Consider the following 70,075-nt stretch of genomic DNA (forward strand, 5'->3'; position numbering starts at 1 on the left):
GTACTAGAGTGCCTTATCGTCTTGCGGCGCTATCGGCAGCTCGCTCGCAGCACTAACATCCAATCCACGTCACGTAACTGTGTTTCATCGAGTAAAAGCTCTGGTATCCATGGCAACGCTGTCCATGGGCTGTGCCCTCGACTTTTGTCATTGTTGTTTGTTTGTTTTTGTTTGTTTTTTCCCAACTGTATCTTCTTGGCACGCTTGGCATGTTTGTGCGTTTAGTCGTCTGGGCGTGCTCGCGCTCGCGCTATAGCTTGTGACAGAATCGGACGTCTTTATTGATTGCAAACTAGCCAGCCCCCCTTAACCCGACCACATTATTGATGAGGGCGAATTTAATTCAACCACCTCGTTTGTCAACACGACGCGGCCATTTAACACTGAGCTCTCTGATATATACGTGTGTATATATACAAATATATATATATATATATATATAAATATATATAAATATAAATAAAAGGAAAGAAGAACATATTGCTATTGATGAGGGCCGCCGTGTGCCATATTGCTCACCTCGCCTTCAAACCCAAACACCCCCACATACACGCACACACACACGTTCCCCAGCTGCAATGGACGCACAACACACACTATATTTTTTCAAGAAATAATTGCTTTTGTCTGAAAGGAGTTGGGATGTGGGGGCTCCCGCGCGCTCAAAGCCTTTTATCTGCAGAGGGGGGCTCCGGAGGGCCGAGCGGTCGTTGCGTCCGCTCGCTCATTGGACACGCGGACGTCATCTGTCAGTGGTGAGGGAGGCGGGCGAGAGGGAGCTGAGAGAGGAGGAGGGGGTGACATATGAGCTTGTTGGGGCTCCTTTGTGATGCCATTCTGAAGGACGGGAGCTCACTGCAGGACACTAGATTAGGCACACGTGCGCCGGCAACAAATCTGCCCCAAACCATGAGCACGCCCCGTTTTCAGGGAGTGGCTCTCATTGGACCCGCTAAGCATTTGCATCATCGAGAGTCTTGCGTGAATTTAGAGCATTTTGCATGAAATTGAAATTTATGACAATGTTCATTCATGAAATATCTTTTCCATTCCTTGTTCTCGTGACATAATTGGTTCATTTGTGGGTTTGAAGCGATACCATAAAAAGATTGTGTCAAAAGTATCGTCACGACATGATTTGATCCCATTTTTGATTGTTTGCCCAGCCACGGCCGACGAGCGTCCCTTCCGGTATCGATAGCATCCAAGTCAGCCGAGCGGCGCTTTGGCCGTATCCGTTGCCGACAGAGCTCCCGCGGGGGGCCGTAACGGATCAATAACTTATTAACACCTGGTCCCTTCAGGAGTGCGCCAGGAGGAGAGCGGCGTGCTTGATTATTGACTGCCATATTTACCGTATTGATTAGTGTATTTGGGAGAATCTTTATTGGCGCCGATGATGATCTGCGGCGCGTACTCGCACTGCCCAGTCAAGCAAAGTGTCTCCTTGCAATTGTTGCTGCTGTCGTTGCCCACAAATGCCACGTGATGCCTTAAGTACGAGATTGCACGTGCAAAATGAAAACTGACGCTATTTGCCGTCCGTGCACGCTACCTTCAAATGTCTTTATTTGATGTTATCTGTTTTTGTTTTTTTTGTCAATTGCTTATTTATTTATTTTTCCAGGAAAGTTTGGGTTGAACTCCAAATTGTAATGCCTGTGGAAGGTGCGAGACACTTCTGTAAAATATGTAAACATGAAAAGAGCGAGAGCAAGCGAGAGGTGCACCTACTGAAATATACATCAAACGTGTGCGTGCGTGCGCGCGCGTTTGAGGCGGCGGCGGCGATCGATGCTCTCCTGGCTGATGTGATGATGCGATGATTGGCTTCATTGGAATGACGTTTTCAGACCGTTCTGCGTGTGTTACATGACGGAGACGATTGACCAGGAAATGGAAGCCAAAAAAAAAAAACGCAAGACTTGGCTGCCGTCGCTAAGTTTGAATTGGAATTTGGGAGCTTCAATATCTGACACTGACAAAAATGATTTTGTCATTTCATTTCAAACTTTCAATTTCAAAACTTGAATTTGCATTTACAACACTTTTTAGACCCTCCAGAAAAAATAGCAACATAAATCTGTTTCACAAAAAAGTCGGTGGCGAAAAAACGTCCGAATCCATACTCGGAAACTCAAATTCAGATCGCACAATCTCTATTGAATTTAAATTTTTGTTTTTAAATTCAAATTTGTAAGGTTGAGTTTGACTTTCGAAGGCCAAATGAACACGAAATTCAGCACAAGAAAAAAAAAAGATCCTCTTGAGTATTTAAGTGTATAAAAATGAAACGTATTCAATTCAAATTCAAACTCGATAAAATACCACAAGAGTCAGAAAGGCGTACCTGATTATTTTTGGACAGAATTTACAGTTGTTTTTAGATGGTGATGATTTGGTGATTCTAAATAAATGTTTGAAATTCTCATGTCCCTTTCACCTTTGAAATTAACTTCCATGCGTGTGTCGAGGGGCTGTCAGAGCGAGAGAGAGAGTAAAAAAAAAAGTGGGGGTTGGGGGTGTGCGTAAAAGCGGGGGGGGGGGGGGTGCCTCTTTTCTCTTGTATCCCGTCCGAGGCTCCTCGCGAGCAGCAGAGCGCGTTGAGGCTGCGCGGCGACGGAGCACGACCGCCGTCGTTAGTGGGGGGGTGCGCGAATTCCACTGAGCACCAAAGAACCGAGAGCCGCGTCCGCATGGATTTACTCATCGATTGATCAGCTATCGCCGTTCGACGGGGGCGCGGAAGCTCACTTTTTTTGGTTTCCCATGCGATTTATTCAAGGAAAAGAAACGCGGAAGCCCAACGCTGCACGTCGAGGAGCCGCGATGCCGTCTTTACGCGCACCAGCGGGAGCTTAGCGCCTCACCTGCACCCCCACCCCCCCGATCTTTAATTGTCACCGCCAAAGAGAACAAAAAAAAAAATAGAGATCACACGATCAAGAAAACCTCAAAGCGCTCCTTTTTTTTTCTTCTTTTTTTGTCCGAACAGAGGATCCGAGGGAGAACTAAAGCCAAGAGGAGAGCGCAATAAAAAGCAAGGAGCAAGGAAGGGGTCCCAGGTCGACGGAGGACCATGTTTGTCCCCCTGCCGGTGCCCTTCGTCTTTCAGAGAACTGCGTCCGACTTCAGCGCCTGGAGACTCAAGTCGTCGCTGGCTCCGCGGTCCAGCCCCGGTAAGCCGCCGCCGCCGCCGCCGCATTTTTACAACCTCATACTCGGTCGCAATTTGGAAAGCTTCAAAATGAACAAACGTGAAATCGTCACAATTGTGGGAAGGTCACGTCTTCTTCGTAAAGACAAACTTTCACGTGCGCCCCAAAAAGACACGCAGCGGCCGTTCGTTTTTTCTTGGAATTATTTGCGAAGATAAAAGCCAAGAAGGACATTTGAGAATAATTTGATAAGTTTGTCTTCACCTGAAACAAAGCAAAAAAAACTAAACAAAACAGAGTAATAGCACCTTTTTTCCCTTCTCTTTTACAGCCGGTATTGAAATTCACCTGAATTATAAATCAAAAGTTTTCCACTCGACTGTTTGTAGAATTCACAAGCAGGTGAACCATGGACGGGATTTATTTATTTATCAAAGCATCACAAATGCTGTTAATTTTTTTTCCCAAAGTTATTTCATCTTATTATTTTGGTGTTTCAATGTGCATTCATTGGCTTTTTTGTCCATGATGTGACATGTTTTTGGCGGCCAGGTTCATGGTCATCTATCGATTAGCGGCGATTGATCCGGGTCTGGGAAAGGTCGGCGTGGGGAGCTTTGGCTGAAAATGAATATTCTTGCATCATAATAAGAGACGAGATGATATCACGTAGCGGCTCCTTGTGTGTTTCTGACTTTTAGGAGCCGTCGCGGTCGCACGCTTTCCACCCGTTTGTCTGTAAAAATACACATTTTTAATCGGACTGTCTCATTTTTAAATATATGTATATTTTTTTCAAGTTAGTTTTTCAGGTTTATTTTTGAATCGACTTCATTCATTCACTCAGAAGAACAGTCTTTCATGAATTACAGTCGACATTTGTTTGGTTTTTGTACATCCCGCAACGTTTTTATCCGCATGCCCAAAAAAAGTCAATTTCCACCTGTTCGCCTTTAAAAGTACTCTCTTGTTCCCAAAGCGTGTGTGTGTGTGTGTGTTCAAGTGGAACTGGAGGTGAAAGTGTCCCCCATTTGCCAGCACCGACTGGCTCAGTCCATCCAGGCGGAAATATCTAATGGCCGCTGTGGGGGTGGGGTTGGGGGGAGGGGCTTTAGGGAGGAGGGGGGCCGTGGCGTTGTAATTCAGCCTATCACCTTAAATAGGTGTCAACGGCAGGGGGAAAAAGTGGACATTGGACAGGCGACGCGTAATCACTGTTTGGGGGGGGGGGTCACTTTGTCTGTCGACGGTCTAAATGATGAATGAGGCGTGCACGCTAACAGGGGGAGAGGATGACCTCATGCACTTGATTAGGAACACCTGACGACGGCTCATGACGTCCAACTGAGCAACACTCACTCTTGATTGACACGGCAAGAGATTTCTTTTGCACCACGGTTGGCATCGATTAACTCGATTGGATGCAAAAACTATCCAAGAAGAGTCTTCCCTCATGCTACGGGAACCATGCCTATTATGTCACCTCACCATTGAAATTCACAGTTGACGAGTGAAACTAGTTGAACGCATTTGAGGACGACTGTTTTGTCCAAAATTGGTTGCTCTGGTGCAGGAGGAACGACTCAGCCATGATTGCCATGTTTGGTTTGTGTCCCGCACGTTTTTTGTTGTTGTTGTTTGTTGCATCACTCGCAGCTGTAAAATCTCCCGAAAAAATGGATTTGGAAAGACGGCTTGACCGCAGTCGTTTGTGGCGTTTTCGCATATTAGATAAGCCACGGGATTTAATTTGGGCCTGGTTTTGAGTTGACTTTTGTGACGGTCAAGTCACGAATTCAAACCATCCGAATTTAGATGCAAAAAGAAACTGAAAACTACGCGTTCTGATGTCCAGGAACTGAAATGCGCTTGCGCTCATCCTCGTCTGGTCTTTCTGTTTCATCGCGTCTCTCCGGAGGTGCGCCGCTTTGTGCCGCCAAAGCCTCGCCGGTGGAAAAACAAACCCCGGCGCTTTCTTGACTCCCCAGCCGACGTTGAATTGGATTTGCCCGCCGCGGTCCGGGGGCGGGCCCCCGTAAGCCACTTTGGCTAAGTCTGTTAGCCGCCGGCCCGTCTGGCTGTGATGCGCACCTTTGACCGTGGCCGCGCATCTGGATGATTGCTTGCGACCTCTCACTCTCTCACAATCTTAACTCCCCACCTCGGTGTTGATACGCGACGGCAAAAGACCGAGCCGGCCGCGTTCGGCAGACGCTAGCATGAACTCGGCTTACGGGCTTTTCCTCGGCTCGGCCGGGCTCAGTCGCGTCGCCTCATCGGCGCCTTTGCGACGGCGTAGAATTCGTCATGATTCCAATCCTTTCACGGGTTCTCACACTGAATTTACTTGCAGTTGCCGCTCGTGGAATTCGATAAATCGATCGATACTTTATTTATACCGCAACTTTTGTACTTAAAAAAAAAAAACAAGATGAAATGCTTCACAGAACGGGAGCAAGAATGGATACGCTAAAAGATTGCGGTATTCTTACATGCGGAAAACCTGTTCCATGTGTTTAAAACGACGAAATTCAAAGGCCTCTTGTATGCATCGATGTTGCCAAGACGACGACAGTGAATATTCTTCATTATGGGTTCCAGGAGGAAGCACTTATGTTCACATTATATGTCAAGAAAAAAAAAAAACATTTACTTCTCTCATTCCCGTGAAAGTTAAAGCGGTTGAATTCCTGGAAAAATCTCAAAAGACATTTCAGAAGCACAATTGTTACAAATGATGTCATTGTGATTTGATTTGGTCTAGAAGTAAAGTAAAAAATAAATGTCAATAAAAACGTGTTTACAGTTCCTGCAAAGTGAAAATACGTCAAGTGAATTTGACAAGACGGAAAATATGTCTTTAACAAAGTATGTAAAACTAGCCCTCAAAATGACGAGAAAAAAATCACATTATTCTCTGTTCTTAGTCACTCGGACGTTTGCTGGCCTCATGCTAGCTCGCGACATTAGCAGTCTCGGGTCTTGTCGCAAGTAAATCGCAGTTGCACCCGTTGGGAAGCGGACGGAAGAATTGTCATCAAGCAACACTTAAAATGTTCATCTAATCGTTTAAATTGACTCCCAAAACACTTAAATGTGGACGCGGCGAGCGCGCGACGTCTGTGGGCTCGTTAGTCCAACGTTCTTTTCGTTTGGGGTCCGCCGCCATCGGATGTCTGAGGCGGACACGAAGCGGCGACACACGCTGACCGCAGTGCCGCCGTACGGCCAAGCAAGATGGCGGACGGCGCGTTTTAGTCAAAGTTTTCAACAGACATTTCCGGCACACACACACACACACACGCAGGCACACAACGCTCTGTGCTGTCAGATAACAACCTCCATCTCGCACCCTGGATTTTTACCTCGCTGTGCCCGGGAGGGGGGGTGCTGGTGTCGCCACCAAACTGCCTAAGCAACGGCACGGACTAATTGGCTCTTAGTGTGTGTGCGTGTGAATGGACCAGTCATCTTCCTGACCCTTAGTTCCTGCTTTTCCTAGTTAATAAAGACATATTATTCAATGACAATCATCATCTTATTTCAGGTGCCCTTCATAATGATGCTTTAAAAAAAAAAATAAAGAACAAAGCCACCACAACACATTCATAAAGTCGTACTTCAGATATATTTCATTTTGTTTTTGCATGTGCTGTGCTATTTTCTTGACAGTGAAGATAAATGTTGGAATGGATGACGATCTTTTCAGTTGATTTCATTCGAGACAACTTTTTGGATAAATTTAATCATTGAACAAATGAAACTTTAAATTCACTGTGCATGATACTTTTTTTTTTTTTTTTAATTCATGCCAAAAGTGCTGTCCGAATAGTTTGCCCCCAAAAAACGTCCGTTTATGCTTAAGTGGCGCAGTGTGTGTGTGTGGGCGTGTTTGTGTGTGTGTGTGTACGCTTTGTGTGTTTGTGGAAGTGCGGTGGATGCACGCAGGTTGACGATTCAATAATTGCACGTTAAGGTCACATGTGCGGTTTATCTGGAAGCGGCTCACCGCGGCCCATTGTGTGATTGGTTTTAACCTTCCATGGCTATTGATCAGCACCATTGACTTCCCGTCTGCGCGCGCGGCGTGGATGTGAAGGAATGTGTGTGCGTGTGCGTATGGATCCGATTTTAAGCGGGGGGGGGTGGAGGTGTGCAGCGTCATTGGCGAGCCGCAGCGCTAACGTGATTGCCAATGACAAAGCGTCCGGGCGGGTTTGTTAGCTCCATAATGGGGAATCAATAGACACAACACAGATGTCAATACAACATGCTTTATTGCGTTAAGCTGCCTCACGCCCATGCTGGCTTACACACACACACACACACCACATGCCCTGCAATGCAAGTGCACTTTAAACACACTCAAGTTCTTTTTTTTCTTTTTTTTTTTTTTTAATCTCATTTGTTTCTCTTTGGAGTCTACCAAGTACATTATTTCAGATTGGGAATCATAGTTGATAGTATTTGTGTTGTATTTGTTTTAGTTTTTTTTCATGTTGCCGTATGCGTGTGTTTGTATGTGTTGCATGTTTCCCGCCCGCTCTAAATCTATATTGTATCGTCCAACGATCAGAAAGGAGCAAGTGGTGTCTCGCGTCATTTGACAATATGGCCGCTACCTGCTGCTCGCGTTTGAACTCGGCTTCACCTCCATCGTTACCGTGGAAACATTGCTTGGCCATTAGACACACAAACAGGCAAGCTGCGGAGTCAAGGTAAACACACACACACACATTCACAGAGCGGCCATCTTTGGCCTGATGGGCGCAGAAAGCATCAGTGGCTAAATTGGCTGCACTCAGGCTAGATTTGACCGCCCTTGTGTGTGCGTGTGTGTGATTGACAATTATGTGCTCGTGTGCGTTTGCCGCCATTTCTTGCTGCCTTTTGTGCGACTAGTGCATGTAACCTTGCACTTATTTACTTTCCCCCCTGTTGCGCCGTACCCCCACCAGATAATGACACCTCCCCCAATCCCTCCCGGCCACAGGGGGCCACCGTTATTTTGATTCAACGTGAATGCGACGCCCAAATCGAACTCACTCGGCGCATGTGAATGTGTGTGCGCGCATTGGCGTTGGTGGACAACATCGAAGGTGTCTGGAAAGCACCAACGTCAATTTCCTTCCGAAGGACAAAAGAGAAGCACAAGATTGCAAACAAGTGATGCGAGGAAGTCGCATCATGTTGACGTCTCAAGGCGCTTGAACGCTGCGCTTGACGCCGGTTAGGAAGTGACGCGACTGGAAGTAGCCTGGTGTGTTTTCACGCTTGTTTGGCAACATGCTAAATTCACAACGACGGCTTAAAATGAGGAGGTGGCAAGAGGCTGGCAACATCGGAAAAAATGAATGGATTCGTCAATCTGTCTCATTGTTGTCATTATTTTTTCTTGAACGCAAGACGACCACTTTTGTCAGCAAGTCTTCCGGTGATTCAGATTGGATCCTCAAGTCGGGGCATCCGTAAATCAACGTTCTTTAGCTGCGACTCGAATGACTTTTCAGACAGAAAATCTCTGAGGTGCGCCCGTAAATTGCTTTCTCCACCCGCGCACCCCCTTTCCCAGATTAGGTTTCCAAACCTGAAATTCTGCAGTCGGAGCTGGTTTAACGATAACCGTCTTAAAGCGCTAATCCCAGATCAGCGCCGCAAAATCATCTTCTGCAGCGACCTGTCCTTATCCTCGACAACTCTTTGCACGCATTGTGCTGCCACAAAGTCAAATCCACTCGCGATTGTTGAGTTTTACGTGCGTCATGGAGAGGTGCGCTTCCTTGTTGTCGTCGTCGTCAGCTCGCTCGCCGCACCTCCTCACGGGGGGGCTGCCGTAATGAAGCCGACATTCGGACCCCCGTCGGGCCTCTCTACGGCTGCGTGAGTTGACGCTGCGGGATGCAGGCGCTCAACTTAATTTAGAAGAAAACACAAAAAAAGAGGCATGTTTGTGTACACGGCGCTTAAATTATAATCCAGTAGTGCTGCTCTTAAATTAATTTAGTGGCAAGCCCCCCTGTTGTGTTGGCGTCAAGATAGCATACGCTTCTAATTGGTGTGAGTTTGTTGACAAAAGAATTGGCTTGACATTTGGATTCCCGCCAAGAACCAAACTTGTGCAAAATCATTTCATGTCAGGAAAAATAGAAAATCCCAGAAGGGAGGGCAAAAAAAGTCATTTGCCCAGTTCAATTGCGAAATAATCAAAATGTAAAAAATCAAATCAGGAATCGAAATTAAAGAAAACATTTATTTATTTATTTATCTATTTATCGAGAGATGTGGGATGGATAGATATTTTATTTGTAGGCTACGTCACTCCAGCCCCAGTTTGCTTTGTTGCGCGCGCGTGTGTGCGCCAGGCTAACAATGGCCTTCCTTCCCGTAGCACCTCCACATTTAGCTAATAAAAGTAAAGATGACACATGTGGCGGTTAGTCCAATTGGATCCTTTGTGTCCCCTCGGCTGCTGGTCAGCTCAGTTTTGGGGGCCGACGAGGGGCTACTCAACCCCCCAATTTAATTTAGCGGACAGGATTCATGCTAATGAAGGTCAAAGTGGGAGTCGGGGGGACGGGGGCTCCTTGTCCTTCCTTCCCTTGACCCTCCTCCGTCTGTGCTGAGAAGGTTTTTGGTGAAAAATGTAATATCACAGTTGGGGGGGCGGGGCGGGGCGGGGGGCGTGTATAAATGCGTTCAGGGAAGGCGGGGTCTGCATGTATGTATGAAAAGAAACTCAAGTGACAACAACGGAAGGGAGCCTGGTTGGGGGGGTTCAGGGTTGGACAATGTTTTCAATAAATTTGAGTGCTCTGCTTAGCCCTTCAATCTGCTCCACTCACCTCACATGCATGTGCACGTGCACGTGCTCCAACACGCACACACATGCACAATACATCCCATAATGGCAAGTTTTTTTAAAACGCGCAGCTTCTCATTGATGTTCTGTTGAATGTTTATTTTTGGATGCTTTGCGCTTCCAAACTATTGCTTGAATAGAAATCTCCTTGATTTTGAGCATTGACATTCATTTGGACATTGAGGCTAAATTTAAAAAAAATTGAGATGGCAAATCATCTTTCCTCATCAAAATGAATGGAAATGGCATTAATTCATTCCAGACTCCCCCCAAACATTTGCGTTCAATGTCCGTTACTTAAAAGCGTTAACGCCAAAGCTATTTGTTAGCCCCGTCTATGGCATTTTACATCAAGCGTAATTACATTAAGATAAACGGACGTGACCTCCCTTCGTTTCAGTGTATAGAAAACAACGATTGCAACGTTCACACACTGCAATAGCAAGCAAAACTCAATCTTGTTGAGAACAGCAATGCTCATTTTTAAAGGTATCCTTTGACGAAAGTGAATTTTAGAAACCCCGCGTAAGAAAAAAAAAAGGGGCAAAGTTACCTTCGAGTGATGTTTTTCCATTTCCTTGATTTCAAATCACAACTTAACCCCTCGCAGACACACACGTGCATCATCCCCATCAGATAAAGCAGGAAAACTGGCTCCCAGCTCTCCTCCTTATCACCATCCTCCTCCTCCTCCTCCGTTTTTTTATCCCCTTTTATTATCCGCTGCTTCTTTACCACAAATGAAATGAATCTGTTGTAGCACACCTCACCATCCTTCCTCCTCCTCCTCTTCCTCCCGGCGCGTCTCAATCTCCTTGTGACTTTGACTCGTCACTTTAACCTCCTCATCTTGCTCGCCCATCCGTTAGCTCACCTTAGCGCCCTCTCGCTAACGGGCGCTGCATTCCGCGCACACACAATTGAGCTGGTGCACGTTTACCAGGCGATCTGCGATGATTAACGCGGCCACGTGGCTAGCTTTAAATGGGGGGGGGGGATAAAAGCAAGCCGACTGTTGCTGTTGAGTATAGAGTAGAGCATTTTTGACACCATTTTAGCCTGACTGAAAGCACGTCTTTAAAACCTTTCCCGATTCATGCGGAGTCTGTGAGGTTGTCCGCCGGTCCACTGGTTGACAACAACACGCTCACACACGCGGAGCCACGTCAATCCGCCACATTGACATCAATCTGTCCCACGGTGGCTGTTAGCAGCAGCTGTTCCTTTAGTGGCTGCACATCTTTCATCACCGCACGTGAATTTAAAGGAGCTGTTTAAACACTCACACAAACACTTTTTAGGGAGAGAGAGAGAGCGAGGCAGGCGATATTGGCAAAAGTTTGCTGTGATGCACCTGATGATTTTTTTTTTTACATTACAATAAACAATATCAGATTTATAATTCATATAAGTTTTGGTCGTTGTCTTAGAAAAATGAAAGAAAATTGCATAATGAGCAGCTCCTCCTCGTGATCCGAATCGCTATCGACGGATTTCACTCGTGGATGCTCAAATTGGGAATTGGATACATTAAATCCACTTTGGAAGAAATCTTCAAGATGACAGAAATCGTAACCGTAGTTACCGGTGCGCTTTATTAATGTGGAGATGGAATGAATGAAAGGGTCTTCATATGAAAAAGGCTGGAAGGGACACTCAGGGAGGAGGAGGGGGGGGCGGAAGGGTTACGAGGGATCGAATGCGCACGGTTGCCCTTAATGGTTTCCCCTTGGGGGGTTTAGCAGCCGTGCAAGCCGGTGCGACGAAATAGGACAGGTGAAACCCCTCCCTTGCTAAAGAAGTGGTATGAATATGGTAAACTCGCCGTCCGCTTGGCAGCACGATTCTCTTCCAGTAAAATGGCCCCCGCGCCAGCGTTCCCTCGGGGTATGAGCTAAGAAGATTCTGCATTTAGGCCCAGCACTCAGTCCCTCTGCGCTCTCAGGGGGGTTTGAAAGGGTCCCAGTAGCCGTCCGCCCCCTCGCTCATCCCCCCCTACCCTATCTATCTCGCGGGACGGTGATAGCGCCTAACGCAGCCTGACGGCGGCTTACGTGTATCAAGGTCGGAAGCCGCGCGGCTATCACGATGTGATGCCGGAGCCTCGGTGTCAACGGCGGGCAGACTGACGTTTGGCAGTTCCGTGCGCTTGCCTCGGGCGCCACGCGATCTCCATCAGCGCATATGGATGCAGTGCTTAGCAAAAGTCGACACACCCCTTTTAGGTCTCATACAGATGACAGCAGTCTCCCATGTTGTTCGTCTATCTGGGCTAATTTGTGTGAATCTGTCAAATACTGACGACTGTCCTACATCTGCCAACAATCACCACTTTTGTTTGCTTTTTTTTTTCAGATTTCCTGGCTAATTTCTGGTCCATAATGTCAGCATAGTACACATCCATCTGGGCTAACTTAAGGCGATTTCACCCGTGTCCTATCTGTGGCAACAATCTCTCGTCAGTACAGCATGAAACTAACTCACAAGCTAATTTGTAAAAAATTAGACACTATTATTGACGTGTGTGTGTGTTTGCGTAGTGCACCTGCCCATTTATGCCTCCATCTTCCAGAGGGGCCCCCCCCCGCCGCCCCAACCACCACCATCACTCTGCCCTGCGATCACAGCCTTTGTGTGCTCGTCAGCGTGTCGTATGTGTGATGCTGGGGTAGGTTAGATGGGGGGGGGGGTTTAACCTTCACCCTCCACCCCCTGACCCCAGCCCTCCCCTCAGCGTTGAATCCAAGCATTCATATGCAAGCCAGCCGTCATCCGGGCCATTCTTCTTCTTGGCCGGCCTGTTGTGGTGTTGCGTCTCAAGTTCAAGTGAGAGAGAGGGCGAGGTCGGGGGTCAGTGGGCGGGGCCGGCTGCTGAGCTGACCAGACGGACGCGCAGACGGCGGACTTGACTTTGAGGCAAAGATGCTGCCGTGAAAGTTGACATATTGAAATATATTCCTCATTTTCAGACAAAAAATGAGTACATTAAGCGTGTGTACACATTAAAAAACAAATTATGGTTTGTTAGTGATCCCGACATGAAATATCGACATGAATGAGCTCCATTCGAGCGGCATGTGGTGTAAAGCCATCTTAACAATTCGTGTGACACACACACACACCTTTACACACGTGTCATCTTTCCGTGTGTTTGTTTTGGCTAAATGAAGCTTCCGGTGACAAAAACATGCTTTTGTTCGGAGAAAAATTGTGCGCTCGAGGAGAAAACGTGCTGTGAAGTCTTTGCGGTGCAGTCACTGCACCCAAGATACATGAATCCTTTTTTTTTTTTTCTTTCTCCCACTCTCTTGTGACATTTGAACCCAACCGCTTGTGTTTGCGGCCTCCTCCCACGTAATGGCGGCGGTGGCGCCGGCTTTGGGAAAAAAAAACAAAAACATCCCGATTGTCGTCTGATTGAGCCGGCCTGAAGGTTACGCTGCAAATGGAGGAAGACCTCCGGCACCCGCGTCGGACGCTAATGGCCGAGCGCGGGCGTGCTAGTTGGAGTCCGAAATGACCCTTGTAACATGGCGGTTGCGCCGCTTCTTGATGAAGAAACCAGGTGCAAAATTCATGAAATAATTGTTGCATTTGCTGATTTATTGTGGATCGCTGATTGCCGTCATTTTCTGTGATGAAGATGAAATATTTCTCCCCCCTTCCAAAAATACCAAATCACGTAAAAAAAATAGTGTGAAGTCGCAAGGCATGATGGGAGATGTTGTGGCTCCTGAAGGTGAAATGTTGAACATGATCTCGCGCGGTGTTAGCCGGTCACACGGAACCATAACCGTGCCGGGCTCGTTTTGCTAAAAAGAACCGCCATGTTTTAGCGCTCTCTTAGCCGCCGTTAGCGGATACGCCGCGAGCTCTTGCGCACGTCATTTATCCTAATTATTCTTAGTGCTAACACGGGGAGATGGTCGCCAGCCCAAGGATTTGGTTTAGGAAATCGGTTCGGTTTCGGAAGTGCAAACATCTGTTGAGTCCATCAATACTTTATGAAAGACGTTAAAAGTCGTTCACGTTGTAGCATCGAGGCGTCCCACGATTGGCCGATTCGTTTTGAATCAAAGCAAAAGTATATATTTTTTTTGGTGCAAATGGAGCAAGTTTTTCCGCTTTCAAAATGAAAATCTTTTCTGTCTCGATTTATTGATTTATTTTTTTGGGCACGACTTGCACCCAAGCCTGTCGTCAGCCTGTCTGTTCAATCACTGCCTTTCAACATCACTTTTCTTGCCTTTTTTCTTTTTTTTTGAGTGAGTTTTTACCTCCGTGTCCTTTGACTGACCAGCGTTTGAGTGTAGAGAACATCAATTTTCTTGTTTGCTACATTTGAGATGAAATGTGACGTAAATGGTTTATTCGATTGAACGCGTGCCATTTGTGTCTCTTGAAATAAACTTTTTTTTTTTTTTTTTTTTTTTTTTTGTCCAACTCTTAATCTGCTAACACACAAACTACTCCAAATGTGTTTCAGGCCACTTTTGTTTTTCTGTCATTGTTTGATTCTCGTGAAAGTCCTCATTTTAGTAATGGGAGGGTGTTTTTGCGTAGGCTTTCTGCTAAGATGAAGGTCGCCGTCGTTTTGCTCCCTCCGATCACGTGAGCGTCGGACGCACGGATGATGAACCACGTCAAGACTTTTTCATATTTGTTCCCTTTTTCTCTCCTTCGCCATGGCTGCCTCTTAACCAGGATGCTGCTCGCTAACACATATGAGCACACATCACCTCCTCATTTCTCTCCTTCCCTCAGGAGAAAACGAGAGGGGGTCCAGAAAAAAAAGGGGGGGTGAGAGGACAGAAAGATAGCCTCCATAAGCAGGACAGAATCCGAGTGAGGTAGGAAGGATGGCTCAAAGAATAAAGAGTTTACTGTGAAGGGAAGGGGGGGGGCACGCACACACACACACCGAAAAAGACAGACAGACAGTGAGGCATTAAAATTCATGGCCTTTTTTATTTTCTGTGCTGAAAATCAATACTGTCTACTATGGATGAGGTGAGATGTGGACAACAGCAGTTGCCGGCCAGTGTGTGTGGGGGGAGGGTGTGTGTGTGTGTGTGCGACGTTGGGGGGGGTCGTCAATATTAGCGCTGACATGGCCACTGCAGGCCAAGGTAGAGCTGGATTGGAGAGGGAGGAGGGGGAGGGGCTGTGCGTGTGTGTGTCGGGTAAGGTTCATTTAGTCTGACCAGCAGCAGAGCTTTTGGCCAGCGTGGTGGCAGCAGGCTTTTGTCCGAGTGCTCGCGCACGCACACGCGCACTCGCAGATGGACGTCCTCCATTGTCATTTCCAAGCGCCATCATTTAGCCAATGGACCAATGTTTGACTTAATGTCTGGCAGATGTCGGGACGCCGGCACCGTTGCGCGCGCCAAACTATTGTTGCAACGGGGGCCGGGGGTCAGGCAGCGTCTAATTCTGGAAATGGAGATTCTTCCGCATCCGAGCGGGTCATAAATCTTCTCTTGTCCCTTCTGGCCTTCCACCCTTATTGCATTAGTTTCTTTTTACACTTGAATTGCAAGTGTGTGTGTGTGCATGTGGACCGTGTGTAGGACAATTATTCGATTTATTTCAAAAGAATTCTATGCTGCCTTTATAAATATAAATGATTGAACTGCAGCCATGGAATATTTTGGTATTTGGAAATTCAAATGAAATATTTGGTGATTTGGAAATAAATGCGGATGTATTTTTCAAAGTTCATGCTCTAATTAATTTTCACAAACAACTTTGTATACTACTTGAAGTCGCATGATTAGCAGGAGTTTCGGCGCTCTCCTCTGTGCACATTGTTTGTGTTGCCCGTTGCCACGGTGATGAGGCAGGTAGCTAGCTAAGAGAGCGAGAGAAAGTGAGCGGGATGCATCCACGCAGGTAGCGAGCTGTGCTGGTTTTGAGGTGTAAAGCGTCATAAATAATGGAAGCCGCGCCTCGCATTGAGATGCGACGGCTTCCACTCGGCTCGGAGCGCGCAACTAATGCCGCCTTTTTCCAACCGTAAGCTTCCACCTGTGCCGTGATGGCGCAAGTGTACGGAGCCGCACGCATGACATGGGCGGAGCGTCGTTCAAATGTTTCATTTCGATTCAATAGATTATTAAAGTGATCGTGTTACGATTTGTGCATCTTGATCATTCGGACGTACGACACATAGATACGAGGATAAAGAATACGTTGCTGCAAATTTGTTTTGGGGAATAATTGCTGCGACATTCAGACCCCCAAAAATGAAACGGCGGACATGGAGCCGGAATGTGGATGAGGCTTGGAACTGTGTGTGACTTTGCACGCTTGCTCAAATGCAGCCTGTGCTTGTGTGTCGTCGTACACAATAAAACAAGAAACGCACTCCGGCCTTTTGCAACATGATACATTTAGAAACGCACGTCAGGTTTTGAAGTGTTGCATTGAAAAGCTCGACTTTTTTTTTTTCCAAAATTGACAGAATCGTTTGTTTTTCTTATTTGGAATTTGCGATGCCACTTTTTGTCACGTTAAAACAATGTCAGCGCGAGTCACCTCCTCCTTGATCTCGTTTGAAGTCAGAAGCTTGTCGAGCTGTTGTGAATCATCTACGTGGCAATCACGTGCGTGCGTGCGTGGAGGCAATCTGGCGCCCGTCCAAAGCATCAATAAAGCTGGCGAGAGTTTGAGAGGCGTTTAAGTACCATTTAGTCTCAGACCTACAATCCTCCAGCCTGCTCGCGACATCAGCTGACCCGAGGAGGATGCACATGTGGAGGGCGCAGTTAATCAATTGTGGATATCATTTTGGAATTTCAGCATTTTTATAGAAAAGGAAAATGTCAATGCCAAGAAAAGTTTTGCGTTTTTGTGTCATTTCTCTTGACAACAAACCAGCTGTCAAGCAGTTGTTGTTGTTGTTGTTGCCTTTTTGCGCGTCATCTGTGAAAAGTCTCCTGAATCCCTTTTAATTGCTCAAGCGTTTTTATTTCAGTCGTGTTGAGAACGCGATTAGCAAAAAGGAGTCCCGTGTTCGCTTGAATCCATTTCGTGGTCGCCTTGAGTGCGAAGAAGCCGACCGACGTTGTCTTGGTTCCGTTTCGCTATTTCACCCAACACGTCAAACGCAAACGTCGGGCGCGCCGGACTTTCTCACCAAACTTGTCGACTTGATCTCGGGCCGAGTTTTGGCAGACGACGAAGCGTCGGCCGGCTCGCTCCCGCCGCCACCTCCTCCTTTTTCCATCTGTATCGATCCGGCCGCAGTTTTCCGTCTTGGCCGTGCTGGCTGGCTGCCTTTAATCAATAGAGATAATTGTCTGCTTTCTCTTCATGCCAAACACGCCGTTTTTCTCAATGAGCGCTGCCGGTCTTCCCCCAACACCCCCAACAGCCCTCGCCCCACCATGCGGGATTCCCTCTCTTAATGACAGGAGATAATCTGCTTTCCTTACCGATTTTTTTTCTTTTTTCTTTCCGCTCACCCCACCGCGGGTTCCCCCGTTTATCGATTAGCGTGAGATATCGCCCCGCCTCCCCCCAACAAGTCGTGTAAACAGCGCGGCGAGTCCAAACGTCACAGGACAAATATTGTTGACGAATGCGTGACACGGCCGTGAAATCAGATGGGAGAGGCGGATGTGACGTTAGCGTTACACTCTCAAGATTGCAAGTGCAAGTTGGTTGTTTGTGCGCAGATAGAAGACATTTTGAAGCAAGCGTTGCCTGGAACCTCAAACAAGCTGACTTTTTTTTTTTTCTCTTTACCTGCCGCACTTGGCATTTTGCCAGGACGAGATTCCGGCCGACAGCGGCCATATATCGGTGTGCAGTTGTGTTGTTCTCAACCATCTCGATTACATTTCGTAGTTCCTCTCTGACAACGGCCGCCATTTTGAGCTTGTGGTGCACATTTTGCGTGTGCGTATTTCGGTTTTGTGGTGAAATGAACTCGTGCAAATGGTGCGTTTGTCGTCGTGTATAGAGAATGGAGCCTCATCTCATTTCTATCGGTCACTCGTGTGAAATGGCGCTCGGTCACGTCGCCGAGGTGTGGGCGTTTGTGTGTGAATCCCTCGTTGGTACGCACACACACACACACAAACTTGGGCTCAGTCGACGAAAGGCAGTGATTTGCGGCTTTGGCGATGAAGTGACATTGTGCATTGCAGTAAGAAGCATGTTGTGTTATCTCCTGCTGTCGTACACAAACACAAACACACACGCACACACACACGCACAGCTTCAAGAGACAGACTTGCATTAAATTGCTCGTTATTGTCACCCGCCCCCAACCGTTATCACCCATACAACCGCGCACATCTATTCTTCCTGTGAGCTCACAATTACCTTCACACACGCGCATACTTCTTTCTTGTGTGTGTATTTTCGAACGTTTCGATTGTATTTCCCAGCCTTTCGACTGTGTCCGACAGACGCGTACGGCCCGCTGAGCATTTGCATTATCGAGAATCACGCCAATAAAGACTTTGCTCCATTTCTTGATTTCACTGTTTTGTTTGGAGGTTGGTTTTTTTGGGGGGGAAGGGGATTGATCTGTTCCAAACAACAAATGAATAACGTAGTGAAATTAAACCATTTGACATATTCTTAGACATTTGTCTCCTTAATTATAACATTCTTGATACATTCTTTGTGTTTAAGCTTTGAATGACATCCACCCTCTGAACTGCGTGTGTGTGTGTGTTGCTCACCTTCCTGCTCCGCTCGGTCTCATCGCTCCATCCCGAGGCCACACTTGGGAAATCCTTCAGTCTCATATCCCTCAATTTTGGAACGTGCCCGTTGGCGTGCCTGATCCCTCCCTTGTCACGCTCGCTCCCGCTGGATTAGGGTCAGTGGTACGTGTGTGTGTGTAGATGTTTAACGCCCATCCATCCATTTATGATCCCGTTTATCCTCATTCTGGTGGCAGGTGAGCTGGAGCCGATCCCAGCTGACTTTGGAACACTTTTTCTTTTCTATAAAAAAGGTTTTCCACTTTGAAATGCTCGTGTCCAAACTTTCTTCAATGCTCACATTAACTCATTTCCCAGTTGAGACGATTTAGTGATGCCAAGAAGATGGACACATGGCTGTGGAGCCTTTCGATCACACTGGTACAAAAGCAAAAAAATTCGCTTCCAAAATCTAACAATTTGGGATCTGGCATTCCTAGGAAATCACAATGTCCTGTCACTGGTGAGCTACTGTTAGAATAGGGCTGCATCTTACTCATGCGGGTCAACTGCAGGAGAAAGAAAGAGTCCGTCGTGCTGCCGTGGAACGTGGCGAACGTAAACGTTGCCGGTGATTGCAGACAAATGAAATCAAAGCGCGCGCTTGGTGGCTGAGACGGAGGGGCTTGCAAAAGGGCCCGGCACGCGCGCGGATCCGACTCCCCCTTTGGCGGGGCCCCGATCGATACCGACTCAGAGCAATAAAGCTCCCCCCTGTCATCTCCGCGGAATACAAAGCAGAGTCGGGAAGGGAGGGGGTGTGGAGATATGGGGGGGGGGCGTTTGGTTTGGGGGGGTTCTGTTCCGCTAGACACACCAATTTCCACCCCCCCTCGCTACACACACACACCACCTCTCTCTCCCCCTTTTCCAAGTAGCCCCCACCTCCACCTTGCTTTCGCTCCCGACCGTCCTTCTTTCCTCCTGCCGCTATTTTATAATTAATGCTGTTTGAATAAATACGCTCAATAATTCATTGGCGCGATTTAAGCAGGGGATGAAAGTTGGGAGCAAGGATCGCATCCCCGCCATGACAGCGAGGTGTTTAAACGCAGCGAGGGGAAGGTGAGGGGGAGAAGAGGTTTTCACCGAGCGGGAGATGGACGGCGAGGTGAGGTCACACGAGAGCCGCCGTTAATTGGCGGGCAATTTAGGGCGGCGGCAATCATCAGACGAACGCGGCGACAAGTTGACACCATCGGACACGTAAACACGCGCCTCATTTCCTTTTTTAGGAATATTTCGACGTGCTTTTCACAAATGAGCACCCGACGAGAAGAAAGAAATGATAATACGTAAAACAAGAAAAATGAAACGTGTGTAAAATGAGCGACCGGTTGTCAACGCTCACGTTTGCTTTTGTAACGTGAATCATCTGTTAGTGTCCGCAGTGCACGTCAACAAATGAAAAAAAAACAAAAGCAAAAAGGCCCCAGGACTGATTTTAATTGACGGCGACCTGTAAGCAGCAGCCACCGTTTCCTAATCACGCCCAAAAATTGAACATTGAAATCATCTGGCATTTTTTGGGAAGGTTGTTTGTTTCTGTTGGATTCAAAAGCAAATATTTTTGCTCAACGGCGTCTCCATTTGGGCCTTTTGGCCGCCATCTTGTCGGTCAGCCGCCATTAGCGACCGTGGAAGACGGCAAGTTTTAACAAGGCAGCGGCTGGGGCTCCGTATTTTCTCCTTTTCCTTTTTTATTCGCGCCGACCTCCTCCGGGAAGGCCGGTAATAATGGCGACGGAAAGGCGCTGCCATTATTGTCTTGTCGGGAGTCCGAGCGATCGATCGGCGCAGAAATATGTGGTGCGAGAAACAGCCGCCGCATCGGATATAATAAACACTCCTGGGACAGTTTGTGTGTGTGTGCGTGCACGTGGATACTCTCATGTCTTAAACCTTGAGAACTGTCCCGCCTGTGGACACTTTTACAGGAAATCTTAAAACCTTGTGTGTTTCTGTGTGTGTGTGTGCGTGTGGTTGTGAATGTGTTTGCGTTTGTGTGTGCATGTTTTTTGTGTGCGTTTGTGATGTGTTAGCAAGCTGCGGCTAGCAGTCGTTCTTATCCTTAATGATCAACACGCACGCGCGCAGGTGCTCGTGCGCACACATCTTTCTGGCTGTTGCCTGGCAACCACTGGTTTTGTGTGTGCGCGTGCGTGAGTGTGTCCAGCCCTGGCCTGGTCGGGATGAAGTAGCGAAAAAGGAGTCGCAAGTACGGCTCGGAAGTTTTAAGAGTATTCAAAAATGTTGACAACGTGAAACTTGACATGGAGTAATTTTGCTATTTATGCAGATAAAGTTGATGAGCTTGCATTTTTCATAGATTGTCTTTTTTTTGTGACAAATGCGTTAAAAACAAAGTTTAGATGTGCTGCTTTAAAAAAAAATTTTTTTAAATAAAACCGCTTGAAAATGGTCGTTTGTACTCGGCAAAACACGCTGATACAGTTTGTGTGTCTGTTTTAGTGAACGTGACGGGACAGGTGGAGAAGGCTGAGAGCTAGCAGCTTGAGTGTGTGCGTGCGTGCGTGCGTGTGTGTGTGTGTGCTAGCGGGACACGGCCGCTACCATGTGCCTGACCTCTGACCTCCACACGCCAAACGGCGCTACCCGCGGCCCCCCCTTCAGCCACACAAACGAACCCACGCGCCGTCTGTCACGGGCCCCTGACAGGCGTAACTGAGGCGGGGTGGGTGGGCAACCAAAGAGGGAGGGGTGATGTCGACAGGCCAGTTTAGGAGCCCTCCACCCATCCCATTACACTTCCACGCACACACGCAGGACCCCCAGAAAACAGACTCATCCAAAATATCAATTGTGTGACAAAAGTGTGCTTGTGTGCGTGTCACCCTGAGCGCTCTTTCTAATATTTTGCTTCCATGCGGCGCTTGGACGGAAAATGTCGACTCCAGTTTTGATATTGGATGTGAATGGTTACTGTACCTAATGATGTGGCCAGCGTGAGTGTGTGAGTGTGTGATGTCGTTTCCTTTTGTGCTGGAGGGTGCTGCCACCATTTGGCACACTAATGCAACTGCAGCACGTGTGCACAACATTTCTTGTTCACATCTTTATTTGTGTTCCTGGCAGATATCAGGATGTCCAAAGCAGAGGAGGAGAAGTCCAGGCCCGAATATTCCGGCGATGGCTCAGGTTCCCAAAAATGAACCCGTTTGCTGGTTTTTGTGTTTTAGTTCTCATGTTTCTTCCCTCCGGATATTGAACAGCCTTCTTGTTTTTTCAGACTCGGACAGAAACAGCCCAGATGAGCAGGTTCGTCTTAAAATGCTTCATATACTTTTTAGGAAATATGGCAATGAATTTAACGTCTTCAGATGCAAAATTCAATGCCATTATCGTGTATTTTTTTTCTCACTAGTGCTTGGAAAGTAATTGAAAGAATTTTTATTGATATTACTATCTTTGTATTCATTGATGACCTTTTATATATTTTTCTTTTTTTTCTTCCACAAATTTCAGCCGTTGGAAAGCAGCCCGTTCAGCCTCTCGCCCACGCCAGCCAGCAAGGTGTGTATGCATGTGTGTGTGTGTTTTGGTGAACATATGAAGAGGGAGCGTGGTCATTAATAACAAAAAACAAAACTTGGTGCCTTAATGCTATATAAAGCTTATTATGCATATTATAATATATATTATGATTTATGAAAACCAATATAAAATATTCATAGATGAATAGGTACATAATTAAATCTAAGTCCTGCAAAAGCAAAGTACAGCGTACTCAATTTTCACATCTTATTTTTTAACAGTTTTCTCCTAAAATTGCTTTTCTAAAATGTATTTTCATTAATTTGCCTAATTGAATGATCGCTTGTTCCTCTCATAACAAATAAAACAACATTTTTAATTTTTTTGCATTTTTAACAAATACATTTCAACAGTTTTTTTTATCATCTACAATTGCCCATTTTATACATTTCTAAAAGAAAAAGGGGTGTTTTTGTTTGTCAGGTGAAAGCGGAAGAGAGTTGCGAGATGACCCGCAGCGCCGTGCCGCCATCTTCTCAGCAGCAGCAGCAGCAGGCGCAGGCGCAGGCGCAGGCGCAGGCGCAGGCGCAGCACCACCACACGCAGATGATGCTGGCCGGCAGTCAGCTGGCGGGGGTGAGCAACCGACAGCCGCAAAAACCACACCCGGGCGCTTCATTTTCATTCATTTTTACCAATTCATTTTTGTTCATTTGTCAAGACAAAAAGTCAAGTGCTCTTTCTATAAACAAAGGCCGGAAAGTCGATTCGAACTGGAAATCGGAAGTCAACTCATATTAAAAGTTGGATTTTTGAGATTTAATTGGAAGGTGACAAGCCCATCCTTCCATGCCATGATTTGGTTGTCGTTTGCTCACTTCAATTTCTGCGTTGTCTCTTGCCAGCTGGCCGCTCTCCTGCCGGCCCAGCAGCAGCTGTTCCTGCAGCAGGCCCAAGCTCAGCTCCTGGCCGCCGCCGTCCAGCAGTCCAACGCCGCGCACGCCGCTCACGCTGCCGCGCAGCAGCAGCATCTCCACCAACACCACCAACAACAACAACAACAACAACAGCAGCAGCAGCAGCAGCAGCAGTGCCAAGCATCTCAGCAGCAGCAAGCCACCAAACAGGAAGTGACTGTTCAAGCTCCTCCTCCGCCGCCTCAGCTGGCCCTCTCTCAGCCAATCCAGCTCACGGCGCAGGTAGCGGCAGCCAATCGCCGCTTCCCAACACAAATATGTGAAGTTCCCGTTATAAAGGCCACGTCGATGTTTTGTGCTCCTGCAGGACATCCAACAGCTGCTCCAGCTCCAGCAGCTGGTTCTCATGCCAGGTCACCCGCTCCAGTCCCCGGCCCAGTTCCTCCTGTCGCAGCCGCCCCCCCAGACTCCGCAACAGCAGCAACAAGGTAACTGCTGGGAGAAGAACCGTTTAAGATTGGAAGGGTTATTCCAGTCAATTTACGAATGACCGAATTTTGTTTGCGGCCACAGCTTTGCTCTCGACGCCAAATCTTATCCAGCTACCTCAGCAAAGCTCAGCGGGGCTGTTGACGACGACGCCCCGTCTGGGCCTCCAGGTGCAGGTGAGCAGCTGAAGCGCGTGGGAGAGAAACATGTTGGTCCTTGTTTGGCCAGTTCGGAAAATTTCCTGGTTCAGACCCAAAATGGCCGCTTCAGGTCAAAATGGCCGACCAGTTTCACTACCTGGCTTGTGTCCTCGAGACTTTTTTTGTGCATTCCGTCATGTTAGAAATGTCCACCCAATTTCCCGTTGAACGGTCAAGCTGCTGATTGTTGATTCTGAAAGTTACAGGGGTGTGTAGACTTTTTATATCCACTGTAATGGGCAGTTTAAGTCTAAAGTTGTTGTTTTGGAATCTGTCACGTTGGGCTGCTTGCGCTTTCCGAATGATGGATTTGTATTCCTTTTTAAACCAGAACGGTTTGTGGGAAATTGCAAACATTTGGCCGTGAATCGCCACCGGGTGATCGGCTGGCCGTCCGCAAACACGACTCTCTTGAGGAGTCGCGTTTAGCGTCACCCACTATCAGTTTGCGTGAGGAATTCAGCTGCCACGATGGCTAAATTGAGCGAGCATCATGCAGAACGTCGACCGGCGCCGCACTCATTTACGTTCTCTGCCTGCGTGCATAAGCGGCGCGCCGGCACTCCAATTTGACCGATCGTTGTTCACGTGTGCCGACGCATTCAGATGTTGGACGTGGCGTCACGCTCTTTGCGTTCTCATTCATTCCCCAAATTAAGCAGATGCTTGTGGAAAGCCCTCTCTGCGTTGATTCCATATCCTGGTTGGTGCATTTGTCAACTCGTGTCGTTTTGCCTCACTTGCAACGCAAGAGCATGTCAGTATATGGACCTTACTCCAACTTGTCTTCATTCCGGCAGAGGGAGAAGAGCAGCAATGTTGGTGGAAGCATCAGCAGTGCGGCGGCGGCGGCGGTGGGCTCCTCGTCCGGAACGGGCGGCGCCCTAGCGACCTCCCTGAACACGGCCTTGACTGCCGGGGGCCACGCCGGCCAACTGGGAGAGGAGCCCAGCGACCTGGAGGAGCTGGAGCAGTTTGCTCGCACGTTCAAGCAGCGTCGCATCAAGCTGGGATTCACCCAGGTCCTACGTTAAGCCCGCTGTGGCTTTAGGATGTGACACCTGCGTGTTTTTTTTTTCGTGTGCATGTGTGAGTCTGATGTTTTGACACCGTGTGTGTGTGTGTCCCTCAGGGCGACGTGGGCGTCGCCATGGGCAAACTGTATGGCAACGACTTCAGCCAGACCACCATCTCGCGCTTTGAGGCCCTCAACCTGAGCTTCAAGAACATGTGCAAGCTCAAACCTCTGCTGGAGAAGTGGCTCGGGGACGCAGGTGAACGCTGGCTCGCTAATCACAGCTGCAATCGGTCAAACGTGACCTTTTGGAAATTTCGCCCTTTGAAATGTGACATTTGGTCGGCATGTCTGTCTTGAGGAGACCTGCAAAAAGAAGCCACGCCTGAAAAGACTCGTGAAGTTAGCCATTTCCAAACGTCAAACTTTATTACTGACAAATTTGAGGAATTAGATGTCATCTTTACTTGGCAGCAAACTTCTACGACCTGTCATACGCATCGCTCCTGATTTTTTTTTATTGTGTCTGCAGAGACCATGGCGGTGGACAGCATGCTGCCCAGCCCCTCTTCCATCTCCTCACCCCTGTTGGGCTTGGAGGGTCTCGCGGGCCGACGCCGGAAGAAGCGCACCAGCATCGAGACCAACGTGCGCGTGGCGCTCGAGCGCAACTTCAGCGCGGTAAAGAGCGCGCGCGTCGTCCCGCCGCCGCGCGGCGTGACTTGCCATCTCATTCCCTTTGCCGTGCGGTCTCAGAACCAGAAGCCTACCTCGGAGGAGATCCTGCTGATGGCCGAGCAGCTCAACATGGAGAAGGAGGTGATCCGCGTGTGGTTCTGCAACCGGCGGCAGAAGGAGAAGCGCATCAACCCCTCCAGCAGCAGCACGCCGCCGCTGCCCGGCCAGACCTCGCCCGCCGTCACGCACAAAACCCCCTGCTACAGCCCGCACGTGGTACGTCGTACCGTGCCCCCCTTTTGCTGCCATCAGCCTTTTCCTTTTTTTGTTTCCCTTCCCCAACCACTCTTCTCTCTTTATTGGCAGATATCCAGTCCAGGTGTGTCTCAGGGCAGCAGCAGCATCAGCACAACAGGTAAGCAGCAGATGGAAGTCATGTCAGGACTTGGGTTTAATCGCGAGTCCTAAATAAAAAAGGAAAGAGTGGAGAGCCTCTGTCACCGATTCCGCCCTTACCTCCGGCGAGCAGTAATTGACGTTTGTGCGTCCTTATTAAAGCTGAGCCCTCACGAGCCCATCAGCGAGATGAAAAATGTGCTCACGTCTTTGTGAAGGCCAAATGACTTCTCTGAGCGCGAGTCAACATTGATTGTGTGAGTGACACCTTGGTGATTTCCACTGTGTGACATGTCGCCTCTTCTCCGTAATCTCCCGGCAAAAAACATGACACTTTATTAGACGCTACAAAACAACAAGTTGTTCATTTCCCGGAGCCCGACAACACAATACGACATGTCCGACAACACATGACAGCTTGAATTCCTGCTGTCTTTGTCAAGTTCCGGAAGCCCAACAACACGTCGTCAGCGCGAGATGTCCATGTTTGTTTCCTGGCGCACGACAAGACACGTGACCGATTGTCATGTCAAGCGTCTCCTCATATTTGAATGTATTTTTTGACCCCTTTCTAGCTGCCACTTTGTCGCCGTCGCCCGTCAGCTCGGTCGCAGCAGTGTCCACTTCCTCCTCTCTGACTCCGCCCCCTCATAGCACAGCCAGCCCGGCCCCTCCCGGCCCGGGGGCTCACGGCCTCAACACCGGGTGAGTCCGGCACTCAGTTTGTCATGTGTTGTTGCAGGCTGGCGTTTGTAGCGCACCCACTGAACACAAACGAAGACGTTGTTTCACGAGAAACATTTTTTGTCTCTTAGGACCACCATGATGGGAGTAAGCACAGGGATGAACCCGGCGCTCATGGGCACCAATCCGCTGGCTACCATGCAAGGTGGGTGTTATTATATCAAGTGGAAAATGAGGGATAGGATGAGCCTCGCTGTCAAAAACAAAGCAAAAAGATTTTGAAGCGTTCAAATCCAAAAGCCCACCCTGAAAAACTGGCCTGCATGCGATAGCGCGGAATTATGCAAGGAAGTACACATGTTCTTTCTCCTCTTACTGCAGGTGATTCAGTCTCTAAATTGTGAATTCTTTATGTATTTTATTGTTGGTACTATATTGCCCCCTTGTGGCTAAAACTTGAAATGTACTTTTTAGTCCTTGGATCAAAATCTCGATAGGAGGACGGCAAAAAGTTATACTCAGCACTTCTTTTGCTCCCTTTTTACCACAATGGAAATAGAAATTGAGTAGCCGGCAAAAATGGACGCGTGTGTTGTGGTTTGCTCCATTGTGTCCACATTGAATGTTGCGTTGCGTCAGGCCCAAATCGGCACGCTGCTGGCTAAAGACGTCGTCTGGTCTCCCTCCAAATCAATAAGGCGGAGGCATCACCAAGAAGCTTTTGCGCTGAGGCTCCTCTTTGAGGCGACCTCCTGCAGGGAAAACCAAATGAAGGGAAGATGCTAGCTAGCATTGTTAGCATTTTGGAGGACTTGTTATGGATTCGTTTATGATTATCAACTGCTTCAGACTGGGATTTGGGATTTTTCTTCTTATCGACATGTCTCTTTAACTTGTTGACTGATCTTTTTCCTTCTTTCCCTCCCTCCACACTTTTCTTTCTTTGGGTCCATCCTTTCTCCTCCTTTGTTGCATCTTTCTTTCCCACCTCCCTTTCCTCTTCCTTCCTTCCTACCCTTACCTTCTTTCCTTCTCGCTGTATCTGACCTCCTCTGTTCTTCCTTTTTCCCTCCCTCCCTTCCTTTCTCTGTCCTTCCTTCCTTCTTACCTCCCATCCTTATTCTTTTCCTCTTTACCCCGCCAGCAGCCCTGGCCGCTAGCGGTGGTCAGTTGTCAATCATGGAGACAGGTGCGGGTCACATGATTCTGGGCGGCGGGCCCGGCGGGGTGCCCCCCTCGTTGCGCCCCTCGCTCTTCCTCAACCACCCGGCCCTCCTTCCCATGGCGACGGGCTCCATCTCCATGGTGACGGCGTCCCCGCCTGCCATGGGGCTGGTGAGCGGCCCGGTGGGGGGGGCCCCCCGGCTCGCTTTCGTCCAGTCGCCGCCCGCCGGCGCCGCCCACCTCCTGGGTCCGCCCTCGTGCCCCGAGGACTCGCCCTGCTCCAGCCCCGCCTCGTTTTGTTCCTTCAGTGAAGCCTCGCCGCCGCCCCTGGGCGGGGCTATGGCCGAGTGACAGCCTATCAGAAGAAAGGGGGAATGGGAAACAGGAAGCTTTAAAAACGTCGCCTTTCAACCAAAGCCATCTCTCGACCTCGCCGACGTCCTCCCAAGCCAAACGAAATGTACACAAAGGACGAGGAGAGATGGCGAGGACGCAGAGAAGAGGAAGACGCGACTCGAAACCAAAAAAAAAACAAAGACCGGAGGAGTTTCAGGAAGTAGGCCAAGTGCATGATGGGAGGCAACCAACCAAAAACCAAAATCTGCAAATACCAAAAACTCAAAACCAAATAGAAAAAGACGAAAAAAAGAAAAAAAAAACGAAACGGAGAGAAAAGCTTTAGACGTTTGCATTCCGGTCCACTCGGGATGGCGTTTGTCAAACATCCCGACTCCATTTTCATGCATTCCCATTTCACTCAGAATGCTTTGAATTCATTTGTCGTACCGCTCGCCGCTCGTCATGACACGTTTACGTGCCCAATGTTCTACCTCGCCAGCGCGCCGCTTGTTTTCAGCACCAGGAGGAGCAATCGCGTGCGGCCTCCGGTCCGCTTTGCCCGCGATGGGACGTTTGGTCCGGGGATTATGCTTGATGAGTCGGTTGCGGATGTGACTGGAAAGAGAGCGATTTTGAAATTCTTGCTTTGGATTTTTCATTGAAGAATTCCAGTTTACAAACAAATAACAAAACCCCACCTGGCCCGATGCTGTTAGTCTTGGCAATTGATTTCAAATTCACGAATGACGTCTTTTGAATCCAAAAGTACACGTCAAGCTTATCGGAGAGAAGTGAAGCGGCAATAAAACGGAGCAAACATTTGCAAAAGCAAAACCCCCAAAGCTACTTTTGCGACCGACCTAAAGCTCGCTCGCCTCTCCGATGTGCGTACCAAACGTCCACTTGATGTTGTCATCTGCTTGCCTTCTATTTTCTGTGCCGAACCCCCAAAACACAACTAACTTCTATCGGCCTATCAGGAAGTTCATCGCCTTCATCACCAGCAGCGGGACGTTTGCTCAAACCAAAGTTTTTCACGCGAGGGCGCACCCTTCAGGCAAACGTCATTTATTTATTTATTTATTTATTGACAATGGCCTCCATACTTCATCATCTCCATCATCATCTTCATCATCTCCCAGTAGACCGTCACTCTCGGATACCAAAGCCTGGCCTGTGGCAGCCGCGATCTCACCTGAGACCGCATCCACGCACACGCACACACACACAAATGCCCAAACTGAAGAAGAGGAGGAGGTGAAGACCTGCCTGCCCTCCCTCCCTCCTTTTGTCTCCAAAGATCTTTGCTTCAAAGGACCCAAAAAGTAGATGATGAGGAGGAGGAGAAGCTGCAGGTGGTTAAAGAGGAAGGTGAAGAGGTGCGCTGGGAGCAGGAAAACCAAAAAAAAAAAAAAAAAAAACCCCGAAAAACACAAAGCAAAAAGTCAACCCAAAAAAGGAGCGAAAGTGAGTGAGTGACACCCCGAAACCAAATAGGAACAAAGAGGATAGCTCAAGGGGGGGGGGGTCCGGGGGGATCTCGGATGTGTGTGTCTATAAATGTGATGTTCTCGTATGGACGCACTCAAACGCCCCCCTTGATGTGCCCCCCACCCACCTCTCGTTTTGATGTTTCCTGGACTTGTGTGACTCTCAGAAAAAAAAGTCTATTTTTTCCCCTTTTTTTTCTTCAGCTTTTCATGGTGTTTTTTGTCGATGATGATGATGATGTACGGGATCTGTCTCATGACTTGATCTGCGGCGGGGTGGGGGGAGGGATGTAACGGGGGTACGTGAAGTGGGGGGTGGTGATGTCCTACCTATTTTCATATCTTTTACTTGTGATTTAATTGATGAGTGGAGAAAAGTGTGAAGATGAAACTTCCCAAAACGTAGAATGTGAAGAAGACAAAACAAAAGCCAAAAGTGGAACAAACCAAAAGTTGTTTTCAGCGTAGACGCAAACCAAATAGAACAAACCAAACGCACGCACGCACAAACTGCAAGTCTGTGTGGACGTTTTTGCCGAGTAATAAGAACACGTATGAGCGCATTATCATCATGGTCAACACTATTTTGTCGTCATCAAAAACAAAACAAAAAATATATATATAAAACGATAGATGATTTGAAAAGACCTAACATCGTTCAGCCCATGAATTGGTCGGACCCCAATAATAATAATGATTGGAAAAGAATAGTAATAATTACAGTGATGATGATGATCAGGACTGAATATTCTTGCTGGTTCTCGGAGAAGGAAAATGACCAAAAAAGCTTTACGCAGAAAAAAGTGTTTGTATTAACTGTGCAAAATGTCCCTTTGTAACTTGTCTTATTTATTCATAGATTTTTTTTTGTGTGTGCGCGTGTATTTATTCTTGGATTCTATCTAAATTGTGTTATGGATTCCCAGAGCTTATCGAGAAGCTTGATTGCATCTTTTGATGATTTAAAGAAAAACACAAATTTGGCAACCTCGCTGGGCAAAAAAATGTTTGATTTGGTGGGAAAATTCAAGTCTTTTTTTTTCCCCTCATAATCTTTGTTGACTTGTTGTATAAAATCTTACAAAATTGTAGCGAGAAGTTTGAAGTCCGAAATTGATCAAGTTCATTATGAACTTTTACTCGGCGAGTCCCTTTTGTGGGGTTTTGAACCCAAAAGAAACTCGACACGATTGCTAAAAACGGGAGGTTATACACAAAAAATGTAGTAATCGTGTCTTTTGATTTCATCAGAACTTCAAAAGTTCACCTTCCGAAGAAGCAAAGTTTTGTATGGCGCATCCATGACGGCACACTCGAGCATCTTTTTTGTATTGATATTTTTTTTTCCCGCATTTTGTGGGTAGAAAAGCTTTGCGACGTCCTCGGACGACAGTAACTTTGCATTTTCTCTCATCTGGCAAAAACCAAATAAAAGTTTTGAGCTTTAACGACTGGCGTGAACTCAGGAGCGGAAGTCAACGACCAAAGTTTTCCAAATCCGAAAACACGTTCGTCTTGAATTTGTTTTTCATTTCTTTCTTTATTTTCTGGATGTTTTTCAGCTTTTACGCCCACAAATGTCACAAAGGTAGCCCTCGTTTTGACTTCTTTTTTTTTTCCAAGCATGCAGCTTCAATCCAAAGTTAGATGAGAGGACGGCAAAGATTTTACTGCTAAGCAAGAGAAAAAAACCTCAATAGTAAAAACCAAAGAACTCCACTCGATCTTTTGTTTCTTGTGATGTCGATTCCTGCGTTTCGATTTATGATGATGATGATGATGATGATGATGATGTTGTACACAAAGGCCACTCGGGATGCTTGGAGACCTTGTCTCATTCTTGACAATGTTTTTCAACCCGGACATTTTGTCTCGAGTTTCTGCGGTGTCTTGAACGCATCGCCTGTGTGCCTGTTGTTTTAAGGGGAGGGGGCGGGGCGGGGGGCGGTTCCAAGCAAACCTGTAAGTGTTAGGAATAAAGTGCGGATTTAGACCAAAGACCACGTCCCCTCTGTTTCCGTTTTGTTCGTTTTTGTTCATGCCGATGTCATCAGAACCCGAGAGAGTCGGCGCAAATGCTCGACGAGCTGAAATGCTGACGAAATTGCGAGCCGCCTCAAATGTAACATTCCAGAAATCTGATTGGATGCTGGCTTGTCGCCTCGATCCAAACCAAATGGCCCAAGTCTTCAACTTTCTCGCTTGTTTTCTGTGCCGCCGGCGACACGACGACTCCTTCAGATGTCTCCGTTTGACGCTGTCGGTCCGACAGCTGTTATCCCCCCCCCCCCCAGCCTCTCTGACCTTCGTGGATAATTTATACGGCGTTAGCGCGCCGATCAGACGTCTGGAGGAGCCACGTCGGGCCCGAAAGCAACAAGCGCAGTCCCAAATGCTGCAACACTCGGGCCACGAAAGGTTTCAGTCGGCTCCGGGAGGTTCTGACTGAAGCCCGACATTGGAGACCCCTTTGGACTTTTGCGTCAGGATGAAAGACGAATCCTTGCCCGCGTTGTGCTGCAGCTTTTGCAACACTTCACCTCTGTGTGTGTCAGAATTGTGTGTTTGTGTTTTTTTACGCGCTAGTAGAATGCGGCTCGTGTTGGGGTGGTCCCACTTGGCCCCATTCTGGGTGGCCCCCGTCCGTGCGTGTGCGTGCTCGCAGTCGGCGTCTCTTCTGGCAACGAGTGGGTCGGAACCGCAAGTCTGCATGCTTTCGGCGCAAACACGCACGCACACAGAGCCAATGTGAGCGCTTGTAAATGGATCTCTTAGTCAGCAGGTCTCAAGCAGAGGTTTTCATGTCAACGCTGATGTGAGAAAAAAAAAAAGTGAAGAAAATAAAAAAACCTTCTTTAAAATCCAAACTATAGCTAAGTGTAAGCAACTTTTCAAACTAGTGAGCGGTTCTTGTGCAATTTTTAAAAAATATTCGTATTTGTAAATTGTATGAAACAACTTTTTTTATGACATACTTTTTCAATAGCGCAAACATTTTAGTATTGGTTTAGCTTTAAAATATTAAACATCTTTGCCAACTATTCATTTCATTGCTCGTAAAATACTAAATCTTATTTGATTTTGAGTTTTTGAAATGTCGACGACGTCTTGAAATGTGTCCCTTTTCCACCAGAGGGCGCTTTTGTTTGAAAAAGCCAGGAAGGCGCTTCAAGTCTGTTGGCCGGAAAGTGGCTTGAGTGGCTTTAGCTTTTTCTTGATCATCATTTATCATTCAGCGCATCAAAATCTGTTTTTGTTTCTCTAATTAAGGTGCTATGTGGATTACAAGTTTTTTTAATCCAAATCTCTTCTAGAGATGCAAGTGAGGTACACCTGCCTTTTATAGTAAAGTGTGTGTGTGTCGGAATGGCAACCATTTTGTGTGCAAGTTTGTTCTTGCGCTGCATGTAAATGAGTGTTTGTGTCGTGCGTTCGTTTCATATGTAAATTTTGCCAACAGTTTTGCTGGCCTTGAATGGCAACAAGAAGCGGTTCTCAAAATGGATGTTGGCCACGCGTGATTGTCGTCACTCTCTTGTCATGTTTGCGAGCTAAGTGAGGAGGTTGACGTGCTCTGCGCCTCCTCGTTTTCATTTCTCTCTCCTCTTGCAACTCTCCTTTGTCTCTTCCCATTCTTCGTTCTTCATGTTCGTCTTCTCTCCTGCATTCATCTGCCTCTCTGCTTTTGTCTCGATCTCCTCCGTTATCTTGACTTCCCCGTTCAGCTCCTCCTCTTCTTTGTCGTCTCCTCATTTTTGTCTTCCTTCTCTTTGTGCTTTCCTCTCTTTTCTCTTCATTCTACTCATTTGTCCCTTCCTTATCTTGATTTTTTTATTCTCTATTTCTCATCTTCTTTTCTTCCCTCACATTTCCTTCTTTTTTCTCTGATTTGTTCTTTCCTCCTTTTGTCCTCCTTCAACTCCTTATCCCATTCCTTCTCCTCCTCCTCTTTATCTTCCTCCTCATGTGTTCGTCCCTCCTTTTCATCCTTCTGTGATTCCCTCTGTTCTCCTCCTCCTCATCATCATTCTTTCTTGTCCTCCTCCTGTTCCTCATCGTCTTCCCTCTTCTCAACCTCCCGCTCGATCCTTACAAACTCCCTTTTCTGGTCCTCCCCACCCTCTCTTTCCTCCATGTTCGTCACGTCCTCCTCCTCCTTTTCATCCCCGTCCTCCTTCTTGCGGCCTGACGGCGAGCTGCAGATTGGCGAGCGTTGCGACCACGGCGGTCCTGCTGTGATGTCTGTTGCCATCGCAGCCAACAACAAGAGGGGAAATACACACAGAGGCCTAAAGACACACACGCACACACACGTGCGGACATGGAGCCAAACCAACGCAAATACAAGGCAGGCCAAGTCCCCGACCATCCAAGCCCACCCTGTTCCACCCTACATTTGATACGTTAGCGCCACTCTTGGAAATGCTCGCGCACGCACACACGCTGCAGGAAGCGATCGCAAACGCGACAAAAGTCTTCAGTTTGGCCAAAGTTTAAAATATAAAGTGACATTTGCTGCACATCGTCCACATCTGAGGCTGCGCGTGTAAGTGTGCCAATGCGTGTGCGAGCGTGTGAGCGAGGTCTTCCAGGAAATAGCCCCATCCTCGACATCCCAGCAAGTCCAGCACGTTGCGTCGACGTATGCGCAGCCATGTGTGTGTGTGTGTGTGAAGTGCAGGCGAGTGTTGACGCACAACAGCAGCACGCCAGACTATACGTGTCACGGGAAACGTGTCCTCGCACACTCAGGAAGTGAAGCACTCTGAACACGCTCAGCGTTGGAATGTCACCACAACATGCCGCCATTTTTCTTGACACACCAGATGCACCCTCACTTCCTGTTTGGGTTGACAGTTTCCAGAAATTGTTCACATTATGACCAGATTGTTCTTGCTTTATCATTTTTTTAAACACAGTATATTTCATCCATCGCCATGGCAACATGGCATATATTTTACTGTCAAAAAGTTCTTTACTTATGATCCGGTCGAATTTGTGGATTCAAATTTCAAATGAAATTGTAATTTAACTCAATCACGCTGAGTCTCTGTTGGTGAGGTCACTTGTTGCTAGGCAGACTTTAGAAGGCGGAATCATATGCTAGCTAGCCGCTTACAAAGCAGCAGCAATTTTAGATTTAAGATGGGCAAAAACAAAAAGTAAATGGCGCGCATGTTGGCGCTTGGGCTCTTGTGTAACGCGTGCGGGTCACGTAACTTCCACCGATGAACGCAAAGCTTGCCATTGCAACCGAGAAAATGAGCCTTTTGATCACAAAGGACCCTTTCACCCCCGCCCCCCACTCCCCTTGGCCTTGGTGTTGGCCTCCTTGTATGCACTCCCCCTCCCCGTATCATCTGATCATGTGACCTGACAAGAGACAGACAAGGGGGCTCCTTCTTCATCAAACATGTCATCATGAAGGGGGGGCGGGGGTCTGGGGGACATCATGGCCCATCAGAAGCCCAAAACAAGAACAGGAAATTTTCCCCTGCAGACATTGACTGTCACGAGTGTGTGTGTGTGTGTGTCAGCATGTGATTGTGTGTGAGTTTGTGTAGTAGTCGTGTGTCGGTTTTGTGTGTTCATGTACATGTGTGCATCTGTGTGATGTGTGTCTGCCCGTGATTGTGTGTTTTTGTGTGTGCGTGCGTGTCTTGTCGTCTCCATGCAGATGACGAGGTGGTGTCAAGCCCCGCCCCTCCGTGTTCCTTGGCACTCGTGAGGTGTGGCACCTTTTGCCCCCTCAGGCCTTAGTTAAAAAGAAAAAAAAAACTGAAGTCACCTTGAAGTCATAGCCTGTGCCTGTTGAACTGGCTGACATTAATAAAAAAAAAAAATCCCAGATTTTATTTTGGAGGGGGGGTGGTTTTCATTCTTTGCTTTGTTCTCCTGATAGCAAACAGTTAACAGTTTTCTCCTGGACTGCATTGTTTTACTTTCCAATGGGGATGAGCGTCTTGGAAATGATGGTGCAGTTAAAAAAAATATTCTGAGGTGACTGTGTGGAATATTGTTAATTGTTTGCTGCCGCATCCTGATGGGCGTCATTAGCACAACAGTAACAAAGTGCGTTGATCATTTAGCGCCAATTCACACGAATGCCGCACTTGGGACGCCCCGCTGGGCTTTTATAGCCGACGCTTTCTCATGTAGAGCGAGCAGCGGCCACGCTGCAGACACACGGCTTGACCCCACACCCATCCTGACACCCCCTTGATCTTTGAACTCCGCCCCTCCCAAAAACACACACACACACACGCACACAAAGTATTTTCTCGGTTTTGTTGCTCAAGAACAGAGACACCCATCGGACACTTCATTAGGTACACTTGGCCCGCAGTTCACTCACTTGTTTATGGATTTATTCGGGCTGAACAATAAAAGTGGACTTGACATTTCAATGTAGTCGAATGAAATTTTCAAATGGCAAAGGCATCCGTTTTTATGCCTATAGAAACGGACGTGTGGCCCTGAGCCAATCCGACACACCAAATAATAAGCAGACAAGCTGGCGCCTGCTTAAAATCTCGCCAGCAACAAAAAGCAAATATTTCCGAATTTGCATGTTGTGTTTTTGTCACCATTTCCATCCTCCCCAGAAAGCTGTCGCGTTTCTTGTCAGTCGAGTTTTACTCGCAACGAACAATACGATTCAATATTGACACAAGCAAAATTATGTTCCCCCCCCCCCCGACGTTCTGTTTTTGGATGCGGATGTCATTTGAAAACGTTTTCATGTTAAATGAGGTGAATGTGACGTTACACGGTTGCTCTCCCGGCAGCCAAGTTGATCTACATTTTAGCGAAAAGGAGGCGCAGCGAGCGTGTTGCAACTTGTACTTGTCAACTTAATCATCGTGCATTTTGTTTCTTCCACAAAGAGGTGCTGGGGGGTGGGCAAAAAAAAATTGGGATGAGGGGAAAAGGAGGTGAAGGAGGAGAGATGATGTGTGGAGAAAGGTGAGGAGGAATTGGAGTGCAGGAGAAGGTTATGCACAAGTGAGGAGCAAGAGGAGGAGAAGAGCCCCCACCACTAAGTAGGCGACGCGCTCACGGAGGTGGAGGAGGTGACGAGGCCGACGTCGTGTCACCAACAATGATTGTCTTTTCCCTCCTCACCTGCGTCTCCCATCTCTTGTAGGTAAACACTTCCTGGTTCCCATGGCAACAAGACAACACTTCAGGCGGACGCCATCGAATGCACTTGGTCCTAGATTGCCGATTCACCCAAAGGTTGACAGTAAAACACTGTGTCATTCGTCCCTAATGTAGAACTAGAAGTCGTCGGTTGCTTTACTTTTCAAACTGAAACTTTTTTTTTTTAAATCCGCTGTCAGTTTCATCAGACAGAATGTTGATGAAATCCAAAGAACGACGATCTTCTGGCAACAAGTGGGCGTGTTTGAGTTGCTCCCCCGCGCCCTCCTCCCTCCGTGGGTGCGCGTGGGCGGCCCCGTGTGGCAGGAGGGGGGAGTGAAACACGACACCCGACAGAAGAGGAGGAGGAGGAGGAGGAGGAGGAGGAGAAGGGGGCCGGGGGCGCTCCAGTGAGTGGAAAAAGAAAAAGTGTGCGCCGGAGAGAGCAGCGCACAGAAAGAAGAGTTGGCTTGCCCACTTTTGTTTCTCCGAGCAGCGCCGCCGTTTGAGTCGCGAAAGACGAAGAAAAAGAAAGAGAAGAAGAAGAGCACGGAAAGGAGGATGACGACGACGACGATGATGTGGAGCACAAGCGGACCACGCGACGTCGTTCCCGCGAGCCGACCCAAACTGTAGCATCACCGCCACTTCTTCGCCATTCCTTCGCTCCCGTCAAGCGGGCCCTCGGCACCCGCCTCGCCTCCCGCCCCCCACCCCCACCCCCATCAACTTCAGCCTGCCTACCGGATTCCCCCTGCGGAGACTCGGTGCAACTTTTCTCCGCAGGAAAAAAAAACTCAACACGGCTCGTGAAAGTTTTCCAGCGGCAAGCGAAAAGTGAGCCAAAGTGGTCCAAGCGGAGATTGGACGTAAAAGAAGCTGAGGAGCTGTTGCTGCTTTTTTCTTTTTCTTTTTTTTTTGTCGGGGCCATTCGGTGAGAACAAACACGGGAGGACCGAGAGGCTAACGTGGCTAGCAAGCTAAGCCCAGGGGAAAAGTTAGCACTCGACGGCAAAAGTGAGCCAAGAAGCCCACCGACGATCGCGATGAAGACCCCGGGGGAACCGGGTGAGTACTTCCGTCCCGACTTTGAAACTTCCCCACCAAAACCTGTTTTTATTTCACAAATAACAAGAAGGCTTAGCTTCCGCGGCTAATCGCCGCTAGCACGCTAACTCCTCAACTTCTCCAGAGGAAAGTGGCCGCAAACGATGGCGCCCGAACGGTTCCGTCCCGACTTGCCGTCGGTTTATTGTTCAGCAAAGCCCGACAAGCGAACGATCACCGTCGGCGTGAATTAACGACCACATTTGGATCATGCATGACTTGCCTGGGGCGCTTTTGGTGAGCGTGAGCAAAAAAGTTGAGGCAAAGACACCCTGGCAGGAAAAGTGATCGCTTATTTGCATGTCTTATTAGAAAGAGTTAATATGGTTGGAATGTTCGGGAAATGAGGAGTCGTCACCGTTTAAACTCTGGACACATGGTTAAAAATGCACATAGGAATATTAAGGTTTATTTTTTCCGATAATTTGTGATGCGAAATGACTGACGTGCTTAGTGAAATTTACTAGGCAATAACTCCAAATCGAAGTCAATCTCCCACGTGGGACTTGAGAGACCCCCTAAAGTTTTTCACAGCCCCTCAAAACTTAACGTTGCGCTTACCACTTCTCCTTACCAAGTACAAGTTCAAGTCCTTGCATTCGAATACTCGCCAGTCCAACGACCGATACTTAAAAAATGTCATCACGTCTTGCAATTATGATTCAAAAGTTTGATTCCAAGTTTCACCGAAATGTCCCATTTTCAAGAGGACCAACTTGTCCTTCCTGACATTTTAACATCCAAAAGCCTCGCCAAACATTTTTGTTTTGTGTATGTGGCGTCAGCGTCCGCAACCTAAACGTGAGACGGGACAACCGAAGCGCTCTCCCATCACGCCATCGCTTCTCTTTGTGAAGCGCTCGCAGCAGGCGAGAGCGAGCTCGCAGAACGTCGCAGCTCACAGTCGTCATCCATTTTGCCAAACTGAACTTGCTGCCTGCTAACAAATCGTTTTTTCATGCATCGCCTTTTTGGGAGACATGGCTCCTACTCGAAACACGCCGGGCTGCTCGTGTGCTACTGGCGTTAAAATATTGGCGCTTTTTTTTTTTTTTCTTTCCCAATGACAGACTTGCAATCTAAGCACTGGAATCAGTTTGAGTTCCTCCCAAGTTAGTCGAAACTAAAATGCGATGCGGTGGCCTCTCGACGCGAGATTGTCACAGTGTGGCAAACCAGTAAGCACGTTTTGTGTACAAAGTGCGGTTTTGCTTCGCCGCGAGGAACTTGTTGCATCTGTGGTGTGACCGCTTCCAAGCCAAGTCTCTTTAACGCAAGTTGTCTTTTTCATGAATGTGATTGAAAAGTTTGCCTGGCAGACAGCAGCCCCCGACTGCGCATCACCTGATGCTCTGTCCTTATTACGGGAGAAGAGCGCGAGATTAGGGCCGAGCACGCCTGATTAGATCACCCCCGCTGAGGTGCGACGCCTCCGATGGTGCGTTGGGCAAGAGAATGGCCCAATCACGTGACCCTCCTCAAGTATCATCAAATATTTGCTCAAGAAAAGAATCAAAACCAGCAAGTTTGCTCGTGTTTTGTATTCCACTTCAACGACTTGACAGGTTAGATTTGAGTCGTTCCCGTAAAATCTGCGCCGAAAGTGCTCGTGCAGCTTTGCGAGTTCACGACTTCGTCTTTCTTTGTTTATTTTCCCCTGTTGTTGTTGAACCAAACGTAATCACGTCATAACAATGCAAAACGTTTCAAATGCGAGCTCCCGCTTGTGTCATTGTCGCGTGAAACACGCACACACACACAGGCCTTTTGTGTGTCTGTTTCCTGTGTGACTTCATGCACATACGTGCACATAGAAATGGGTCAAACTCTTCCTATCAGGAAGTCGGCCGTCTGGCCGCTGGCAAGTCCAATTTTCCACTTGCTCCTTGTATCAACACGGCCGACGTCACCGCCGGCACGCTTTGTTGTGCTTAGTGCGTGTGTGTGTGTGTGTGTGAGCTTGCCGTGTATGAAAGGGGCCATACATGAGCAATTAGCGAGCGTTAAGTCTGGCGAGGACGACGGCTGCTCTTAATGACCGCCAGCGTATTTATGTGTTTGTGCGCGCGCTCGTGTTTGTGTTGCATGGCCACATGTCTGCTGCTTTGGCGCCGCGTCACATTGACATGCGCGCAACACGGCCCGTGTTTGACTTTCAGGCCAGCAAATTGTCCTTTAGGGCGACCATTTGTTCAAGGCGAGAAGGTGGACCCCCTGCCGGCCGTTTTGGGTCTCGCCGCGTTGCTAAAGTTTGCCATTGTGGTTGTATCGGCGTCCCCGGCTGGAGTTTTGTCAAGTCGTTTTTGTTGTCGTATCGCCAGCTGTCGGTGGCCACTTCCTGTCTTTGCCAGGATTTGTCCTTTTCAAGACGTGCGTCATTGCCTTCAAAATATCGTTGATCAAATTAGCTGTGCGATGAGCACATTATTTCATTTAGGTTCAGTTTAATTAACTTTCCAAAATGGAAGCCTCAATTATCCTTTAAAGTCAAAGTTAATCCTGAAATGTACTTTTCAAAGGTTTTTGAAAAACCACAAATGTGCAGCATATTCCTCATTTTTTTTTTCTTCCCCCCATTGGGAAGAGCATTTGTGATCAGCGGGAAGAACTTGTTGAAGTATTGGCGGCTTAATTTCTGCCGTGTCGCTCTCTTGTCACGCCGCCAAATTTCTCGGCTAAAATTTGCAAAGATTTTGGTGACGGATGATGTGGTTGACTGACTTTTTTTTTTTTTTTTTTTTGGTATCACATGCTGGTGACCACTTCCTGTCTCTGCCTGAATCTGGCTATTTAGAAGCGTGCGTCATTTCTAAGGGAATGAAGAAAATGGCAATTATATGCTGTTGAAATGAGCAAATTTCTGCAAGACAAATTAGACATGATTTTTCAGGCCTGTCAGTTCTTTGAACCCGGCTCATTTCACCCTTTCCAAAATAGAGAGCTTTAATTATCCTTAAAAATGACAATTAATCTTTCAATCCACTTTTGAAGGTCTACAAACGCAGTAATGGGCCGCATATTTGCGGCTCGCTCGTCCCAAATGGAACTATTCATGTTGGTGACGGATGAGGTGGCTGACTTTAACGACGTGACTTTGTTGTATCACATGCTGTCGGTGCCCACTTCCTGTCTACGCCCGATTTTTGCTTCCCGTCGCATCGTGCGTCATTTGTATTCGAATGAAGAAATTGAAGATTATACGCAAAAGTGCGGCGGAATTTGCAAGTTTCTCTGCTTTTGCGTGACCCTTTTTTTGGTTTAAAAACAAAAATACATCAGCATCATTTTTATGGACCAAGTACGTCAAAAAAACACAATAGATTAGTAGAACATTAACAAGCTACAATATCAAAAAGAAAAAATAAATACATGCGCGCAAAAAGTCTTTTTGTAGCTGTGCAAGTGATGCGGAGAGTCCACAAGAAAAAAAGAGTCAAATAATTAGTATTATTAATCAAACAGTTGATTAAAAACAACCTTGCCAATATCCTAAAAATGAAATAAATGATATTGTTGTTTAGCCGTTGCTCAATAAAGATGGCGTCAATATCGTAATGCAAGCGCTTCGCTTCGTCCCCAAACGACCGTCACGCTCATCGACCGCCGTCACGTTCCGGATTTGCACAATAAAAAATAAAAAAAATGCCGCTGAGTGACGTCAGCATCTCCCTGATGTGTTGTGGAGTCGCCGTGCTGGCAGGCATCTTTTCCTGGAAGTGTGTGTGTGTGTGTGTGTGTGTGTGTGTACAGTGGCTGCGGCGACCCGAGTTGGGAGAACAGAAGCGAGGTTGCGCGCAAGCTGGGACATGCGGGCCAAACAAACACGGGGGGGGAGTGCTGATGGACATGTATGCGTGTCTGCAGCTTTTCATTTCGTTGGGTACCCCTGCGTGTCATTTCTTCCTCTCCAGCGTAGAACTATTCTGAAAGCACTTGCTAAAAAGTCCCCCGTTCCCGTGACAGTGTGGAGGTGAACGTTTGGCTGAAATCAAACATTGTAAAATCGTTCAACCTTATTGGAGACCGATTGGAAATTCATCAAATTGTTTGGAAAGATCATTTTCAAACCTTAACCTTCAACTCGTCGCAAGACTGCAATGATGCCGGTCATTCTTCACGGAGGATAAATAATCTCTGGCTGTGTGTGCTGTTGAAAAGTAAACTTCAGGTCCGCTGACTTGTGAGAACGTCCTTCATGTGATGGCGCCGCGTTTTGGAAGGTGCTCGTGTTTTGACTGGAGTCATCCACAGCCCAAAAAGAAGCAACTCGCTGTTATGACTGCCATCTCTGACACATGGCGGCGGCGGCCCACGGCGTGCCCGCGCCCCGCAAGCCAGCACAAGCTCGCAAAGTTGCAGCCGAGCGTGGCCCGTCGTAATTAGAGAGATCCAGAATGTTGTTTTTTTTTTTTTTCTTTCCCTAAATGGCAGCATTCAGACGTCCAAGTGTGGCATCTGTTGGCGGGAGCGTGCGAGTGGAAAGTCTGCAGCGGGGAAAAAGTGAGGCGGATTCTCACAGGCGACCACCGCCTGAGCCGCCGAGCTGAGAAAGTCGACGGAGGGAAAAAAATAAATCAAATAAAAAGCCCACTTTTGGTTTTGCGGCTGCTGAATTTTGGTTGATCTGTCCCAGACTTGTCCCGAGCGCCTACACTTGCTGCATTTTTTTTTTAAAGCTCCATCCAAAAAGCTAATATTTTTTACTCGCGTACCTTCCAACGGGACGACCGATGTTGTCGTCTCTCGCCGTTGACGAATGTGCGGTCTCGATGCGGCTGGCTTGCGCACACTTCGGCAGCTCGTGTCAACTATTTGTTTTTGTTTGATGCTCCGCGTCCGCTCGGCCGGCGGCGGGCGACGCCGATTTGTGGGGAACCGCCGCAGCCCGGCCGACCACCATCAGCGCGTTTCCATCTTCCCACCGGGAGAGACTGGATTCCAAAAACGCTCCGTCCAAAGTTTTGGGATGCAGAAGACGGGTGAATCGTTTGATTTGAAACGTTGTGCACGTTTGAAATTTAAAAGAAGGACGTCACGTGGCATCTTCATTGTTTTCATGACGCGTGACATTTTTGAGAATCTTTCCCCACATTTACTTGGTCTCCCATCCGCTTTTTTTTTTTTTTTTAACTTTTTAACTTTTTTTAACTTTTTTACTTTTTTAAACTTTTTTACTTTTTTTAACTTTTACTACTTTTACTTTTTTTTTACTACTTTACTCTTGCGGTGCACGACATTCTGCGCCCATTGTTGTTTTCCGATGTCAATGTGTTTGTACTGCGACGCGGCAAGGACGTGTCAAGACGACCACTTGGAATTTCCTCGCAACGAGGAAAAGGATTCCTGCCTGATAAACAATCTCAAAATGGCGGCCGTCCTCGGTGGCGAACAGATTCTTTAGCCAAAGCGAAATAGATCCCAAAAAGCGCAGTGAGCTGCGACCCATCCCAGTTGACGGCGTGCGAGATGCGGCTTTCGCCCGTGACTGGTCGCTGTTCTGTTACGTCTTGCGAGGGAAAAAACTTTTGTCCGCAAACTTCTTTGAGACTGCCATCAATGATCCAAAAGTTTCCCGGTTCGGCGTCTCTGCGCGCGGGTCTCGACCTTGATGACGATGTCATGTTTTGACTGAAGCGCCAAGGGAAGGTTTTCTCCTCTCGTTACCTTCAGAAACTCCTCAACTTATCGTGTCTTGTCTCGCTTTTTTGTTTTTCTTGACGTCGCGCAGGTGCGCGTTTGACACGCGCTCGTCAATTGATTGATTTATGGCCAAAGCTCACCTTTTGACCGGCTCTTTGATTAATCAATCGCGTCACGCCCCCGCGTCCTGCGGCGCCACCCGTTTAACGGCTCCGTGGCCTCGTCGTCCGCTTCAAAGGTGGCTTGCAATGTGCGTTTGTGATAATCAGGTCGGCCTTACGGCCACTTGTTGACCTTTGTGCTCTCGCTTTGTCAGTGGCGAGACTTCTGTGGTCGTCGTCCGCTTGAAGTGAGCTCGCCATTCCTCAACGTGGGCTTTCCGACTAAGATCCAGGCGTTGTTTTGGCGCGAATGAGAAATGAAGGCAAGAAAATGTGAACCAAAATGTCATGACTTCTTCTTTGGCCCGTGCGCCACCTCAAAGTTAGGAACAAGTCTTGAGTCCCAGTGAAAGTCAGAGGCCCGACTGAAGCCCCGCCCCCCGCATGCAAGCGGCGGTCGTCTGTCTCGCATTAGTGTGCGCACGCTCTTTTAATATTCGCGCCTTGGCTGGCGAGTGCCGCCATGTCCCTGCGGTGACGCCGCCGCGCCTCCGCCTGTGACGTTTTTAACGCCGAGCACGAGCCGCTCAGTCTAGGGGTGAGAAGATCCAGCTTTAATGCCGTCGACGGGGGAATTAAGGCGGCGGCGTGTGAGGAAAAGCTGAGTAACACAGCCAGACGTCTCCTACGAGAGAAAGTCCACCCCCCCCCCTTTTTTAAATTTTTTTTTTGCTGTGTGGGGAATCAAACACGCGGGCTGACTTGCCGTCGGTGCGAGCCGCCGCACCGCATAGCGCTTCGGCCTCTCCGCGTGGAAAAGCAAACATTCGGATTGGCGCGTGAGCCAACATGACGAGCCGCTTTGCGCGAGCGAAGCCGTCAAGTTGACATCGCGTTCCTCTTTGTAGCTTTTAAAATGAGGACGCAAGTCACGTGTTGAGTTTTTTTTTTTTTGTCTTGCAAACTCTGAATGTTGCAGTTTGCTTTTTCCCAATTTACTAGAAAATCGCCACCTCCCAAGTTTGAAAATTGAATCACCATCAGCAACTGATGCGCACAAGTCGTCACTTGCGCCGTCCGGCGGCGCTCAAGCCCGACTTGACTGCCGCGCCTCGCACAACACACCAAAAAATAACGTCTGTTTTTTTTTTTTGGCTGACTAAAACGCAAACTTGCGTCCATTTGGGAATGTTTTTGTGGTTCGGAGGCACAAGTGTTGCTCTGTTTTCCAAAATGCGTTTGTCAAAAGTGACAAATCTGCTTGATGTTGCGCTCTTCTTTTGCTGTCTGCCACGCGCTGAATATGAAACGTTTTGGGACGTGCTGACACGCATGGAAGAAAAAGTCTTCTCAGCACAACCCGCCGAGGACATGTGGAGATGATCAGAAACTTGACATTTATTCCTGACGAGCATCCAGGACCGAATCTCGCTTGGAATGGAAGGCGCGACCTCGTTTTCCACCACCTTCCGCCGTCGCGATGGCCGAGCCGAGAAGACGGCTCGAAACGTACGATTGGCGACCCGTCGACGGACGCGTTAGTGGCGCGGGCGTCCTGGATGTGAAGCGCCGAGGGCCTATTCTGGGCTGCGGCCGCACGTGTGTGCGCACGCGCGCGTGCGTTGGAGGAAAATGAAAGTCGTCTGGTGACCGAAACCACAACACGGGAGCCAGTTCTAAATTTCCCCCAGCACCGCCGCGCTCCAAACGACTGCAGCTGCGGCACGGCCTCGCTCGGCTTCTTCTGCATTCCGCCAGACGACGTTTTTAGCGCAAGTTTGCCTGAATGTGGCCCAACATGTCGGTGCGCACCGTCGCTCCAGTTTTTAAGTCTCGAAAATGAAGAAACTCAACTTGCGCCTCAAGGCAGCCAGTTTTCACCTCACGAGGCTCTGCTTTCATTCGGAGCTTTGACAAAAAGAAAAATAATTTAGTCATCTGAAAGAAGTTGCGCTCAAGTTTGGCTTGTTTTTCTCGTCACTAAAGGCGAAATTACACGCAAAACCAAAGTGACGTGGTTTGGGTGTGCTCAGAGGCCGCTTCAAAGCGGAGGCAGCGTCTCCATTCTCATCGAAACACAAATCATAAATGCTCCATTTCCTCGCACAAGGTGGACGGAAGTTTTAAAGCACCGAAACGCTCGTCGTGGTGAGACGGCGACTCATCTCCCTCTCGTCTTTTGTTTGTTTGTCTCTCGCTCGCCTTTTCTCCCAAAACACCGTCGCGATGTTTGGGAAGCGGACCAACTCGGGCCGATGTTTTTACACGCTCGTCATTTTCTGGGAGCACGACGACGCGATTGCCAGCTTGAAATCTGAATCGTCGTGAGGTCGACCGTGATCGTCGTTTCATCAAGACTTGATCTCCTCAAATCTCACCTTTCGCGTTAACTTCTGCAGCTCCCCCGAGAATTAGTTTGGTTGTGGAGGAAATAGTTTTTTCGCATCGTTTCAAAAGCGTTTGTCTTTGAAACGCAACCGTTCCTGTGAGACTTTTAAAAAGCACTCCGCTCATCAAATGCGAGCTTATTGAATTTGTCCCGGGCCCGACAAAGTCGAGCAATGTTCCGTTTCGACACTCGTCAACGATGGCACAGCACTCGAGATCGGCTCAAAGCGCCTCCGGTTGTTGACGCGTTGGCTGAACGGTGGGAAGCGCGACAACAAGACACGACAGCCCGAGTTATTGTTTTGGATTCGGGCTCACGTTGTTCCGGCCGCTCTCTCGTCACGAGTCGGGCCCTCGGCTCCGGCTTTCATCTCCACGGGCTTGTCTTTCCGGTCCGTTTCCTTCCCGACACTCCCGCTGCTTTTCAGACTCTTCGCTGGCCATTCCGCAGACGGTAATTCTCAGCTCACGAGTCAGACTCTGAACCGTGTGATCCACTCGGGCACAGGTGCTCCATTTGGCTCGCGCAGCTGATTGGCTGATTTCATCTTTTGGTCACGCGCCCCTTTCACCTCATTAAAAAGTGAAATGCTGGCAAAGCTGCGAAGGCCTTTTCCAACCTCCACTTTTGTGCTGCCTATTTCAACTTCCCAGCACGACCCCACAAAAGTCACTCGGTCACGCCCGATGGAAAGTTCGAAGAAGAAATGATGAGCCCGCGACACCACTTTCAGCGTCTTGACAGTTTTAAGATTACAAGATGCAAGAAAACATCTCAAGGATCCAAGCTGGAAATTGGCTTTCTTTCCGCTTGTGTAATTCCGCTTTCCTAAACCTTCTTTTTGTTTGTTGGGCCTTTCTGCGTTCTGATTGGCTCAGACAATCCAGCTTTAGCGTGTTACTAAAGTCATTTAGTTCAGGGTCAGCGCTTACTTTTTTTGTTTTATTCCCTTTGGAACTTGACTTTCCACACATGCCGACACTTTCCACGTCAGGGAGATTCCCGCTTTTGCCGCCATCGACTTCCTGCCTTTTTGCGCACCGGCGGACGGCAGCCCGATAACCTCCCACCTTGGATGGTCGCCAGCCGTCGCCGTTTAGCGCGCTCCGCTTGCCTCTCCCCATCGCCACCGTGCCCCTGAGTCACAGACGACCTTTGCGAGGTGACGGCTAAATTTAGACTCGGCAAAGAATCGGAGGAAGGGAGGGGTGAATGCACAGAGTGGGCGCTGCGCTACAGAAGCTTGTTGCTGACAGCCTTGGATTTTTATGGCATCAGCAACATCTCTAATTTTCATATCAAAACATAAAAAAAAAAGTCTTGCCTCAGTCATATTCGGCAAAAGTGTTTTCCTTTGTGGACGCAGCACTTCATAAACTTAAACCCGGAGCACCCTCGCCTCGTCAACAACTTCGGAAGCTAATGCAAATCCCACGCAGCTTTGCTTACCTTTTAGCTTTGGCGTGGCAGTCATCAGATAACGTGAAAGATTCACTTGGGTGTAGAAATTTGCTTTTGATATTAAAAAGTCTTTAATGCGTTAGAGTAGACACTTTTGGTGTCACCTTCGGTTTCATTTGCAGCGCTCGACGAATGAGCCTCTCGTGTTCACAAAGAAAAGCTCGAATACGAAACAAGTTTTGCAGCATTTTTTTGCCGGACGTCGGCTTCGTGTCCAGATGTGAGCTGATCCGCTGGCTCGCTGCCCAAAAGACCACAAACTCCCTTTGACAACTTTTTTTTTCCCCCCGTAATTGAATCTCATCTCGTCGTGAGTCAGCTGCTTATTTTTAGCACTTAAAAGCTTGCGTTGCCAGGCGACTGCGTCTCGGGGAGGCGGCGACGGCGGGCGGGCCGCCGTGAAAGAGGAAAAGGGAGATGACAGCGAGGGTGGGAGGCGCGATCGGCGGACGACGAAAGCCAACGCGGCGTGAGTCAGCGCGCGCGCGTACGTGGGCGTGATCACTATTCCCGTGTTCTTTGTGCACGTGCTCGTCGCGCCCACGTACCAACCCACTCACCTCGCCCGCTAACCTGCCGTATGCTCGCCCGCAGCGCCGCTTGCGGGAGACGTGCGCACGTACGACACGTGCACGCGCGTGACTGGAGCTCATTGACAGATGTGTTTTTGAATAACCTCGTTGTCTGCGGGCCGCTTGCTCGCTTGGGTCGAGAAATCGATGAAGCGAGAGCTGCTTAAAAGCCGCTTGGCGTGAGGGGCAAAAGGATTTCCTCCGTCTTGTCACTGAAGTTGCTCCTCTTCCTCGATGATGACGCTTGTTTCGAGAGCGTCCTGTCGCCGCTTGCTCGGGCCGCAAATGAGCGACTCTGTCCATCCGTGTCGAGCGGCGTCAGCCCACGTTTGGACGCGCAATTTTTCTTCTTTTTCTTCTTCTTAATCCAGCCAAGGTCTCCAAATCAGGTGACTCTCATTTGGCTGCAAAACAATGTGATGGGGCGATCCCTAATTTGCGCAGCAATTTTTATTCACGACCCAAAATTGCCCCACCTGGCGGCCTCCTCGCTGCTTCTTTGAGGCATGTTTGTAAATGACAAGCGAGGCGCAAGAGTCGTTTGATGCCTGAATAGGAAAAGTCCTCATGATTTGAAAGGCCATCTGGCCTCCATGTTGGGACACCTTTTGACTGTGGGCGGCCATTTTGTTTGCCAGGTGTGTCTTCCTTTTATTTGTATTTTTGAAATCTGCTTTTCTTGTTTCAGTCTGCTTTTATGACGCCGGCCCAAAACATTTACAGGCCCATAAAGTGCACCAGATGTGCACACTTGCTTGACATATCTGATTAGTATTAGTTTAGTATTCATTTTTTGTGTGTGTGTCTTTATGTGTGTATCGTTGCTCATGTTGCTTTTTCGATTGGACGCCGTTTGTGGAGTGTGTGAAAGTGATTGCAACCGAGTGCTTGCCATACGACCTTTCTTGCACTCGCACACGCAGAAAAAGCAGCATTGTTACATCGTGCCCAGATGTTTCTGAACCTCAGCCCTGAGCCCGGTTGCCAAGCACATCTGGATTTAATGAGGTCTGTGTGTGTGTGCGAATGACACAGAGGCCGTATGTTGAGTCTTTTACTGCCACAGCGGCCGCATGCTTATATTTTGTCTGCACCTTGGCCGAGATGCGCCCGTTTGAACGGCGTCCATTCGACGTGATAACGGCGCGCCGGTGATGCGACCGCGGAGTGTGGGAAGCCGCCCACGGTGGCGGCCAGCCCGACTTGTTCCCGGCAAACGAGGCAAAGTCGGCACGCTGCGTTCCAGCTATTGTGGTGCTGAGAAAGCAGCTGCAAGAATTACAATTCTGGACTCGTGACTTGCGGAGTTGTACGCTGAGTCACTGTTGTTTAAAAAAAAAAAAAAAAAAAAAAGTCAATTAATTTACGCTTCAGCATTTAAACATTTCCTCGTCTGTCGTCCAATCCTAGGGTTCGCCTTCCCCGAGTGGGCCTACAAGCCCGAGTCGAGCCCGGGCTCGCGGCAGATCCAGTTGTGGCATTTCATCCTGGAACTGTTGCGCAAGGAGGAGTACCACGACGTCATCGCCTGGCAGGGCGACTACGGCGAGTTTGTCATCAAGGACCCGGACGAGGTGGCCCGCCTGTGGGGCGCTCGCAAGTGCAAGCCTCAGATGAACTACGACAAGCTCAGTCGTGCCCTCAGGTCAGACCACGTTCAAAATGTTTCACTGGAGCCTCTGATAACAAGGTTTGCCAGATGTTAGCAACATATCGCTAGCTGGGTGCTAGCGGCTAACCAGTTAGCAACGTATACACCCGTCGGCATTTAGATTAGGTTTTTTTTTTTTTTTTTTTTTTAATTTTCTGCGCTATAGTTTGATGGCAGTGGAAAACATCTGAAGACACGGACACACTTTTATTAGGATGGAAAAGAACTTTATAGCATAAAAGATGGTTCTCAAATGACGTTAGTTCTCCTGGCGAACACCCGAGTGGACATCTTGACTTCTGTTTCTCATTTTCTGTGCTGCTCTTGCTCATATTCATCACTTCTTGTCCGTCACACGCCTCCGAAGCGGTGTGGGTCGGATTGAGTGCAGGGTGACGGAACATTTTAGAAACGTTCCCTTGGCCTGTGTAGCGTACATATATGATGATGATGATGATGGGGTTTTATTTAAAGGGCGGTCTGTTCTCTTGCTGTACACACACACACAGTTTGTCATTCGTGTCACCTTCTGTCTTGTAGGTTGGTGTGGGTTCCATTCGTCTTGTTACACGCACACATGCGCTTCACACCTTGTTATATGTCAGTCCTCCTCCGGCCCATCTGCGCCTTATTTGCTTTTTTTTTTTTTTTTTGCGTTGAGCGTAAATGTCGCGGCCGCTCGAGACTTGGGCGCACGGAGCCCGCAACACACAACACACGGCTCAGGCAAGTTGAAGTGATCTTCAAAGGCAGACGAGGTCGTCCGGTGTGTGCGTTCTCCCGCGCGTATGTGTCGGATTTCGCTTTCCAGGAGCCCCGACGCCTCGCGCAGGCCCGACGCCGCCCACGTCTGGCTTTTATTTTGAGTGCTCGTCGCTTGGATACACTCATCAGACACTCGATTAGGTACACTTTTGCCGCTTAATCAGATCCAGCCCGCGGTCGGCCTTTTCCACAAGAATGCCGATGACAAATTGTCGGCCGTCTCGTATACCGTTTTTCCAATATGTGACGCCCACATCACTCACCAGGCAAACAATAAATGGTCAACAACAACACCCGCACCTCACGTGCACATTTTAATAATGCCAAATCAATTTGAATCCGATTCCTCGGTAAAATAATCGATTCTTTGAAAACAATGTGTGTTGATGTTAGCGAAAACAGCACTCGGGTTGGTTCTCTGGAGATGTAATGCAAGGAGATGTCATCTTTTCATCTTGTTGACATGAAAATGTGTGAATGCAGCCAGCATGTGGAAAATGTGAATCAAGTTTTCGCCGTTCACAAAGAAGCGAAAGACTCTGCTGAATCAAAGTCCGGAGGCTCGCTGTGTGACTCACGCGGGGCCATTTGATCATCTTGTTAGATGAGCTGTCAGCCGCTCGCTCTTCACTCCTCCACCTTCTCTGATGGTGACTCATCGCGCCTCACTTCCTTCACGTATAGCACCACATGTTCTTGCCGCGGCGGTGGGTGGGTGGGGGGGGTCGCCACGTCCTAGAACGTCGCGTGAATCGGAGAGGAGGACGAGGTGTTGGCGGTCCCGTGACGGCGTTGTGGTGTCGCCCCCGCAGGTACTACTACAACAAGAGGATCCTGCACAAGACCAAAGGCAAGAGGTTCACCTACAAGTTCAACTTCAACAAACTGGTGCTGGTCAACTACCCCTTTATCGACATGGGCTCAGGTACGTTCACGCACACGCACTAATGTCAAATATGTGCCGCAACTCAACAAATTGTGCTGCCGTTGTTGTGAGGCTAATTAGCAGCGTGGCTAACACGTCAGGTGGCAAAGCAACGCATTCAACACGATTGACTGTGATTGTGATTCTTTTTACGATCATTAAATTGTCGTGATGTCATCATGACAACCTCACCCACGCACCCCCCCTCCCTCAAGTGGTCTCTCTGTGTTCTGTTCCAGTGTAAACAGATCCCATATGGAGCTGACTTAAGTGCGGCACGATACTTTAATTATAGTGTGTGTGATGTGGCCCACGCGTGTTGGGATGTTACATGCACACACGCGTGCCCACGTCAGTCTGCGCTGATTGTTGCCTACACACACGCACGCACGCATGCACAGTGGCAGTCCAGTGGGGGAGGGGAAGGAGCCCAGCCCATGTTTGTAATGGCAGCGAGAGCAACTTTTCCAGTATTTAATTCTGGCATGTGCACGCTGGCCAAGAATTTATTGCAGTGCCACAATTTTGCTGGAAGGAGCACTGGGGTCGGGGGGGCTGAGAGAAGGGGCACCCATCTTGGACCCATTTTCTCCAACTGGGGGTGGGGGTGTAAATTGTTGGAAATTACTCCTTTTGTGTTGTTGACAGGTCCCGGCTGGATCACATCAAATTTAAAAATAGAAGTACATTGAAATGTTTTAACAACACTTTAGATCGTATTCCTTAGTGTAAGTTTCAGGAGATATCCCAGAAGGGAAAGCAACACCAAAGCAGAATGTGTTAAATAATGTCTTTGTATTTTTCGTTTGCTTTTCCATAGTGAAGAAGAAAAAAATGGATTCATAGCGGAAGTGGCATTCAATTTGCGTTTAGAGGCCGTATCGCCGAGCCTTTTGCCTCGCATGATTTGAGTGCTTTTAGCTTGCAGCAAGCGTTCCCGGCCTTGGCGTCAGATCCACTGTCTTCTCTCGCCCACAAATTCCCAAACAAGTCAAGTTTTGTATACACGGCCAAAACCTCACATGGTTTGTTCTTAATGATTTTTTGATGATCCGTTCCAACAAATGATTAAAAACACAGCAGCAGTGAGTCAGTGTGCGAGGACGGTGTTTAAAAAAAAGTAGTCCCGCGTTGCTCGTTGTCATGTCTGATTGCCTCCACCGCCCCCTTTGTCGCAGGTCGCGGCGTGCCGCAGAGCGCCCCGCCAGTGCCGAGCGGGGGCACCCACTTCCGCTTCCCCCCTTCGGCGCCGTCGGACGTGCTGTCGTCCAGCGAGGAGCTTCGCAGTCCGGGCGTGTTCAGCGGCGTGGCGCGTCGCATGGCCCGCGGTTCCGTCAGCGACTGCAGCGACGGCACCTCCACCAACTCTGAGCTGGAGGAGGCGGTGGGCTCGGAGGAGCGGGGCGTGGGGCCGGAGAGGGTCTTCAGGAGCCTCCTCCCGCCCCGCTTGCCTCACGAGTCTCTCTTCCGGCTCTACGGCGGCGCCCCCAACCCGGCGGCGCTCCCCCGACCTCACAGGGTCCACCCGGAGCCACTGTCTCCCTTCCCCGTGTCCCCCCTGCCGGGCCCCGGTGGCCTGCTGGCCCCGACTCTGTCCCCGGCGCTCTCCATGACCCCCACTCCACATCTGCCTTACACCCCCTCCCCCTCCCTCCCCTCCCCCATGATGGGCTCTCACTTCTCCTTCAACCCGGAGGACATGAAGCACTACCTTCAGGCCCACACCCAGTCCGTCTACAACTACCACCTCAGCCCCCGCGCGTTCCTCCACTACCCCAACATCGTCATCCCGCAGCCCCACCGCCCCACCCCGGAGAAGCCGGCCCCCCTCCACCTGCACGGCCCGCCCCTGCCGCTCTCCCATTCGCTGGGGGGACAGCCGGGCGGGGGCGGCGGCGAGGAGGCCTTCAAGTTCAAGCTGCAGCCGCCGCCTCTCGGACGCAAGCAGAGGGAAGCGGGAAGCTCGCTGGCGGCCGCGTCGTCCTCTTCCTCGGCAGCCGGACAGTCGTCCTTGTTCGCGCCGGCGCCCAAGATCAAGGTGAGACCCGGAACAGGAAGTGACGTCATTTCGTCTGTTTGCTTCAGAAATTAACTTCGCTATTGTCGTTATTTAAAAGCATCAAGCAGTCGCCAACGGATTATCAGTGCACGCTACTTACTTTCTCCACACGCGTCTGGCGAAAACTTGGGCCGCTGATGTTGATGATCGTGCCGCACGCCTTTCAGGTGGAGCCCGTATCGGACATCGAGTCGGAAGAGGAGGTGGAAGTGACCGACATCAGTGAGGAAGACGAGCTGAACCCCGAAGACGACGACTTATTCGTGCCCGTGTCCCATCATCAGCTCCACCGACATTCCAAGGCCAACGGGAGCCCTCCCGCCCCCTGCCCGCCGCCGCCCGACAATGATGCCGACCTGGACGACGAAGACGAGGTCTTCAAGACCCCGGCCACTCCGCCGCTCAGCGCCGGCCACTCGGCGTTCCCGCTGCTCAGCCTGAAGACGGAGCCGGCGTCGGCGGCCCCCGTCAGCCCCGGCGGCACCCGCTGCATCCCGCTCAAGCTGCGCTTCAAGCGGCGCTGGAGTGAGGACCAGAAGATGGAGGCGGACGGCGAGCGGGACGAGGCCGAGGACAAGAAGGTAAGGGCCGAGGGATGCGAGGAGGTGGAGGAGCGGGAGAGGCCGACGGAGGACGAGGGGGGCCGGGGCCTGATTTTGGGCTTGATGATGCCCCCGCCGCCCACCCAGCGCAGGGCCAGCTCAGAGCTGCAGCGAGCCACTGCCCAGTTGTCGCTGGAGACCGCGAGTCATCACATGTGAGCTCCTTTTTTTTTGAAGTGTAGCCACAATATACACCAACTGCGTTCAAAATGCTCATTTGCGCCACGAAATGAGCCGAGGTGAGCATTGTCAGTATTTCAGGCTGCCCCTCGTCAGCGACGGAACATAATTTGCACTCTCACACGCAGGCGTCGCATCAGCAAAAAAGGAAGAAAAATAAAAGACACGCACCGTGTGGGGATTGGTGAAATCAAAACAAAATGGGACAGGACGGTGGACTTGTTTTTATTTTTTTAGATTACTTGGCTGCGTGTCAGGTTTGCAGCACCTGCACGGGACGGGTGCACCAGAAAGTCCGTCCGCGACTCCGTTTGGCTCAATCGGGCGGACTGGGCGCAGCTGAAATACTGTCGAGAAGTTGACCGTGTGCACAAAAGAATGAACAACTTGGCCGTTTGACGAAGAGCGTCGAGCTGCGTATTTTTTTAAATTGACCCTTGAAATGTTCGCTTCAGACCAAAATGGCCGACTTTCGTGGCTTCTTGAGGCTTTTTTTTTTCCTTATGAAAGACGTCGTCTAAATTTGGCGTTGATGAAAAATTCAGTTTGCCATTCCGCTCGCGTCACGTAACCTTTTCGAGGGAAGCTTACTTAATTGTCCAAGAATGCTCTTCACCGCTTTTGTCATTGTCTCATTTCTCATTTGAGGCCCCACAAAAACCCGCCAGCTTCTTGGAAACGACGACGTACACCGCTTTGATTGTACAAAAGCTGAGAAAATTGATTTTGAATACTGGCATTGAGCTTTTTCGTCCTGCTGACTCATTGGCTTTGAATCATTCGAAGAAAACTTTTCTTTAATCATCGCTGATCTCGTTATTTCCCGCTACTGGCTCGTAAATTTGGATGACTTTGAAAAGTTTCATTCTTCTCCAATTTACATAATCTGCAAAAATGTCATAGCCTTAAACCTCCTCCGCCGAACTCATTTGCTTTCATTCATTTGAGAGACTTCAACCAAAAATTTTAAAGGAAATAATTTAAAAAAAAAACAATCTTACCCATTTCCCAGTTTTTGGCTGCAAGTGACATTTAGTTCGTATGTTATGTCAATATTGTGGCAACATTTGTGTTTTTGTTTGTTTTTGTCACGCGCTCCTTCAAGTTTGGACTTTTCTTCTCGGCCAACCCAAGTCTAAAGGCGGTCAAACATGAACGGCAAAGCTCGTTTTGGACTCTCCGGATTGGCTTAACTTTTTTTGGGCAGGTGGCGAGCCCTTGACAGAAGTGCCTCGCGGCGGTTTACAAGATGGCGACCAAACTGAAATGTTCGGGACTTTACGGAACTGCTTCTTTCTGGACGGGGCCACGTTTGGACGCTTTCAGGAAGTGACTCAGACTCGCCGCTCGCCGTGTCGAGTTGCCGGAGCGGACATTTTGTCCCTTCTGCTTCCGAGAAACGTGAGCATTTTGGAGCTTTTGCAAATCTCGTCGTCGTTTCCAAAAACTTCCAGTTTAGCGTGTCGTTGTGTTGTTTTTTTTTTGCTTCTCCGAGTCAAAAAGTCAAACCTTTTTTTTTTTCTGAGGGGGCGGGACAACAAGCACGGCGGATGGACGTCGTTTTTGGTTGAGTGCTGCTGCCATGAATGTCAAAAAGCAAAACGTATTTTTCTTGATTTAAAAAAAGATGTTTCCAATTTAAATCCAAACAAGCGTGCCTTTTTAAAGCACCATCTACCAACTTGCCTTCTGTTTTTAACGTCAAACTACAAACATCCTATATATATTTTAGTCAAATGAAATCCAAATGTTATATTTCAATATGGTCGTTTGATACAAATCGGGAAACTAAAAACTATTTTTCATGCTGAAGATATGTGTACATATGAATACAGTATTCTATATATCACCACAACTTTGCCTTCTCGTGTCGCCGTTAGAGTTTATATTTATACTGAGAAATATGAAAGAAACAACAGTTCGGACCCAAAATGAGAAAAACACAGGAAAGGGCGGCTCCAGAGCTAGCGTCATGCTCTGATTGGCTGAGTCGTCAACTGTTGACACACACACGCGCGAGTGTTGGATGACATCACAGACATCGCCATAGAAATTTCCACAAACACACACACGGAAATGACATCACTAAACCTCAGCGCCGAGTGGAGAGCGCGGGACTTCCCATCGAATGACTTTCGGGGTGTGTGCGTGTTGCTTTCCACAGTTCCACATTGAACGCCAGCTGCGGTCTTGCACATTTTTGTCCCCATCTTGGCCAGAGAATGTGCAACTTTGACTTCTTTTTTTTAAAGGCCCGACAACCTCCACTTGGCAGTTGGTGCAACCTGTCTGCTTGAGAAAACGTCGCCTTGCACACTTGCATATTTTACTCTTACTATTCGAATGATATTGTATCGTAATATTAACCATCTTATTCCGTACGTACTCTTGCTCAGCCGCTTTTTGCTTTTGTTTTAATTTTTTTCTGTGAATGACTATGGGGGTTCCAATTTGCACTCTTTCTTTCTAGTGGACCTTTTTTTTTATTTGTAATTATTTTTTTTAAACCACAAGCGTGTAACCCTGGAAACTGATTTGTCTTTTTTTTTTGTTTTTTAATTCCTATTATTAATGCTATGTGTGTATATATTTTTTCCATATTTGGAGGATTGTGTAAGGAAAATGTGTTTAAAAAAAAAAGGAGCATTGTAATGTTTAACTGTTGTTATTCCTCTGGTCGGCGTCTCGTCGGCTGTCAAACATGATGGACTGCTTTTTGGAGGCGGGCGAGGTCACCGATCGATGTTTCTCTTTCTGTGTTCATCTTCACATGTAATTGAAACAATAATCAGGGTTCATTAAAAAAAAAGTAGAAATGCTGTTTCGTGTTGGTGCCACTCGCAAGTCTGTGCGGCCTTGAATAATGCCGATTGCGTTATGGCCATCGTCGCACTGAGCATCGCTGCTGATGCTCGAAAAAAGAGAATTAAGTGTCGAAGCGCCGCGATGGCTCGTCGTTTCCTGTTCTGGCACATGGCAACCATTTTGATGATGTCATGTTTTCTTGAATGTGTGTTTTGTGTTCTCCTGTCAAGCAGACCTTCTTACTTTGTGATGCGGCACACTGGAATCTTTTGGAGCAGATTGGATGTCTTTGTGTGAGTGTTTTGAGAAGGATGACACCATGTCACACTTTGTCCTCCGTCTGCCAGAAACGCAAACACTTCATTTGAAATCTTTCGCCGAATGTCTGCACGTGCTGCTGCCAAAATGGAGGTTAGATCATTCCCGCTCCCCGTCTTCAGGATATTGTTTCAAGCGGTTGCTAAATGTAGTTAATTCCATTGAAAAAGGTCAGGGGAAAAAAATCTGATTTGCTTCTTGCATTGTCGCCCATTAGCTGATAATTTTTCAAAACTTCTTTAATTCCGTCTTCATTTGCTTACAGGACGTGTAATAAAAAAAGGAATGCTTTGGAGCTTCATGTCATTTTTTTAGGGGGTCACCATGTACGTTTTCCTGTGCCATACTACCTTTGGCTCCCCCTGATGTTCATGTGCAGTATTGCAGCTCACTTTGTACATAGTATACCTAAGTGAATACATGAATGATGTCGAGTTTGTATACAATGTTGCATATATTTTGAGTCATGTTGATATCGCAGTGGACAATTTAACGTAACCACATCCGCAGAGAGTTTCTCAGCAAATGACTCGTCAACACAAATGGCCAAGATTGCCGATTGAAACAACTGCCGTTGCAGCTGATGCGCGATCATGTCAAAGCCAAAAGGTAAGCAGAGCTGCATAACTTGCTAACAGTGTTGACCGTATTAGCTTTTGATAACATTTGGCTAAGTTGTCAATGTGGGAGCGAGGTTTTATTTCTCTATGTCAGTGATGAATGAAAATGCAAGACAAGCTCTTGTTGCCTTTCACTAAGCTGATACACCAAGCCACAGATTGCAGACAATAGTGATATTTCTATTTAATACTTGTTTTTGTTTATAGCCAATATGCTAAGCCACACACTACTGTCCTCGTTTGTAGTTGCATACTTGCAATATGCGGCTGTCAGCCTATTGTCACTTGAAAGCATTCTTCTTAATAATCACATTGTTTTTTCTTTTGTTGGTTTTCAGGCGTCTGCTCCAAAGTGATTGACGGCCTGTTTGGCCTCAAGCTGAGAGGCACTGTTGTCTGGCTGAGCGATGAGGTCAGAGTTCACGCACCGGAGGAGGGTGAGGGTCCGAGTGGGGGTGGCACCAAGACAGAAAGCAGATCACAACACGGCCAATTATCACACATTGTTTGGGGCCCCTGCTGGAACGCAAAAATAACTTTCACCCCTTACACAACAACATAAAAGCTCATCCCCCCCCCCCCCCCCCCCCCAAAAAAAAAACCTCACTATCATGCAAAAAACCCACAAGGCTAAACCTTAAATAAAACATCTTGTGTTTGAATAACCTCTCACAAAACAAAAACGTCTTGCACACAATAAAAACTCACACTCGCTTAAAAAACATCTCATGCCCCACTTAAAGAAAAAAAAATCACATAAACATCATACCCACATAAAAAAAAACGTAAGTCTTATCAATGAAAACCTGACTAACCCTAACCCTTAACATAAAACTCATTAAAGGTTTTTTCTTTTTTTTAATTCATTTTTTAAATCATTTTTTCTCTTTTAAAAGGGCAATTTCGTTTGATCCGTTTTCTAAACAGATTTTCTCGAGTCCACTTGTGCCTTTGTGTGATTCCAACCGCTTCGGTCCACTTTGTATTGTGATGGCGCCATCTGGCGGACAAAGTGGCTTTTTCCATGATGACCTAACTAATCGAATAAATACCGACAACACTCGAATAATTAAATGTTTGCCCTGGTGCACATTTACACATATCTCCACTTGAGTTGTGCACAATCACGCCCGTCGCTTCGTGTGCGTGCGCGCGCCCAATAGCGCTCGCCAAGTTACGTAACAATCGAGTACTACGTGTGCGTGCATGCGCGTGCCAGTCAAGACTGCAGTGCCACCGTCGGCTCACTACTGCTCATCGCAGTTTGTTAGCTATAGCAGCCTGCGTTTGTGTACAATTTGTCACGCATGCGTTTAAAGGTAATACGTGCGCAATTTCAGCGGCTCAGTGTCTTAAAATGAAACTTAATCCTGCCTTTTGAACACTTTACTCTAAGGGCTTTTCCCGGTTGGCCGATGAGATGATGGCAACAAGCGTCTCATGATCTAACCGCCGTGCTCGCCTATTGGCCCGCGTCCCTTTGTGCGTCGGCCAATCGCGCGTAGCTGTAGTGACGTATGGCTGGCCAGCGCCTCCGCCGATTGGGCCCGAGGGCGTAACTCGCGGAAGCGGAGGTGTTTTGAACGTGTCTGATTGGTCGTAAGAGGTTTGGCGAAAGAGAAAGTATATCAAGTTGGCAGTCTGCTTCTTTGTTTCTACTCAATTTGGCATTCGAAAAAATAAAGTTAGATCGAAGAAAATTAACTCGACTTGATTTAAGTATCTTTAATTTTTATTCTGACGTTTAGCTACGTCAAATATGTCTGGTACTTCTAGTGTTTTTATCTTTCGATCCATTTACCTCTGTATCTAAAGCAAAAATCTGTGTTTTAAAACAAAGCAAAATTATTAAATAAGAGCTATAACCCGCCACTTCCGCGTAGTCACGCCCCCAGAGATACCCGATTGGCCAGCGCCTCCTCGGTCTCCCAACAGCTGTTCGGTGTTTTCCCACAGCGCCATTGGCCGCCTTATTCCGTCAATCAAATTTACTTTCTGGCCTTTTCCCGCCCCTAGCTCATCTCTTCGCGCTGCCATTGGCTACTGTACCCGTCCGCGCGTCACCATTGGCGGAGACTGTTGGTTGTCAAGGCTTCGGGGTCTCCATTCACCATTTTGCGACTGTAGCGTAGAATGTACAGGGCCACTAGTTTTTTTTCTCGCCTCATTTGAAGTTGCCTCGCCGGAGAAACATGAGCGACGACTGACTGGCAGCCGCGGTCGACCGGAGGGGCCTCCCTTGCCCTATTTTCACCCGCGGACTCAGCCGGGCTATCGTCCACACTAGCCGAGCGGTGAGTGCGAGCTAACTAAAGCTTCTCCTGCAGCAACGCAGCGAGCCGCTAACACGCTCACTTTTCGTCGTATTCTCCTTTAACCTTCTTATTTTCGGCGTATTTTTTTTCTGCGGGGACGAGCTTGTCGTGCGCGTGGAAGCGGGACGTGAGCTAAGACGAGGGAGGGAGGGGAGCGAGAAAAAGGGAGCGGTGCGTCTCGCCATAGTGAGCCTGGCTCAAAGTTTTCCACAAGAATTAAATCCAACGTCATAACTAACAAACTGCACCGACCGCTGCGTGTTTAGCGCGCTGGGTGTCCTTATCACGACTGAGTGCAAGAAAGGACCGGTGGATGGAGGCGTGGGGGTGGAGGGGGGGGGGCATGTCTAGCGAAGGGCCTTGTCGTCCAAATGTAGTTTAGAGGGGGAGAAAAAAAACATTTCGAACGGGGCCAATGACGACGCGAGTGCGTGCAAAGTTGTGCGGGAGACCTCAGCTGTCATGTCACACAGCTGTCACTCTCAGCTGACACTTTGAATCCACTTGGAATGCTTGTTGTTGTCTGGCGCAGCTCATTTCTCGGTGGCAATAAGAGGCCGGGAAAGAAGCTCGGAGTGAGAGCAGAATTTCCATGCGGCCTAGTGTGTGTGCGCGCGCGCGCGCGCGGGCGGGCGTGCGTGTGCGTGCAGACCGGGCCTGCTTGGCTTGCCTGCATGCATGCATGTTGTCAGGCTTGCAAAAATTCACGTCGTCACTTGCTGCTTTTGTAATAGTCTACTTTATTATATCACGTGGTACTCCTTATTGACCAAATATGAGAAAAGTTTTAAAATATACCGATTGTGATTTAATGAATTTCCTCATTTGCACGCCCCCTACCCTCATGAGGATAAGGGCTGGATTCGTCCAAAATTGAATATCAAGTGAAATACATTTGTCGAACAGTCTACTGTCAACTTGGAACATCCAGCATGTGCTCATTAAAATGCGAACGGTAGCCATAAATGTATCTCTGTCGTGGTGCGAAATCAATTCTTATAAAAGCCCTGCAGAAATTCAGTGGAGCGTAACAAACACATTAAGTAATCGTCATCCCATAATATCTCGCCACCGTCTCAACTTGCCGCTGGTGTGAGTAAACAGGCTCCACTCCACGCAGGCCCAGCTGTAATAATCCTGTTACTCTCTCTTAGTTATTCCCCCATGCACACAACAACGTATCTTTTGTGCATGACAAATAGTCCGTCCACAGGCTTCATCGTGTGTGGAGAAAAAACTCTGGATTTCATTTCCCATATTTTGCCTACAGGAAATCATATCAATAAGTTGTTTACAATCCACATTTCCAAACTTGTAAGTCACTTTTCAACCTTCTTATATCAGCGGTAGGAAACATATGGCACCAGGCGTGTGTAAGGGCCCACCTTTCTTTTTGATAGCAGACTATATCATTTGCATCATGACCCAATTAGCAAAAAGTTGTTTGAACGTTTTCGCAAAATACCAAAAGAACGGTTTGAGTTATTTTATTATTAATATTGACTGCATATTTTCCCTCCACTTTTCAAAATATATATATATTTTTTTGTCACTAAAATTGTCGTCTATTTGATATTGTCTTTTTGTTTCATGCATCTTTTTAAATAGTTAGTAAATTGATTGTAATTAACAATTATTTACATTTAATTTATTCAAATTTTTGTTAAATATTTACTTGGTTGTAGGTTACTATTCAATGAAATTAAAAAAAATATTAAAGTGAACTATTTTACATCCACGTTTTATCATTCAAATTGTAATAAAGTAATAATTAAAATGTGGATGCACGTTTTGCAAAATGTATTTTACGCTTAAAAAATATATTTTATTTTACAGATTATAATCCCTCAAGGGGAAATTCAACTCGCACGCTACTGTGCCTATTTTGTTCCAAATCGCAAACACACACAAGCACATGAGGCCCCTGAGCACAAAAGCGCGCGCACCCTTTTTCTTACTTGTCATGCAAGCGTAAAAATAAATGTCTCATTTGGTCTGCGAGCAGCCGCCGCACTTCAACACGCATATTTGTGCCACATTTGACACTCAGCGACATCACTGCAGCATTTTGCAACATTTACATTCCGGTTCATGCTCAGAACATATTTTTTTCTTGTCACGAGAGTGGATGGGTCCCTTCTGGACTTATCTGTTATTACAATAATAATAACAATAATACACTTGTGTGTACTTTGCAGTCCTTGTAATCGCGCACTTGTGTGTGCAGACCTTCTCACGGCACTAGAACAACAGTATCAAAGGAGTAAAAAAAAAAATAGTTATGGAAGTAAACTTCATAATTAGCGTATGTGTCATACATTATTAGCAGAAGCATTCACGTTTGAGTCGTGACTGTGTGTGGTCGACTAGAGTGGCGTTAAAAAGTGTACACACCCCTGTTCAAGTGGCAGGTTTTTTTTGGTTTAAAAAAAAAAAGACCTATACAAATCATAAAATAATAATAAAAAAAAAAGTTCCACATTCAATGTGACCTATAGCTGGTGCAACTCGATCAAAAAAAAAAAAACCTGTCCCAAAGCGTGAAGCTGCCACCAGCATGCTCAACAGGAGATTCGGCGTTGTTTTGGAGACGAACAGTTTTATGTTTGCACCCAACATGCCTTTTGGAATTAAGGCCAAAAAAATTCAACCTTGCTTTCATTCCCACTTGTGTTTGTGTTTGCTTATTTTTGAACACAGCCACAACTCAGTTCAAACAGGGTGTGCACACTTGTGCAACCGGATCATTTCAGTCACTCATTTTGAATTCCCCTCGTTAAAATATAGATTTATTTTGACAAATTAATTGATTTGTACAGTTCATTGGTCATATCAATGATGGAAAATGTTTGAAATGATTGATCCTTTTGTGTAATATGTTCACACCATAGGACAGGCCTTTGAGCAGGGGTGTGTAGACTTTTTATAACCGCTTCCTTTCTGATTTGCAAAATATTATGAGATGACGTTTGGTTCGCTAGTCTATGGCATTTTGCATTGTTTTGTGGTTTGGTTCCATACATGATTTATTCTCTGATTTATATTTCAACTGCAACTGGGACTTTTCTCCTTCAACCCATGGAAGAGTCTGTGCTTCTTGGAGTTTAATCAATACGCTGAATTTCTGCTTCCTGTAAGTCAAGCGTGCATTTGCAACCTGGAAGGAATTGACGGCCTTGTCCTTTAATAATTATTCAATTTAGTTTGAATAACCCGCAACACACGTTGTAACTTTTCTTGAGGCGTAGCCATTTTTTCGGAGGTCTCCGCAATTCGTAAATATGTGTGATCACCCTCTCTGGTTGATATTACTCGTCAACTTTATCGATTTGTAATTGCAAATGGACTTTGTGGCCTTCCTCTCGACGTGTTCCAGAAGCGCCGCGGGTTTCACACGGACGAGCGCGAGTTGCATCAGGTTTTTAGACGCCAGCGTGTTATCATCGGCCCCGTAACTGCGCCACCAGTTGTTGCTCCGCCCTGCGAGCAACAAAGCGCACTCGCACACTCACTCCCTCCACCTCAGCTGCGACTACGCCAGGCTCGTTGTGCTCGCCATTCCAACACGCCACTACCTTGACTCTCGTGTTTGCGAGTCAACGCCGACAACCAGTCCATTCGTATTGTCTGCCGATCGCTTTTCATATTTGATCTCGTTGTCAGTGGGGCCAGTCTCGCTATTTTGGTTTTCCCCATCGGGCCCCCAAAAGCACACTTGATGACTTTTCATGTCTTTCAAACTCCAACAGCAAGAAGCCGTGATGTCACTCTTTTCCGTCTTACGTGTTGTTGGTTTTGGCGCTTTTAAAGCGCTCTCGGACGCCAGGCTTGGGTGAGACCGCCTTTTGTATTATTTTCTTAAATCTGCACCGTTTAACTCCTGACTGCACCAAATCCGGCGTCAAAGACCAGAGGAGCAAAAAGTTAAATAGTAACAACAAGAAGCCCTAAATCAATCTGATGATTTTTTTTTTTTCTTTAGAGCGGAAGCACAAGTGAGCAAGCAAAGCGATTGGCAAGATTATGACTGCTTCATTCTCAATGTGAGCAAAGCGAGAGCGCGAGGAGTCTAAAATGAGTTGCGGGGGTCGTGACGGCGGTCACGTTGAAACGAACATCCGAGTTCGCTCAATTCAAAATCCACCGCGAGATGCTAAGATTGTTGTCAAGATCCAACTTGAACCAAACATTTCAAGCTCGCTTCAGGAGCGAACCTTGAAAGCTCACGTTGGAAGCGAAGCTAACGTGAGTCAAAATATATCATTTGATAATCATTTCAGATTTGAGCGCCAGCACAAGTGTGAGCAAACTCTGCGATTCCAACAATTAGGTCAACTCCCTTCCGAATGTGAGCGACGGCGAGTCCAACTCAACGGGAGATGCGCTCACGCGTGAGCCAGGCTGAGAAAAGGAGGAAAGAAGTCAAAGGGGAAGTTAGGTAATGCGCTTCCACAGGAAATGGAGTTGGATGGGGCGCATCGACTCTGCTTTGCGACACGCTAAACGGATAAAGGTCGCCGCCGAAGAGGAGGAAGGAGTGAGGATGAGGGTGGGTGGGCGAAGACACAGCGAAACGGAGGCTTTGAGTATGCGAGCGAGCAAGGAATTCCCCCGCCCCCGCCCCCCCGGATAAAATACCGCGTGTGCGCGTGTGTGGGAGAGCGAGAGAGAAAGTGAGCGCTCGTCGGAAGACTGCAAAGTGTTGGTCCATGTTTGACTTCAGCCGCCGCCGCCGCCGCTCGAATACGTTTAGCCGCCTTGTATGGATGCGACGTCTTGTTTAACACCGTGGGGTGTTCATCAAAGTGTCAACGAGTCCTATTCATTGCGACAATAAACGCTTAAACGTTGGCCACGAAAGAAGAAGCGACAACGCTGCGCTTCGTTCAAGTTTGCAGCAAGAGTTTATCTGAGCGTGATTGTTTGTCTGCGAGGAAGAGAGCAATTTTTTCCTCCAATTAAATGCAAACATTTGCACAACAAACGTCACGTTATTATTATGAAGTTATTATTTGTTGGATGAGTGGCAACAAGTGTTCGCATCGGTTAGTTGTGCCATTTGAATTTTATTTTTATCGCTGTGTCATATCATGACAGAAAAGAAAATATATTCGTGTGGAGGAGTTGCGTTGTTGTGGCCAAATTGTGATTGGCTCTTCATTCTTGTCTTTCAGTATCTCTGGAATCAAGTGAAGAAGTCGCCTGCTCGAGAAGCGATGACAGCGAGGAGCCCTTTGAGACATAACTAGAGACAAACGAAGAAGGGGGTCAAAGGGGGGGGGGCGGAGCAAGCGGTGTCGCACAGCGAGGAGACGGTCGCGTCGGACGCAAAGTCGAGCTTCATGACAAGATGAAGCCGCTCAAAAAGCAGGGCCGGCGTTCCCCCCCCTCCACCCGGGCCAAAGGGGGGAAGCGGCGGGGTGCCGGCGAGGACCCCGAAGGAGGCGAAAAAGGCGCCGCTGATGAAAACCAAGACCGAAGCGCGCAAGGCCAAGACGGCTTCTCTTTCTCGTCCCAGTCGGAGTCCGCCGACCCCGTCAGAACCGGCGACCCTCGCGACGGGGACTCGCTTGCCATCGACTCCGGGAAACCGCAGGCATCGTCGGACGATCGAGCCGGACGTTCGGCGTTGAGCGACGGCAATGCCAGCAGCCGCAGCAACAGCAGCACGCCGAGCGCCAACGGCAGCCCCAACCCGACGTCCAGTCGCAAAACCGCCACCTTTAAGGCTCGCGTTCCCAAGAAGAAGTACACATCGGAACACTGCTCCGTGGCCGCTGGCGGTAACCATGGCAACCTTGCCTCCAGGACCCCGCCTCCTCTCCTGGTGAGCGGCGCGGCGGGGTGGTCGCGCTCGGGTAGCCCCACGAGCCTTTCCCACCCCGACGGCAACGCTCAAAGTCAAGAACGGACGGCGGACGGCAGAGAACGACCTCAAGACGCTTCCCCCGGACCGCCTGTCCTGTCACCGCGAGAAAGGCCACCAGGACGGGCGGAGGCGGCCAGGGATGCGGAGCGAGTGTCGCCCAGCCCTCTGCCTCGCTGCTCCTCCACCGACACGGCCAGCGAACACTCGGCCGACCTGGAGGTTGTCGCCGATGTTTGTTCCCGGCCAGCCTGCGCTCTCCCCGACGCGCTTTCGGACGCGCTGGCCAGAGGACTGAAGAATCAGCGCGTTCTCGCCCGGCAGATCCTCAGAAGGAGCGATGAGGACGGGGGCGCCGAAAGGAGTACCGACTTGGTGTTCTGCGCTGGCGTCGTCCGTCGAGTCAACGGCCAATTTGGAATCCTGGAAGTGCAAGTGAACGGGCAAAAGACGCTCTGCCGCTATCCGTATCGACACATCAGCCCGCCGGGCGTGGTGGACGTCATCCTGGATGCCCCTCCTCCCGGCGTGCACACGATTCCACTCGGCACTCGCGTCTGCGTGCCCTTCAGCAACGAGGACGTCGGCGGCGAGGGCCAGTGGTACCGAGAAGGCGTGGTGACTCAGGTGGACACTCACCCGGCCGTGGCCAACCGCTACCGGGTTCTGCTGTGTGACGAGCGAGTTTCGTCTCCGAATGACGATGAGGAGGACGGGGCGGCGGGCGGCGCCACGCAGGCCGTGTGGGTGTCCAGGCAAACGCTGCGGCTCCTCGTGCCCCCTTGGGACCTGGACTTGCCGTCACGGGACACGGAAGTCGGCGCCGGAGTTCACGAAATGGCGGCGGAAGACGGCGAGGAAATGGACGTGGAGCAGGAGGTGTGTCGTCTCAGCCGGGGGATGGCGCCGGTCGTCGGGTCCTTGTTGGGGAGGGCGTACCCTCGCCTGGCTCCCGTCTCCTCCGCACCGGGACACACCCTCAGCGCTCCAGTCACGCCGGCCTCGGTCCTCAGCCTGGCGCCGGGGCCCGAGTGGGACGTTGAAAAAGATCTCGCGAGAGAGCGAGAGCTCCAGAGAAAGCAGGAAAGAGAAAAGGAGATGATCGCCAAGCAACAGCAGCAACATCATCACTCCTACATGCCGCTCACCCCCGAGGAAGACATGGAGGTGTCCCGCTTCAACATGGTCCCCATGGGAGCACTCATCGCCGGGCCCAAACCCATGAGCGTTCCTCAGCACCGCCACATTGTCTCCAAGCCCCCACCCGGCTACCTCAACCCTCATCTGTCTGTGGTGCAGGGAATTGGGATTCCCTCCGGCCACCTGGCCCTCAACCCGCACCCGCCTCCCTCCCCGGTCCTGCTCGGTCTGGACCCGGCCGTGGCAGCCGGTAGCGCTGTCATTTCCACTGCCCGGCTCCCGCCCCTGCCCCCCCTCCCCGCCGGCATGTCCTCCTCCAGGGCGGAGAAGGCATCCGGAGGCGGAGGTGGCGCCTCCGCCTCCGGTTCCACTTCTTCCTCGTCTTCGCGTTCGCGCACCCCACTGACAGCCGCCCAGCAGAAGTACAAGAAGGGAGACGTGGTGTGCACGCCGACGGGCATCCGCAAGAAGTTCAACGGCAAACAGTGGAGGAGGCTGTGCTCCCGCGAGGGCTGCTCCAAAGAGTCTCAGCGCCGAGGATACTGCTCCCGACACCTCTCCATGAGGACCAAGGAGATGGAAGCCGGCGGGGGGGTGCGCGAGCGAGGGGGCGCCAGCAGCACGGGCACCTTGACGCCGTCCGATTTGCGACTCGGCGGCGGCCGAGCCAGCTCCGAGTTCGACTGGGATGAGACGTCGCGGGAAAGCAGCGAGGCCAGCAGCCGTGGGGGAGACTCGCGGCCCCGTCTGGTCCTGCCGTCCTTGCTGCCGCAGGACCTCTCTCGCTTTGACTTTGATGAATGCGAAGCGGCCACCATGCTGGTCTCCTTGGGGGGATCGCGTTCGGGCACGCCCTCCTACTCGCCCATCTCCAACCAGTCTCCCTTCTCCCCCACGCCGTCGCCGTCTCCCTCGCCGCTTTTTGGCTTCCGCCCGGCAAACTTCAGCCCCATCACCGCCCCCTCCTCGCGACGTCATCGCCAGCCGAGTGGCACCAAATTGGGCTCTTTGGGTGGCGAACGGGAGCGACACCTTTCGGGCATCGTGCCCACATGTCAGAGCAACCTCACTTTTACCGTTCCCATGAGTCCCAGCAAGAGGAAGCTGGACAGCCACCCGCCCCCTCCGCTGGCGGCGCTCCACGACTACCCGCCCAAACCGGAGCAACAGCAAATGGTCGGGGTGGGGGGCGACGTGAACCTCGGACCCGCTGCCTTCAGAGTCCTTTCCCCGACGACCCCTTCCTCGCTGACGTTCCCTCGGCCGCGTAGCGCCACCGGCAGGCCGCCGTCCTCTGCCGCCTCCACCCCCCCGCCCATGCTGGTCTCCCCCACGCCCCCCTCCCCGCTGCCCCAGGAACCCTCCCCGCGTCGCATCGTGCCACTGCGAGATTCTCCTGTCATCGTCCGCAACCCCGACGTCCCCCTGGCCAAGTTCTCCGACGGCCCGCTATCGAGGCGGGAGAGGAGCCGATCCCGGGAGCTGAGTCAGGCCCGACACGCGGTCCCTCCGGGCCTTCAGGCGCCGGTTCCCATCAACGGAGCCACGACCAATGGCGCCGTTCTCCTGCGCAACCCCGCATCTGCCCTCGTCCTCGTCACGTCCAGCTCGGTAAGAAAAACACCATTTCTTTTTGCTTTTCTTTCCAGAACCTGAATTAATCCCACCGAGGCGCTGCTTTGCGTTGCCATTGTCAAAGCGGATTCAAACTTTGATTGGCGGGTGACCCGGGCAAGGTTGTCTCACCCAAGCGTTCTGCTTCCGTCACCCAGTCCCTCACCCCGGCCTCAGCCGGCCACGCCACCCTTTCAAGTTCGTCCGCCGCCGCTTCGACGTTGACCAGCGCAGGCCCCGCCCTGTGCTCGTCGGGCTCAGGGGGCCGCGAGAGAATGCTCGAGCGGCACCGGGAGGCCGCCGGTGGGTCCTTGCCGCAGCCGGTCGCCTGCCACCCAACACCCACGGCCCTCCTGCCGCTCATTCTGCCCGCCGAATCGTCCCACCCGGCACCGCGCAAGCAAATCATCATGGGACGTCCCGGCACGGGTAAGAAAGTCTCATGATACTGAGAGATGTTCGAAATTCGGGTTCATGGAATTTTGCGGCTTCACTTTTTAAAAAAAAAAAAAATAATAATAATATTATAAAAATATTTGAAATACAATTTGAAGTGTAATAATCAGCTTTGATTGACCAAATAATTCTGGGACGAAGCTCATTTCTACTTTTGCAAAAGATGATCCTTTGTATGATTTTTAAAATGCAAACTTATTTTTTCATTGTGGAGAATGATTTTGATTGGTTTGGATGATGATTGCGCTCGATGAAACAGCTTTTCTACGAAAGCAGCTTACGTGAGGATGAGAACAACGATTTCAACTCCAACTTAAATGAATTGATTCATTCTTTCTGGTCACGCCGCCCTGGCTGCTTATTCTGAACAATTATGTTGTTTGTCTTGTGTGTGTGCTGCCATGCGTAGTATCTGCGCGTGTGTTTGCGCGCCGTGCCAGGGGTGTTGCCCTTTATACCAGCGCGTGTGCGTGTAAGAGATAACGAGTGTGAGTGAAACTCTCAAAGGGTGAAAATATTGACATGTCTAGACATGCCGCGCGGAGTGCAACAAGGACGTTGGCGCACGTGCAGAATCAGAGAGGGCATTGAGTGTGTCTGATCACTGAAAAAGGAGCTGCGGTGGTCTACGGCTGGCGTGTTGTCATGGTGACGCGTTGGAAGAATTATTGCACGAGCTGATTAGCCCGGCGCTAACGCCCGCGCACACATCCTTCGCACGGCCGCCAGCCATCTGCCTTTG

At 48.9% G+C, this 70,075-nt stretch overlaps 3 protein-coding genes across 5 annotated transcripts in view; all 3 read left to right on the top strand.

Moving 5' to 3' along the window:
* The first annotated feature begins 2,638 nt into the window (after nucleotides 1-2,638).
* On the top strand, nucleotides 2,639-29,847 carry LOC148321892 (uncharacterized). Of its 2 annotated transcripts, none has more exons than XM_088318959.1 (16): nucleotides 2,639-3,179; nucleotides 21,834-21,896; nucleotides 21,988-22,016; nucleotides 22,224-22,271; nucleotides 22,716-22,868; nucleotides 23,138-23,431; nucleotides 23,517-23,637; nucleotides 23,723-23,814; nucleotides 24,639-24,860; nucleotides 24,971-25,112; nucleotides 25,386-25,534; nucleotides 25,610-25,807; nucleotides 25,898-25,946; nucleotides 26,503-26,632; nucleotides 26,743-26,816; nucleotides 27,756-29,847. In XM_088318959.1, the coding sequence occupies exons 1-16, from the start codon at nucleotides 3,080-3,082 to the stop codon at nucleotides 28,124-28,126; spliced, it is 2,235 nt and encodes a 744-aa protein (XP_088175085.1). In that variant the 5' UTR covers nucleotides 2,639-3,079; the 3' UTR covers nucleotides 28,127-29,847. The 2 variants fall into 2 exon arrangements, with proteins under 2 accessions (XP_088175085.1, XP_088175086.1); XM_088318960.1 differs by having other exon boundaries at nucleotides 27,759-29,847.
* A 7,288-nt stretch (nucleotides 29,848-37,135) lies between these two features.
* On the top strand, nucleotides 37,136-57,019 carry erf (Ets2 repressor factor). The gene is made up of 5 exons (XM_088318500.1): nucleotides 37,136-37,815; nucleotides 49,428-49,662; nucleotides 51,246-51,358; nucleotides 52,537-53,396; nucleotides 53,585-57,019. The coding sequence occupies exons 1-5, from the start codon at nucleotides 37,794-37,796 to the stop codon at nucleotides 54,176-54,178; spliced, it is 1,824 nt and encodes a 607-aa protein (XP_088174626.1). The 5' UTR covers nucleotides 37,136-37,793; the 3' UTR covers nucleotides 54,179-57,019.
* A 3,003-nt stretch (nucleotides 57,020-60,022) lies between these two features.
* cica (capicua transcriptional repressor a) overlaps nucleotides 60,023-70,075 on the top strand; it is a 20,297-nt gene continuing 10,244 nt past the window's right edge. For both annotated transcript variants that reach the window (XM_088318498.1, XM_088318499.1), the window contains exons 1-3: nucleotides 60,023-60,236; nucleotides 65,432-68,874; nucleotides 69,036-69,306. In XM_088318498.1, coding sequence (XP_088174624.1) covers nucleotides 65,608-68,874; nucleotides 69,036-69,306 — 3,538 coding nt within the window. In that variant the 5' untranslated portion in view covers nucleotides 60,023-60,236; nucleotides 65,432-65,607. The remainder of the gene's footprint in view (nucleotides 60,237-65,431; nucleotides 68,875-69,035; nucleotides 69,307-70,075) is intronic.

Source organism: Idiotropiscis lumnitzeri, chromosome 16 (assembly GCF_059441095.1).
Source record: "Idiotropiscis lumnitzeri isolate Australia: NSW breed Sydney's pygmy pipehorse chromosome 16, RoL_Ilum_1.0, whole genome shotgun sequence".
NCBI lineage: Eukaryota > Metazoa > Chordata > Actinopteri > Syngnathiformes > Syngnathidae > Idiotropiscis > Idiotropiscis lumnitzeri.

Excerpts from the sequence above, each read along its gene's own strand:
- erf (XM_088318500.1), top strand. The coding sequence starts at position 37,794 with ATGAAGACCCCGGGGGAACCGG. Across the intron at positions 37,816-49,427 it reads GAAGACCCCGGGGGAACCGG|GGTTCGCCTTCCCCGAGTGG; the intron begins GTGAGTACTTCC and ends GTCCAATCCTAG. Across the intron at positions 51,359-52,536 it reads CTTTATCGACATGGGCTCAG|GTCGCGGCGTGCCGCAGAGC; the intron begins GTACGTTCACGC and ends CCTTTGTCGCAG.
- LOC148321892 (XM_088318959.1), top strand. The coding sequence starts at position 3,080 with ATGTTTGTCCCCCTGCCGGTGCCCTTCGTCTTTCAGAGAACTGCGTCC. Across the intron at positions 23,638-23,722 it reads TCCGCAACAGCAGCAACAAG|CTTTGCTCTCGACGCCAAAT; the intron begins GTAACTGCTGGG and ends TTGCGGCCACAG. Across the intron at positions 24,861-24,970 it reads TCAAGCTGGGATTCACCCAG|GGCGACGTGGGCGTCGCCAT; the intron begins GTCCTACGTTAA and ends TGTGTCCCTCAG.